Source organism: Oxyura jamaicensis, chromosome 7 (genome assembly GCF_011077185.1).
Source record: "Oxyura jamaicensis isolate SHBP4307 breed ruddy duck chromosome 7, BPBGC_Ojam_1.0, whole genome shotgun sequence".
Classification (NCBI taxonomy): domain Eukaryota; kingdom Metazoa; phylum Chordata; class Aves; order Anseriformes; family Anatidae; genus Oxyura; species Oxyura jamaicensis.
The window spans coordinates 30,085,541-30,156,301 of NC_048899.1; the positions used below are offsets into that span (position 1 = coordinate 30,085,541).

Sequence of the window (70,761 nt, forward strand, 5' to 3'; positions counted from 1 at the left end):
CTGCTGGTGATAATCTCAAAGAAAAGATACGAAAAAGTCTCCAAATAAGCAGCTGGAAACACGCTATCTTGACAGAATGGGCCTGAGAAATGGTGAGGCCTTTCTTCCTGAAGAAAACCAGAAGTGTAAACATATCTTTAAGGAAAGAGAAAAGAGAGAAAGAATTTTATAAGAAACAAAACATCCCCCTGGCAGTATCTACTATAAGATAAGAAAATGCAGAATTGTTGTGTTATATGTCAGTCACAGGAAGAATGTATTTGAAAAAGACTTGTCAGGGGAATATTTGTAAAAGACAGCGCTCCTTAAAATATTCAGTGATCCAAGTGTTATGAAGACTCAAGGATCCTTCCAGCTGAAGGGAAGTCCTTCAGAGCCAAGTACATTTCTGAGATCTGGCTACCATGAGTGAAGACAAAGAACTAGTAACACCAATATTAAATTGAGTGATAAAATCAAAACGTTATCAGGGTCTTCTCCACCCACAGCTAGTCTCAGAATTTGCCTCAGGTATATTACCTGTAAATAGACCTTCCAAAACCGCTCCATGACAAGATGTTATCCTGTTGCTCTCAGTGGAAAGCTCTGTGCTGTTAGACTTCTGTTGGGTTACAGACACTGCTTCTGTTAACAAGTACAACAGTTACTAAAAAGGGTCAAGAGGAGACAGAGGCAAATGTAGAAATTATGAAACCAAAAAGAGTCCATACACAAGCAAGACTTTTCAGTGTTGAACTGTATATAAATGACTTCAAACAGACCTCAATTCTCCCTGCAGGTTAAAAAAAAAATATTTTTTTATTGTAAATAGTTATTTTTGTCTCTGTTTTATAGTGTCTGAATTTCTTTATTTTCAGCGTCCTGAAATCAAGCTGTGAACATCAGTTCCTCACATTTTTAAACGTTAACAGAGACAGTGGTATATTCACTTGTCTGAATGATAAGAGATTATCATGACCTCTCACATGGTCAAAGTGTTCAGTTTCAACCAGTAACTTCTGTTTAAAGCCAAAAAAGCCTGCGACCAAACACGGGCACATCTTTCTATCACAGGTGCACCCTTTAGTTTTCCTTATTAACACTTGATCAGAGTTGGATTGTTCTGATCTGATGCAGAGCCCATTTTGGAAAATATTTTTCAACTGGATCACTCTTATAGAATCTATCTAGTTTCAGCTCATCCTTTTGAGAAGCACTTTCTTCCCTTATCTATTCCTTCTAACCTGAATATTTCATTATTATATACATAATATTGATTATATACATAATCCACATTAGCAGTCACGTTCAATTGTACATCAATTTCCAACTTCTGGAACAGTGTCCAGAAGCGTTCTAGACACTTGCTTAAATTACAACCATAATCACAGTAATAACTCATCACATCTTTCCCCGAAGTACAGGAATTGCTTTATTTCTGTGTGAGATGTCATCACTGTAAAGGGTGGGAAATTTTTATGTCTTTCTTTGCACTTACAAAGGTATGTCACCATGTTTCATTAAAAAGGAGATTTTCATTGTGATCTGGTATGTTTGTGAGGTTGGGAGAGCAGATAGGACAGTTGTGCTTTTCCACTGCCTCCTCGCAGATATTTTTCCAGAGCTTTTTGGTTATTTTTAGAGTGATTATTATAAATTAATAATGTCACTCTCTCCCTTTGGCAGTCTAACACACTCCAGAGCAACAAGCATAAACAACCTGTGGGGCCTGGAAGACTGAAAGGAGGACTGTCCACAATCAGCGAGTTGCTGCAACGTCTGAGGTTAAAGATCCCTTTGTTTGCATTCTGGCAAAGCTCTTTGGCTCAAATCTATGAGGATATTTGGATGCTTCACTGCCCGTGGCACCAGAGGGAGTTAGGTACTTGAATGTCTTGCCATTTGGTCCCTCAATGATTCCCAGCAGCATCTGATGCCATTATGAACGGCATTTAACAGAGAACATTTAACAGCATTTAACAGCTGAGCAAAGTAAAGGCTCTTCAAGGAAAGCAGGCTACAGTCAGGCTCCTCATGTGTAATCCCAGTCTAGCAGGATGCTGCGCCCTCCCAGGTGCCAAGTTCCAAATTATCTATCACCTTAAATATATATGTCTTTGGAGCAAATGTTGAATGTAGCATGAATCATCATAGCCTAAAAGGGCTAATACTAATATCAGTGACAAAATGCCCGTTGTTTTCAGCCAAGGTAAATCAGAGTTACAATTCCAAACTTCTGAAGAAAATTCAGCATGCCATTTCTGAAAAAGTAACTTTCCTTTTACCTGCCTATTGGTATAAAAAGAGTTGAAATCAACACATAAGGATAATGAATCCCACAGCAGCTCTAGACATAGCCACAATTCGCACACTCAGTCCAGCTGTGAGCCTGAATTTTTTCTGACCAACAGTGTTTGAATCTTCAAAGGAAATACAATAAAAGTAGTTTAATGGTAGCACAGACTCTGCTGTTTACAGTTTCATTCTTATAGAGATACTCTGTTGACGTTGGTTTGAGGCCTGCTACTCTCTTATTACAACTTCTTCAGACCACAAAGCACCAAGGATGGCAGCCAGCAACTTCAGACTACACTGAAGGGCAGAAGGAATCAAATAACAAAGTAGGGTGACTTTTTCAGAGGCTTGATTATTCCCCTAAAAACAGGGACCAGGAAAGGAAACCAGTGTTGAGGTGAAGCTGATTGATCTTTACTGATATCTTGAAAGATATACCAATTTCAGACACTAGCAAACATTTGTGAGTCTCACAGTATCCAACTCTGTTACAAATGACCCTTTTGCTGATGATTAAGCAATCCAGTTTTTAATTTAATACATTTTAAATTGCTTCAAGCTTTCACAATTTCAGAAAAAGCTTGAAAACGTACTCTGAGCATAACCTGCAGCTCAGAAACCAGAAGACAAAGAACAGCAAATTGATTTTAAAATATTTCAGACATTCTGGAGATCTGGCTCATGAGCTTTATATGTCTGCGTTTGGCATTACCGAGCATGCTGGCTGAAGTCTGGCCAGCAGTCTTGCCTTCTGGCACTTGTTTGTAACACTGAAGTCATATGAAGCTCTTCTACTCTCAGTTCCTAAATACAGACTACTAACAAGACAACATTTAAAATTCTGTCCATTTCCAAGAAAGAACTGGATCAGTTTACATCAGCTGAAGTTTCACACTGATACCCGGGGGTCCTCTTTCAGATCTCTACTCTGTTGTTTTTTTTTCTGCTGGTTAATCAAGTAATCAGGAACACTCAATGACACGTATAACTGTCATTTTTATTCACTGGTAACTCTATTCTGCACAAATAAAGTTCTAAAATGCAAGAGTCTTTACGCATGTCTCTGCAAAAGCAGGAGATCTGCAGCACAAAAAAGCTGTGCATGCTTGTCGATTTGAATGTGGATGCTGTGAGCCCACCTTGGACATGGACGTTGGTGACCATTCTGAACTGAAACCTGCCTTTTCTGCAGGATTTTAACTATACAATTTAAACTTGAATCGTACGTCTCAGCAAGAGTGTGTATAAATGCAGCATGAATACAAGCTTACAGCTTCTACTCAACCTGCTCACGTTCTTGCCTTGCCAAAAGCATACTCACAGAAAGAGACTGACTGCAAAATGATGGGTGATGTGCTGGAACCAGCACCGAAATGCCCCTGACTCCCCCTACGCTGGCATTTTCAGTGGTGCAGATCAGCAGGGAGAGCTGTGGACGGGAAAGCCTTCCTGGTCTGGGACCCCAGCTCTGTGTTTCTGGAAGGCAGGTTTGAAGGAGGACTTATCAACAGGGTCTTCAGTACTTTCCAGGTGGAAGGACACATTGAGAGAGTGTATACAAATGGTTGGAGAGCTGGTTGTAGAAGGGATAAATGAGTGACAAAGGTGGATGTTACTGTTCTTGCACTCATAGCTGCTTTGTTCTGTCCCAGCTGTTCCACAGTGCTTCCAAAGAGCTAATACAAATTAGGTTGTGTTCCAGCACTAGATGGAGATATTCCTTGCACTGACATGAGGGGTTATTAGCAGAAGGAGCTGAACTTCAGAAATTTGAGAGTCCCTGGTCTGTTAGCTACAAGGGAACTCAGAAGCTTTTGGGCTACTACCCCTGGTGGTGGCCATTGCACGTTCATCAACACTTCAGCATCCTGAGCTGCAGCTGGCCTTCCTGCTCAAATGCATAAAATGACTGCCTGGGGTTGCTGACGGTACCTGCACGGGGACATCTGTGCCTGCTGCGCGACTCGGAGCAGCAAGTTTGCTGAAAACAGGATGCTATTTGCAGGGAAGGGTGCTTCAGAGGCAGGGAAGCAAAGAAAAAAAAAAAGAAAGCAATTTTCTCTTGATACTTGATGTCCATTTCAGGGTAACATACAGAGAACTAATCATGCAAATCCAAACTCAAGGGAAATAAGCCTTCATTTCTTCATCTGGTGCTCTGAAACTCAGCCAACAATACATACAAGCAGTATCCCTGAGGTGACAAAGTGCATTGTTGATTTATAGGCAATGCATATTGGATTACAGGAGACTCCACACTGTGAAATGATTATAAACCAGTAATTATCTGGTGAGAAAGGGATAATTTGCTTCAGAATTCTGAAGCCAGATAAAATCAGCTGATTAAAAATAAAGCACAGTTAACTCAATCCCTTGTGCAATTAAAAACTCATAAAGCCTGACTAAAGTAGTAGGAAAGGTCTTAAACAGCAGGAAAAAATAAAAGCATTTAAAAATACGCTCTGTTAACAGTAGGGTTGGGTCCTGGAAGTTTTCTTTAAAGACAGAATAAAGTGCTATTGCTCTTCACCCCGGAGAGCCCTCCCTCACATAGACGTAGCTTAACCTTTGGATGGGAAAAACGAGTGTGCTGGAACTAAACACTGTCTGGCACAAGAGAGCAGCTCTTCAGAAGATGTTTTTTGATGTACCATTGCTTTGGAAAATTCTTCCTGCAGGTGTTCTGACATCACCTGGAGTTTTTCAGGAGCTGCTTGATTTAATTTTCAAGTCCCTGCTGTGGTCACACAGATATAGTCTGGAAAGTCCCTCACAAACAATTAGCTGCTGCAAATGCTAGTGGCACAAAATAGCCCTATCAGATGTGTCTGCCTTTTTGAGAAGGCTTTTTTTTTAATCACTGTATACTGCTACCCTCAACTGCCTGAAGAATAAGACTTATTTGAGCAACAAGTGTTGGTAACCAGTGCAGAGGTTGACAGCAGGAGAAGCAGGGAACAGAGGAGTACAGAACAACTTCTAAATTAATTCTGCCTTAAAACCACCTCTACATAGAGCCAAGGTGTATCAGTGACAGCTCCAATTTTCAGAGGTCACAGAAGTCCTCATAACATCAGCTGTTTGAGGTCTACATGAACTGTAGAAGTTACACACTGACTGCAGAGCAGCACTTCACAATTCAAACATTTACAAAGAAATTTACCCACACTAGTACAAAGAAAAGTCCTGGTTTTCTGCATTTGTTGGGCTTCCTGAGGAAATGATTGCGTACACCTCACCTGATAATTTCTAAACCTGCTGGCTATTTCCAACTAATCAGAAAGAGCAAGGGAGCTCTTAGAGAGAACCAAAATCCTCAGTGGTTCTACAGCTGGAGAGAAGCCTTTAAAGTATCACTGCAAGGCAAAGGCTGTCCTCTGAGCATAGCTTTTATTAGACACAAGAAACCCTGTGCAGGAGAAAGACAAAATAAATGCCCAAGCCACAAGAAAAACTTTAACTGGAGCTTGGAAGAACTGAACCTTGCGTTACAAATCCAGAGGTAACAAGATTTCTGTAGTTTGAGGTTTATGAAACTGTTCTTGTGAGCTGGAAATATAATTTCACCCAGACACAGACACTGCTGTTTTTCTCCCAGCCATTTTATAAAATATAATTAATCTACATTTTAAAGACCTTGATGGGTTTTCTCTCATCAATGAAACAGTAAGTGAGATTGATACCCAATTACTGAGCACTCAAGCTCACAGATCATTTCCATATAAAATTATTTTTAATTTTTAAAATGCACCTTTTATTTGATTTAGACGTTAATGCTCATTTCTCATATAATAAAAGGAGAAGAGCTAAAGCGTGAGTGTTTATTAACCTTGCTAATAAGACAGGCTTTTTGAGTCAAGATGGATAATATCTTAATTGGTAAAACAGATGCATCGTCATTTAGCCAAGTAATCTTTTCCAAACAAGGTTAGAAGCAGCAATTTTGTTTGTAGTGGATGGAAATAAACTTGTCATATTCTGCACATCAATTTACACATTCTTACTTTCCCGCTTAAGTCAGTAAGAATGCAACCCTTTGATTCCCCAAACAAGCCGATCCACAAATTAAGATCAGAATATATGGGAATATGGATGTATAAAGCATATTAATGGATATTAATTTGCAATCTGTATGTGAAGTACTGAACACAATCTGAACATTCATGTAATTAACCTAGAATAGAATGATACATTTCCATCAAAAGTTATTTGCATCTTTAATATCAGCAGAAGAAAGCGCATTAAAAGATGCCTCAGTAAAGAATTTTCCGTAATCTGTAAAAGCATAGCCTTATGGCTGACATTTGTGCACATGCTGTTGTAAATGGCACTGATGATGAATGTTGACATTTCACACTATTGCTATTGAATCCTGCTAGCTCATCCTCAAAAATGACCCATTAAGCATCTGAGAATTTATTAACAGGTATTAGCAGTCTGTTACAGCCAACTATATACATACACCTTTTATATATAAAAATGCACTCCAAAATTTATGCTCTGGTTGAGTCCATTATAAATGATAATCCAGATAAAAACAACTGTCAAAATTATTCCAGTGCTCTGAGTAATGTTACGCCAAAAGCACAGCTTCTATTACTTCAGTCCTCTTATGAATCCTTTTTCTTTCAATTTATTTCCTGTAACCTCTCAGTCCTTTTCACAAAGCACTGAATCAGCACAGAACTGTGAATACCCATCAACTGGAAGTTGTAGTTCTTGTAGTTTATTTTCCATTTCTGAAAGTGTTCTGTAGTCAACCAGAATGCCTAAGGGGCCTCCTGTATGCAAATCTAAGGCTTCTAAATATTTAGCCAAATTTCACGTTCTTAGACACGGTTGGATTTCCTTCAATTATCACCTCAAGTAGGAAAGAGTCAGCCTCATGTTATGAGGTATCCTGGGAGGAAGCATGGAGAGAGGTCTGTGTGTTACTGGCAGTTAAAATAGTCCCTTGGGACTTTAGGAACAATTTAGATTAATGTAACAGCTTTTTCTTAGCTGTTGAATGCTGAAGCCTGGCCCATAAAAGCCTTAAAACATGGAAAGGAGGATCACTTACCTAGAAAGGAAGTTCATTGCTTTGAACGGCTGACATCTACCAGTGGAGAACAGAGAAGCACAACTCATTTCCATTGGAATGACCATGAAATTCTGGAGGAGACACTCCTGTAAGAAAAATAGATCAACTCCAGTCCTCACCATTTTTGCTGAACACTTACTCTACCTCTATTAGGCAAAGTTTAACTGATGCTTGACAGTTCCTAAAAATCATCTATCTTTGATTTTATATGGGAGTTGTAAACTGTGAATGCTTTCACTGTCAACTGTGAAGAAGTTTTGTCAGAGCCATGTTAAGAAACATGCTCAAGACTTAGTGGGTCTCTTAAAAGATCAACTGTGCTTTCCTCAAGATTTGCAGGAGGAAAAATGCAGTGTATAAATATTTAAGCAATTGTTTGTAGTCAGAGAAACTCCGCAGATGTCTAACCTGCATTCTGGACAGTTTCTTGCAATTATACAATTGGCAGAAACTTAAGTTTTCTATTTCTTTGAAGTGAGAAGAGATAGTATGTAGTTAGTACACGACAACTAATTCTTGCCTTTATTTTCACCCTTCTTTGCCGTTTTCTATCTCTTTCAGCTTTTTAGTTTAAGTCTAATGTCTAGCTTGCCCACAAGAAAGTAGGAGGCATCTCAGTTGAAAGGTGACGTGCTAAGAAATCCACTTTCCTAGTGAATACATTGCAGGCATCACAGGTCTCTTATGACGCCCTGATGTTCATCACCCCAGTCCACGCCCCAGTTCCCAAGAAACACGTGCATTGAATTAAACACTTAACAGCTAACTAAATCTGCTTGGACATTATCTTTGTGGACAGAAACAGTGTTCAGGTCCTGCCTTTCATTAAAAATCTCAATTGTACGATTTACAGTCAAGACTGAAATGTAGTGACTTACCTGCAAAAGTTCAAGGACAAGCCATAACAAACAAAAACAGCAAAAACAAAACAAAACCAAACAAATTTGGTCATTATGACTTCTCACTTTTTATTTGAAAACAATGGACTGTCAATTAATTACCAAACTATTTACAAGGGAGTACTGGGGTTTTCTGATCTGTCAGATCAGCACAAAGGTAGCAGGCACATGGCTGAGGATTCTCATTGGAGCAATGACTGTGTTTGGGGTAACAGGCACTCTCAGAGTCCTTGACAGAGGTGACATTGCTGGTGGCTCTCTTCTCTTTGCATAAGAAGCAGCTGACCTCACTGAACATGCAGTAGATACATAGCTGTGACACAGGAGGCCTCATTCGTTAATAGGATAAGCAGTACCAAACCATGACCTTCATAAAAATTATTCTTATTCCAGAATAAGGCTTTTATTAAGCGCTTTCATCTTCATCTTCTCCACATGTTTTTGAACCTTCTCTCTGAGCCTGTTGTTTTGAGGTTGAAAACGCTCATCTGGATGGTTGTGTGGGTCTCTGCAAGAAGTTTAAAAGATCATTTGTACTTAAAATAGCCAGGGAAGCTACTTAGCAGTGCTGACAAAAACAAAGGAAGAGACACACAATTTCTATCCTTTTTATAGTGACCACAGAGGATATTCCATTATTTATGCAGAACTGGAAAGCAAGTGAAACTGAAAAGAACATCCACTTTTGGCTTGGTCAGCTAGGGAAGTTAACCATCTGATAGGCAAACACATATCAGGCTGAGTTTCTACATTTTATCTGTGAAGGAACATATACTGTAATGGCCAGAACAACACAATCCATGTGAAAAACTGATTTGCCTTAAGGATAAAAATGCAGAAACTGCTGTGGAGGAGCAGTAGGATGTCATCCAGTGAAATACTGCCCCGTCAGTAACAAAGAAGAACCTTCAGTGACAAAAGAAAGGATTTGGACTTCACTGTTTGCTAATAGATTTGTTTCTAACTTTAAAAGGACAAACAAATGGTGAAGCTTTCAACAAATTTAGATGGCAGCAGAAATTGAAAGTAGACCAACCCAAACCTGCTAACAGTTTTTCTTCTTCCCCATGTCCTCAGTCCTATTGGGAATCAGAGCTTGTAGGCTGATTCTGTATGAATATCCCCAGACTGCCCCTTCCCAGGGCCACCTTCTGTTCTCTAGTGGCCATTCTCAGAAAAGCCAACTTTTATTAGGTTGGAGTTTATTTTAACCTTTGAGCTATTTCCAGAGTCCCATCCTTAAGCAGAAATGCACTTTTCATACAAATTCTTTTGTTTTTGCTATCAGACCATAACATTGTTTTCTAAAAGTAGAACACAGGCACTATTTACATACACAGAGGTGTAATCACGCTAGTAGAAAGTGTTAACAATGACATCAGAAAGCACATGAGGTGGTGCACGTATGTCCTATTAGATGTAACAAATGCTCCATAACTGGAATTTAAGTAAATCATCTACTTTAGTTGATGTTGAGTTAGCCAAAATGGACTGAAATGAACACTTGAAATATAGATACCTAGAAGTGTTTAAGGTATTTTCAACTCTGAAGAAAACTTGAAAAGAATAAACCTTATGGTTATAAAACTACTTACCTAGAAAAAGTACCATCCAACACTGTACAACTGTGAAGAAAAAAAAAAAGTGATTTTAGTTACATGAGCTACTCCAAATCCTCACATTTTGATAAGCAGGGTGTCATAAAATGAGAAAAGTAGCACTGAGTCAGACACATGTGTTTGTACAGCAAATTATTTTCAATCAATGCTGTAATAATCACAATACAGCAATCAATGTTTTGTCAGAGACCTCATAATACTCAGCACTGTTTTAAAGTTTAATGAATGATAGAGTTGCAGAAAATTTGAACAGTCATTTCCCTCTAAACTTAAATAAAAAGACATACAAATCTCTTGGTGGCTCTGAGAATTTCAGGCTATTATACACATCCTGACTAGCTAGGTGTCTAATCATCATCATTACCACTTTAAAGAAACAGCAACTGTTGGACAGAAAGATTAATTCATGTGTTCAAAGCCACACAAGGTATCTGGGAAAACACTGGGTTAGAACTCAGCACGTTCTCCTGTGTTCTGTAATCGCTTATCTCACCCATACAGTCTACTGCTGAAGTCCATTGTCCTCAGTGTCCCACCTACCTGCTGACATCACATACCTCCAAGTTTCTTTCACAGAGCACCCACTTCTACTTTCAGCCCCACAGAACTGCTGGGCAGCCTTGCACGCTTTTCTAAAACCATGGTGGTAATCACCAGCCTCCTTAAAGATCCATTTGTCCTTACTTACCTTTCTTCTTTTGCTGATTTCATTTTGCCTTCTTCTGTGAACACCTGCCCAACCTGTGGAAATTCAGCTCTCAACATCTCTGGAGTAAGAATCACTTTGAACTCAGTTTGATCTGTCTCACTAAAATCAGTAAGATGAAGAACAATCAGGTTTTATCCTTTTAAAATTATTTTTTAGTCAACAAAACCAAAAATATATCTTATGCAAGAGTGACTTTGTGCTCTTGCCTTTGAGAATCTCTCAGATGATGTTTAGACGTATCCATACAAGCATTTAAGACTTAATCAATCACACTGAACACAAAAGAGGAGAAACTTACTGGTCAATTACGTTCTCTCTGTCTCTCTCAGGTAAGTCATACAGTATTGGTGGTACATCTCTTGGAAGCATATCTGAACTGTAAGGGTCCCTGCGATGGAAATGGAATTTAAGATGGGCAGAGAGTAACTGCAGCCAATCGTTACATTACGAAGCTTCACAGTAGTAGCTATAGTTACAAAGTTGATGTAATTTTAAATATTCCTGGAAAAAAGATGAGCACACCAGAAACTAATGTGGTATGGGGGAACATGAGCCTGAGAGATGCTGACTACCACTGGTGCAGGTGTCCACATGTTAAACATTTTACTGCTCATACTTGTGCCAGACAGAATTTGTACCTCCCAGAGTCTTCTGGCACTGAAGCCAAATGCATTCAGGGCAGATGTCACTGGAAGTTTAGAGTAAAACTTCCTTTCCAGGACTAGGTATTTCCTCTAGTGATATTGCTCTTAACTCACCCTCCAAGGAGAGTGATTTTGGATTGATGAGCAGTAAATAATTCCATCCATACGCCCAGAATTACCTATGGGACTAGTTACTGGTCATGTAGTTAAGGACATCAGAAAGGGGTACAGAGGCACTGTCTATTCCATTTATTTCTTACCTAGATGTTGTACTTGCCAACGTGGGAGTGTTCGAAAAGATGGAGTACACCACTGGTAAGAATCGTCTCCAGTCCATCACTCCACAAATCACTTCCTGAAATTATAAGTGCTACAACTATCAGACATCTAACACAGAAAGCAGTGGGGAGAGAAACTTGCAGGACAGAGCATCCGATTTCTTGGTTAAGAATTGAATCTGGAGAGCTGCAGTTTTCCATATTTAAATGATGCTTCCTCCACTGCAAGGTCATGAAAATACAACAGACAGTGAAAAGGAAAACAGAGAAATACTTCAGAGATAAATAAAAGATATGGACAAAGCCTAATAATAACAGGTTATTCTGACCCATGTACTGGTTATTACGTGCATACATAATTTTTATTTGAAAGTGTTTTTCTATCTAGGATGACTCTTCATTTTCCTTCTTAAGTCCTTGGAGCAAGTTCTCAGCAAGAACACACTCAAGGCAGGTACTCATACAATAAACCCAAAAGGCCATACCTTGTGATGCAGAAATTTCTTTTGTGTGACTGGAATACTGGATCCTTTGGGGCATTCCTTGGTAAAGGTATATTTTGGAAGAGGACAGAGATGATATTCAATATTTGTTTCAGAATAAGCTAAAGGAGGTAAAATTGGAAATAATCCTGGAATGGGGTTCTAAAAACAAAAAGAGATTATTTTAGAAAATCACTCTGAGCACCACAAAGAATTGATGAAAATTCAGGCCTTACAGTTAACATATTCTCCCCAAACTGACATGTTTGTCACATCATGACTCTTTTGTTCAGCGTAACCCTCCATCTCCTGACTCTCCCCCCATTGCAGACCCATAATCTGCCTGGCTTATCCATGCTCTCTGCTGTCCAAAATGCATGAATTTAGGTGTCATTTGCAATTATGGAAGAAAAAAAACATTGCCTGATCCCCCCAAAATCCAGTGCTGGTTCTCTGAACAGTCCAGAAACCAAGGAAGTGAACTGGCCTTGCCGTGGTGGAAGTTTGTGAGCATTTTATCATCTATTACACTGTGCAAGCATTTGCTTCTGCCTTCAGTTTAATGCTGTGTAACATGGAATCAGGCTGTGCCTGGCTCTTACACTGACACGACAGAGGGATGAAAGAGATGCACAGAAGATCTCATCAGTAAATCCACCGGAGTCCTAGCCCCACGCAGTGGGGACAAGTCTATACTATGTACATTGTGCCAAGACCACCAGCACAGCACACTGGGCTCTGGGCCATTTCAGCTAACTAATGCTGAAAGACCAAGCCACCCAACTCAGGCCTCATGCCATGCTGGCATGAAGACACCGCCTGTACTCACACACAGCACTTCACTGAGCTAAAAGCTGTCTCTGGTGACTCTGAGCCCGCAATGGGCCTCCAGGCTGTGCTGCACTGTGTGGGAAATACCTTCTATAGTTGGTGCCAAGTAAAATCATCTATGTGAAAATTAAATAACTGAAAATCTTCCAACGCACCTGGTTGTGATTTTTTGAATCTTTGTGCCTAGCAATTAGGATATGTGGCTTGGGATGTAATGAGAACTACTGGAAACTCTAAGGCAGCAGGATGCAATGTGAGCAAAGAGCTTGACTTCACTTTCCCCACTCTACTTAAGGATTAGGCAGAAGCATAGTTCCCCAGCTGAAAAAAATACTGTACCTGTCCTACTTACCCAGGCAAGGGCATGAGGTTAATAGGAGGACTGAGATGCCAAGCCCATGGATTTTTGATTTTTTTTTTCCATAACATGCAACCAGGGAACTAAATCAAGAAGAAGGGAGGGACCCCAAGGTGTTTCAGGGAATCCTGGAATCAGTTAGAATTTGTGGAGTATGGGACTGAAAGGGAAGACTCCAGTTTTCTGCCATCACTGGCAAATTTGCCTCTGCTAAACTGATCCAAATTCCACCTTGAAGTGGAACGATGTCCCTCTCCATGGGATGAGCTCTGTGGTTCCTACCTACCAAGGCTTGCAACTTGGATTACTCACGCTCTGGCAGATAGCTTTATATACCAATCTGAGTAACCAAACTGTCCACCAATAAACACCCTTTCCCCTCTTTTCTTAGGTTCTTTGTGGAAGTCAACTTCTACTTACAAAAATGCGAAGCGGGTTGCTTTCTGTAGGGTAGACTAAAGCTTGGGGAGGAGCCAGTTTTAAGAGGCTGACATTTCTTTTTGCCACTTCTTCTGGGGATGGTTTGCCAAAATCCATCCTGTGGGAGACCAGGTGGAGCTGTCCCTCAGGAGAAGGAACTACTTGAACTAACTCATCCTTAAAAAACACAGACATCAAAGGTTTTCAGAGTGTAGCAAGCCTTTTGTTATACAATGTTGGGAAAGAATTAATCAAATAATTGTAGAAATGTTGGGGTGGGAGTGACTTCAGCAAAGGGAGGTTGTATTTGAGATTACTTATTACCTGGGCTCCCTGCCTCAGCGGCCGGCAAAGTTTTCGAGGTTTGTAACTTGTGGCTGCATGGTGCGTACAAAATGGCTGATAACCCATAATCCTGAAATGCTGAGGAACCTAAGTGCGAAGGAAAAAGACATACTGCAGGAGATGACGACAATCACTTCTGATACACTCACATATGGAATGGAGCATTCCAGTTTTATAACAGGCACATCGCATTTCTGCAGTAAAGGATACTTGGATTGCTATTCTGGAACATAATATATGATCAAAACTTTGAGAAGTTCACAAGGACAAGCTGAATGAGTGTATAAAGAAAATTTCCATTCTTGCTTTTCTGTGAGAGACCATGGATTTAAAAGTGTTTTTCTTTGATCAATTATACTAAACTTAATGGGCTTGAGAAAGGCTGTATTAAGTAATAAAACTAACACTGACAGCTGAGGGAGCTGTACTGACTCACCTTCAATTCATAAAAGGGAAGAACGTGTCTGATTTTCACATCTACAGGTTTGATAGGAACGAGGCCAAGAGCATCAGGTTCCTGGAAGAACACAGTATTTAAAACCCAGTAATATGGTGGGCATTTTGTTTTGCATTGGCAGCAATCCATCAGCACAGCTACTTGAAAACATATAAATAATTATGCAAGCATTTTAATATTTTTCCTTTCTTTTCTAGGACTTTAGCATTTCAGTCACTTTTTTATTTATTTTCCTGTGCAAAATCATGGCTTTTAAGGTAATTAATGTATTACACATAGTTTTAGAATGCAATCAAGAGAATGTAAACATTTTAACTGCTTTTAAGAGCTCAACAGCACTCTGAATAAACCTGAAGTCCTGAATTAATTTGCTGGAATTCCAGAACACCAGTCACATCATAAAGTATAAATAAAACAATATAGGTTCTGGGGCCAATGTCTTCAACAAAATTGTTGGCCACCATTTTAATTACTATACCTACCAAATCACGGCACAATTCAAGGGAACTGTAAAAGGGGAATTCAAAAGGCAATATACGATCTTCAGATATGCTGGAAGAAAAGCCCTTATATTCTTCACTCTTCTCTGTTTTGCTGAAACACCTGTTTCCTGTCAAGAATGGAAAGCAAATAGTAAGATTTTGTAATGTAACTTAATTCAGTGCTTCAAAAATAGAACCAAGACACAAAACATATTTAACATCTTCCTTATACAGGATGTGTCAATTCATTTTCATATGGAAAGTAAGGTACTATTTTCTAAAGTTTTTAAATACCCCATCTACAAGACTCCCAAGCACACTGGGAAATGTCCCCTTGCAGAGGCAGGAGAAGACCTGATATAGAAAGTTGTCAAACTGCATGTCTATGAGGTGGTATGAAATAAACACAAATTCTCTTCTGTGCCTAGGACAGCCAACTGTGACTCCCATCCAAGGCTAGTTACATTCCATAATTTTTAAAGAACAAGTGATTTTTTCAGGCCAGCACTGTCATTTCAATATAGAGATTCAATATAAAGAAAAGTAATTGCTTGAAAACACTTGTGTGAGAAAATGAGAAGGAGGAACACCCAACCCAGTACTGGCCACTTGGCTATGTATCTCAACTCTTTCTGTCCCATTTCACTGAGTTCAGATATCTTGCCTTTATCACACTTCATCTAACTGCTTGGGTTCCATCTGATCTGCTTACCTACTCGTCTGTTTCTCATATAATCCCACCTACCCTTTCCTTGCTGTTTCTCAGCCCTGTAAGTAGCTGCCCTATTATTGAGTCGCTAAGTTGCAAGGCTCCTAAGAAGAGAATCACATTTCAAAAATATGGTAGATAATGTGTATGAAAAATAGATGTATTTTGACTACAGCCATATACACCTTTTCATGCTTCTCTTTTTTGCTTGAAGACTCCTTCGTAGGGACTCTTTCTTTATGTATCTATCATATATAGGCATGCACCTATAGTGCACAAACCACAGTACAACCTGAATTATCAATAATTCATTGCCAAACTATCAATTTGTTCTTCTGCTCCTTACCAGACGCAGAGCCTTCCTCCACTACTTTGGCTTCTCTTGTTAGCCCACGGAACAGATGCAGTAAACGATTTAGTCGACTCTGAATCACAATCTGAAGGAATGATTTCAAATTTTAAAGTTTAATAGTAAGTTTAACATTCTAAGATTTACAGTCATAGAAATACACATAGATTACAACAGTATTTATTCTACAAAGCTCACTCAGACATCTATTTCAGCATTTTTGCTATAGTTTTCTGTTCAGAAGGGATAAAATGGGGAAGTAAAGATATTGAAAGGATTTCAACTCTACAGTGACACTACACATCAAAAACAGATCAGCTGTTTGTTTAGCCTTACAGTTTAATTAGACTTTTTCACTAGATCCTAATCCTTCAGCTGTGTCTATTGGTGTATACAGACTTAACAATAGGTAAACAGTCAGCTGATCACAGCCATATGAATACTTGTGGCTTTGTGAAAGAGAGTATGTAGTAACGCTCACTGTGAAATTTGCCTAGTGCTGTTTATCATAGGGTAGCAGTGAAGAGTCCTAGGTTCAAATACCAGAAGGAACCATTTGGCCACCTCCTTATTTGTGCAATACACATTTCATCTCAAGGTATTTGTACGGAGTGTAGTACTGCGGGCTGTGGTAAAGAATAGATTTGAGAAGAATATCTGAAGTGGGCACTGGGAGAGCAGGAAGTTTACATATTGCTTACTGCATTTATATTTACTCGGAGATGAACAGTAGAAATGCAAGGTAATACTTAAATTCAATGGAACAAGTGATTTTATTGATTTAGTCTTTGACTTCCAGGCTGGGAGGGATCTTAGGAAACCTCTAGTCCAATCTCCTGCTCCAGGCAAGGTCAGCTATGAGATCAGACCAGGTTGCTCAGGGCTTTATTCAGTCTCGTCTCAAAAACATTAAGGGATGTAGACTGCACAGACGCTGGGCAATCTACTAAAACAATTGTCCTCATAGTGAAAGGTTTTTCTTACACACAGACTATAGCTCTCTTGCGGGAATTTGTGTCCATTGTTTCCCATGTTCCCCTCATCTTTCTTGTACTAGGGTCCCAAAATTGAACATGATATTCTATACGCATTTTGAATTTTTTTTTGTTCAGAAGTATTTTGTACATTAAAAAACAAACAAACCCCACTAAATTCTTCTGCATTTGCTTAGTATTGATTGTTTTTTTAAAAAAAATACTCCAGATCCTTATTTCCTGGTGAAGCAGGGACACATTTATCAAACTGTCAAATCCCTGGCTAGCTGGGAAGACTTGTTATGTGCTAGTTTGTGTGTTCTTTTGTGCTGTTTCCAAGGTGACATACCATCACACTGCATTCTAGTTGTTCACATTACCTTGTATGCTGCTTGTTGGAATTTCCTCAATGTCCTGCTTCTGTTGTCCCAAGGGTCGTTACGGAGCAAGTTGAATGTGGGATGGATATTTGGATGCTGCATGGTATTAAAAAAAAAAAAAAACAAAAAGGTACCCCTTTTAAAGCTGGTCAGCGGAGGAATTTCTCCAGCCCAAGCTATTCCTTGGCCAGAATCCCTACATTATTTCCCAACACTAAAATTAAATCAAGTAAAAATGTTCAAGTTGAATTATTTCATTCCAGATCCATGTCACCCTACTGGCATTTAAACAGAAGTCTTCTCTGCAGGGCTTAATGGGAGGTAATCACCAAAAATCCACTGATGCAATATGGGAAATGGAGAGGAAATGTAGCATGTTCTGCACCCATACATAAACAACAGCCACATACTATGGCAGAAGTCCAATACATTGGCAGTCAGTGGAGAGAATGGACCAGGTCTCTGCTGAGTGCACACTTCAGCTTGCACAAATATGAAGTTGGAATAACTGTAAGGGCTCAAACCAGAGGCTCAGCAAATTCAGTATCCTCTCTCCAATAACAGCTGACAGCATAAACCTACAGCAGGGTGAAAGACCAGGGTAAACTTACAGCAATAATTCCCCAGAATAAACTCCCAACATCTAATCATCTCTGGCTTTGGACATACTTGAGAGAGGGGTGGTGTCTCTATATTTAATGACTTGAATTGTCTGAATGCTCTTTGAGCACAAGTAAATCTCTTGATGCATTGATCTCTCCAGTTTTAAACTGATGTGACAGAAAAATGTAGCACTAGAAGGGACTCCAGTGGCACCACAGTACAATTCTTCATAGGAGGGCAGCCACTCAATCAGAATGTAGATTAGGAAGGTCATTGGAACCAACTCCACACAACCCCATGCCATACTCACCATGTGATATTCAGCGCTTTAGAACAGGCACAAAAGTACAGGAAAAGACCAACTACCACAGCTATGATGTTCCTCAAGAAGAAAGCAGCAAGGATCCTTTGTGTTGCTAACAGCCAATGTTCCTTCAGTAGCAGGCTATTTATTAAACAAAGCTTCCAATAATCCTAGGAAACGGATCCTGGGAATTATCTCACACCACAGCGAAAGACAAAAACCCTAATTACCAGAAAGGTTCCTGTCAATCAGACCTGCAAGGTAAAGTTTGCAAGTCTTGTGATTTGCTTAATCTAACATTTAGGCATGAGAAAGCTACTCCTGAGAGCTTTCAGGAACAAGCAATATGAATCTCAGGTTAGGCCTGTAGATTTCCACTTGTCTCTCATTTTAGAAGGTCAGAACATCAGAAGATGAGTTGTACATGCAGCTCATTGCTGGTTCTACTGTAGTAAAATGAGAAGTACAACACTGATACAGAAATGGCCATATTAGGAGGAAAAACATTCAGTGACAAATAGTTATGGTTGTTTGTTAGCTTAGTGGGTGATAACAACATATAAACAAACCTGCTCAACAGTCCGGATAACACGTCTGGAAGAAATTTCTACTTTGTTCCTTTGAAACTCCTTTTCTATGTTAGGATCTCCTCTTTGAATCTAATTTGTCACCAGGAAGAACAATCACATTAGTTCAAAGCATTCAGTGATTTTTTTCCCCTTATTTATGATTAGCGGAAATTCACTTACAGTGTACCTATTCTTGAGATATGTTGCAAATCAGACTTCACCCACTTCTAGGGAGTGATTATTGCAACCCTTTAGCAAGTAACAAAGTCAAAGTGTTCTTTTAGGTCTGAATTTCAATCTAATCCCTACCCTAATGAAACACAGATTGCTTTGCATAGGCAGAACCAATAAGAGAGAGATTACAAAACCAACCACGTAAGTCAGCACCTAAACAGCTCTACCCAGGTGACAGCACTACAAAAATTTCCTGCAGCTTTCCAACATTGTGAACATCTTCTCCATCACGGTTTCCAGTGATGCCTGCTCTTTAATCTGTTCATGTGTGCAACAGTTTACTACTGCTTTCACTTCACTTTTCTGAGACACTCTCAAAGCGTTCAGGCATACTGGGTGAATACCAGTGCTTCTCCTCATTATGCTTCTCCCACCACACTTCTCCTTACCTATTGTTTCATTAAAGACATAACTATGTCTTTAACCTTGGCATTACTATGGGAAGTGAAATTCACATGATTTTGATGGACTGAAGCTTTAAGACAATGAAAGACAGACTAGTTAAAGGTCTCCAGGACACACAGTCCCAGGCTGTAAAATACAGTGGCCAGTTGAATAAATGATGGAGGAATAATAAATACTTTGTGAGGCCTAAAGGCACTCAAGGTGAACAAACTGACAGCACAAGCAAAGGTACACCTCTGTCAGAAAGTCATGGGGACAACTGTGAAATTACCCCAAAACCTCCACAGACAAAAGGTGGCCAACAGGTAACTAAGTAAATATTTCTAGACAAGGTGAATAAACATCTAATTCAATGATACACCAATCTCACATTCTAGATTGTTGGTTTTGTTACTTATTTCCTCCTTTGTTATTGTTAAAAATAATGTTTGAATTAATTCACGCTTAATTTAGTGTATAAACTAAGCCTTGACCCTATCTATAAATAATGTGACTCCCATAAACAATGCCTTGGAGGTCAGTAGGATGTTGGAATCTACTTGAATATCCAGAAGGCAGGATAAGAGGGACAAGCCCAGCCTATCTTTGAGGGCTGTGCCACATGGGGGTAAATATTTTATGCCACTGCCCATTGCAGCTCTCACCTCTACAAAAGACCACCTGCAGTCTGGAGTGACTGGAGGAAACCAGAAAGAGTGAGGGTGAAAGCACAGAAGAACCTGCTGAATTATCTCCCCGTGGCTCTGCAGGAGAGCACTGACCAGGTTTAGCCCTTGGATTGTAAGCTGTTTGAGAGGTACAGAATAAACAGAATGTTGGATGCAGCCACAGTGCTGACAGGATTGCTGCACTGTGATGTAGCTAGGTGGAAATCTACCAGGTTGAGCAATACCTGTTGTAACAGGTATTTATTTACATTTCCATTAATAACTTAACCTTCTCTCTGTCTATTTCCCGGATAAAACTGCCTCGAAAAAGTGATGCAGAGAAATAAAGATGTAACTGTAGAAACAAGTCCAGCTAGCACAGGTGTATATCAGTGTGTTAAGAAAAACTGAAGGCATAAAGAAATTGATACAGTTCTCTAGTGCACTGCCTATAACTTGAAAGTATAACCTTGATTTTAATTTTATAGAAAAAATGAGCAAAGGCTAACCTTGTACCGCTCTTCTTCCCTCTGTCGGTTTTCAATAACCTCTTTTTTAAATTCCACAGAGACTGGATCTTTGCCTTTATGAACTTGCCTGAATTTACAGTAGAGGCAAGAAAATGCTTTATTAACCTTCAAATATAACAAACTGTACATTAAGTAGACTGATTCTGCTCTTCCTAAGGTGTCTAGGAGTTCATAATATTCAGCATAAGAGCAGTTCAAACAATTGCAAATGAAACCACAGTATGCTTACACGATTACGTGCTCTGCTTTACACCATGTGATGTATATGTGCAATTCTGTTCACTCCATTACACGTTTTAGCCTTGATTTATTGACAATCATGACAAGAACTCCCTCTACCTTTAAGGGCACAAGGTGGGATGGAATACATGGGGTTGGATGAACAAGGTTTTCAGTAGGTTTCTTTCTGAATGTAACTATCATACAATCAAAAACCTCACTGGGTACACTCAGATTGCTCACAGGCAGAAGGAAAAACATGAAAGTAAAACAACAGTATCTTAGCTGTAAAAGAAACCCATCGTGACATGAAATAGCAGCTTTATGCACCAGTTAATATCGCATACATCATTCACAGAGGCCTCAGCTAAGCAAATCTCCATGTTGTTAATATGGCTAATTAACACTCACCACTTTAGATGACTTGCTTCCTCTTCCTGAATATTTTGTTTGACTTTCACTTCAAATATGGCTTCCTTCATCTGTCTTGTTTTTATCCCTTCATCACCTTGGCAAAGGACTGCAAGAATATCAGAAAGACATATCATACCACAAACTAGATTGAGTTTTTAATTGGAAAATAACACCCATGGTGATAACTGAACTCAATCCATAAAACTAAGGTGAACTTCTTACAGAAACCACAATCATGTCACTTCAGCAATTCTAAAGCTGAGTTTCTCAAGAGAAACCTACAAATATCGGTAAGATTGAGTTTACACTGCTTAATTATGTTACCTTCTTTCAAGTTCTTAATCTTCAGTTTGCCTGGTTCCTGATTCAAAACAGTGGCTACAGCATATGGATTTGACAAATCTGTGGGGAATCTGAGGTTCTGGTATTCAATTTCCTAAGAGATACGAAGAAACAGAAATGAGAAAGATTTTCAGCCCTGAAAAGTACTTGTGATTATTCTCTCTTTGCACCCTTACCTTTTGAATAGGCCGGGATTGTGGCTGGCTGAACTGGAGTCTTCTCCACAGCACTGACTTTCCTGCAGACACTGCTTTTCTCTGTGGACGATTTTGTTGTTTTTCAAATTGTTCATTTCTAGGTGTCAGAAGGAAAGATTGCTCTAAGTACTCTGTAAATTGTACATAATTGTAGTACACGTATATATATCCCTTTTAGATATAAAGGAAGATTGGAAATTCTTTTCACAATTTTAAAGTGGAACCAAACTTTCTAAGCTTGCTAACTTCTTAGTTCACAAAAAATAGGTAGACCTCATTGCTCAAAGACTGTACCTTGCAAGGCCTTAACAATAAGGATACCGTAGATCAGACATAAGCTGAGGATGTTCGATACCTCTTTAAGAATATTTAATATCATTATTTTTATTTTGGTACAGTGTTAGGTCACACAGAGAACATGCACTCTGAACAAATGATGTAAGAGCAGGTACGTGTATTAACACTTGAATGACATGAGTGCATTTTAAGTCACCATAGACAGAAATGCTTAAAATGATTACAGAAAAATTGCATAAAATGGATACTTTTTAGAACTGGACAAAAATATGCAACAATCAGTCAGCCACACATACATTAGACCCAGATTGGGTGTTGATGTTCCTGTGAATACACATACATAGGGCTTTGAGTGGAACTGTGAAATCCACAACTGCATTTTCATTTGTGCTGTTCCATACTCGAGTGGGGAATATTTCACAATTAATTCCACTTTCCCATTGCCTGGAATGATTCCTGTGATTAGAGAAGAGAAACAGTAAGAATCCGTCTAATGTGAGCCTGCTTAAGCATGCTGAAATGGATTCTGGACTGCATTTTTTAAACATTATTACTGTTTGAAAGGATGGCAGTAGGCCTCAAAAAAAAATCAGGTCTCAAAGTGTCTTTCCAGAATGATCGGTTACCAAATAGTGGGAGATACTTTGCAATAGCAAAGAGATTTGACAGTAAGAATATTTCCTACTCTTGTGAAAATGACTGGCTTTTTATATGCAATAGTTTTTTCACTTACATCTGCTAGTCTCAAGTCTCTGGCACATCCTGCTCTCTCAAAGCATCATGGATGTATTTCTCTGCATTCTCCCACGTTTGGGGAATTGCCTGGACCCGGTGCATTAGGTGTCTCTACATGGTCTTATTTCCTTATTACCTATTCCATAGTTTTATCAAACCACTTCAACCACCCTTCATTTCCCTAAAAATCAGGGCAATCCCAGGATACAGGTCCTGATACTCCTTGGCTTTTCTGTACAGGTAGTAACAAAACTGAAGAAGAGTTTTTTTTTTGTTTGTTTTTGTTTTTTTTTCCTCCCCAGAACAACTCGTGGAGATGTAGGACCCTACCTTTTCTGAAAGTCCAACCTAAAACACCTTTATTATAGAAGAAGGGGAACGCAATTCTTAAGGGAAATCTGACATGTCAGGCCAAATTCATGTCATTCTACATAGAGGAATAACAGCAACTTTTATTACCATGTGTAAGTAAGTTTAAATTCCAGTGTCACAAATGGCAGTGACAGATTTATGAAGGTTTTTACTTATTTAAATCTTTATGTATCTGTGTGGAATTGACCAAAGTGCTGAAGTGAATTACACAGCCAGGTCTCACTCACCTACACATTTGTGTCAGATCAGCTGGGCTCTGACATGCTTCTGCTGGCACCTGGCAAATGTCACAATGATAGCAACTGACCTGCAAATAGTTATGTCTGCCTCAAGACAGAGCCTTCAACAGTATTAGGCATGAAAATAGCTTATCTTGTAGCCAAAAGTCCCTGTCTTTTTTAAGCCCATACACAGAAGTCTAGACAGAATCTAATATCCACTGCTGTACTCCTTAATGAGGTAGGAGCCAGGTAGCCCTTAGGGAAAGGTGTGATAAAGGGGTGAATGCTGGGCTATACCTTACTGCCTCCTTTCCAAAGGCTGCACCAGCAAAGAGAGCAGACAAAGACTGGATGAAATGCTTGGGAAGTCCCATATTTTGCAGAGATCTATAGTTGGGCACTGGAGGAGAAACCCACCAGCCACAGAGGGCTATTTGCCATGAGGCTGTATATAACTAATATTTGTCAGCCTGTGTTTACCTGGAAGTACTCCGAGGCAAAGGCTTTATCTTTCTACACACATTTCTGTACAGCACTGAGTACACTGTCACAAGTAAGTACACTCAAATACAGATTTAGCATCTAGAATGTTAAATAAGTGCAATTTACCAGATGTTGGCTGGACAGTGAAGGCTCTGTGAGACTGAATAAAATTAATGTGGAATTCAAAATCTATTGGGCAGCTGCACTGCAGTGGGATGACATACTCCTTACTGAAAAGGAAGAAACAAAGAGAAAATAATGAAACTACAGGCAATCACCAATTACAGGCTGGAAAATTGTATTAGATAGAACATGCGCTGAATATATCTGTGCCAGAGAGATGGCTTATGTATTAATGTGAAAATAGTCATTTCCCATTGCTCCAAAGCAGCAAAATTCTTCAGACCTTTCACTCAATACGGAAATGAGACCTACATCTTGATATGACTTCTGGGTATTTTATAACTTGACTTACTTTTTCCAACACCTACAAAATCTGATTACAGAAAAATTCATCAATTACTTTTCAGAAGTTATTTATGCGTATTCTTACTAGCTACTGAAGTTTACAAGAATGTAAGTCCAAACAATCCAAATCACAGCAACACAAGTACAGAACAGAAATCCACCTCATCCCACAGCTCTCCTTGTGGAAGACGATGAAAGAAGACTGTGCAGTCTTCAAACGTGTTGAATACTCCAGCACGTCAGAATGACTGGATTTATCCACCACAGAAATCATAAAGCCACAGCCTGATTTTCATAAAAGCCCTTTATGTCTCACAGATTGTGTGAGGGTACTCAGCACACACCTTTTCAAGCTGCCTTGCTTTTTGTATGTATCCTTTTTCATGTATCAAACCGAAACACAAAAGCACTGATGTAAGGCCATCCATCATCCTACAAATCAAGATCAATTTACCCAGGCTTATTTCTGTTTTCTGTAAACTGTCTGACTGAAATCCTATCCTGCTGATTAGTAAAGAATGCATGTTATACACAGCGTTCCTTTGGAAGCACATTTTGAAATGCTTAGGGAAATGAACAATAGCAAAGTCTTTTTTCTCTGCCTTAATATGACTTGTTCATGAAGATGTAACAGCAGACTGGAGAAGCAACTTATTTTAACATATGGTGTAGCTCATACCGCAAACAAAATGCCTTAAAAACACTACAATTGTGCCATGTGTTGCCTTATGGACCTTTTGTGCCTAACGAGAAAGCTGGGTCTTATGGAGAAAGATATGGGTCTACACTTGTGGAAGTAAAAGGGACTTTTTCCATTCATTGACCTCAGTGGGCTACAGATCAAGCCCATAGTCCCTTGGGTTCTGTACAGTACCAAGTATTTCAGAGAGATTTCATCTTTATGGAAGTTTGTAATAGCCTAATGATAGTAGCTGACTTCCTTAAAATTTTCAAGACTTTATGATGTACAAATAGAGCAAAATGAGATTTTTCAGGTTTTATGCATGTACCACAAAAACGGACAAATGTACGTCTTTAACTCACCTCTGACCAACTGATACATCAGACATATTTATAAATGATGGAAATTCCACAACATTCATAGCAGGGTAAGCATGCACAGGAACAAGTAATGTATCTTCTCCCTAAAAAAAAATAATAATAAACGTTTAAATATTTATTTGTTGTAATGAATAAGTGTTATGCAAAGTAAAAGTTCCTGTAGTGGTTGGTCAGTAAGTGGGCATGAAACGCTTCCAAAATCATCACTGTGGCTCCTTATGACATTGACATTCTGCTTGCTTGAAGTATCCATCTGGATTTCCATACTTCCAGCAACTATCTAGAGCACCTCCAAGACATTACATCAATGTGGCATAAAGAGTGCTTTATCAGCAATATAACAGAATAAAGTTAGGGTACCCAGAGCTCTGGGATATTACAGAGAAAAAAAAAAAAAGATGTTTAAACCCAAATACTCAAATCCAGGCTTACTGGGAAAAAACGTGGGGCTCTAGGTGATTAACTGTACCTTTACTTTATTGTTATCATGTCCTAACAGTTGTTCCACTCCATTACAAATTTAATAGTATTTTCTCACAATAAATGCTCACCTGACAGTGAATTCGGATGCAGTCATAGTAATAGCGCCACTCATCAGGACAGAAATCAACAGTAACAACGTATGACAAGCCAGGGACAAGCCGATGCTAGAAAATGACAAAATAAAATACAAGACATGTAAAAGCTGCCTATATGCACACAGAAACAGTGCTGAATGCAAACGGCAGTCTGAAGGCTTTCTGACACTTACAGTTTTGTTGTATTTGATCTGAAAGTATTTTGTCTGTGGTGGTATGATGTGAAGGTTTATTACATCACCAGAAATATTTATCAGCTTCTGTAGAACAAAAGAAAACCAAAAACATGTTACAATATAAGAGGGCAATTGGAAACACATACCCAAGAAGGTATATTAAACATGCAAGTAATCATTTCAACTTTAGTAGAAAAAATTCTGAGTATGCTCTGAATTTGAAAAGAAAACTATTTAAATCTTGCATCCTGCATTTTTATTCTTTGGAATAAAGTCACAAGTTCTTAGAAAGAACTGCGTCTTATTTTATACATGAAAACTCCTGAAATCAGCAGAACTAATTGCTAAAGAAGATGCTGCTGTTGTATTGAATTCTGGTGCTGTTTTGCTTAGGAACAAATAAGCAAAAAAAGCATTTTTGTTCCTTTGCAACAATCTATTGACTTCTCTTTTGCAGAGGTCTGAGACAACAGAAATGATTTAATACACAGTTTTGTTCTGGATCACAAAGTAAGAAACCTTTGGACTGTGACTATTCAGCCTGCTATGTCTCCTGCATCATGGAATCATTTAGGTTGGAAAAGACCTTTAAGATCATCATTTCCAACCACTCACCTAACACTACAAAGTCTACCAATAAACCATGTTACCAAGTGCCACACCCACACACCTCTTAAATACCTCCAGGAATGGCAACTCTACATCTAGCTGGGTATAGAAGGTAACCTCAATACCTGACCAACCTCTCTGTGAAAAAAATTCTTCCTAAAAATCCAGTCTAAACTTCCCCTGGGACAACTTGAGGCCATTTCCTCATGTCCTGCCTCTTGTCACCTACAAAAAGAGACCGACACGCACCTTACTGCAACATCCTTTCAGATAATTGTGAGGAGGTGCCCAAGAAGCTGGGAGGGGACAGAGTGAGGACAGCTGATTCAGACTGACCAAAGGGATACTTCATACCATGTGGCGTCATGCTCAGCAAGAAAAACTGGGGTGAAGAAGCAGCAAAGAGGGGACATACAGCTGAGGGACCAGGGTGCTTCTCCTGCCCCTGGGTGGGCCAGCAACAGCACCCTGGGTTGCATTAGGCGAAGTGTTTTCATTACACCTGGTGGACCTAATCCATCATCATCACCCAACTTCTTCCTCAAAATGCCACATCAATAAAGAAGACAGACAAATGGAAAGCAGAGAGAAGGAAATGAGATACTCAGACTATTCACTAGGCAAGGAAATCAAACCTATCCCGACTTTCTTTCCTTAAGTTATATTGCTCCTGGAAGAAGGCCAGAGGTGCTGTCAAAGTCCTTGCAGCAGTGAACCTGGTTACAGCCACAGAAATGGTCCAAGTACACTTTGATAACAGTTCCTCATGGCGTTAAAGCATGAGTCTTTCATCTGTGACTTGCAAGTCACACATCACTCTTACACTGCTCATAGACGCAGGAAAAAGAAAGGCAAAACAGAGACCATAAAGGGCAGCGATGCAAACAGCATGGCACTTGTCTGTTTTGTTACCACAGGGACACTGATTTTAAGTGCTGCTCTTTAGAGCACTCACAGAGCAAATGGCCTCATGACCACAAGCAGTCTACTTGGCTTCTGTTACCCTTTTACAAGCCCCAAGAGGATCCCTGCCCTGACACTTACCAGCGTCTGTTGGTGATGTTTTCCAACTTCATACCCTCCGTAGTGTAGCACAGCAGGCTCAGCCTGTACAACATTGCTCTTCTGACGTTCTGAATAAACCTCTATAGAGAAAGATTGTAAAACAGGGAGATTAGGAAGGAGACCAGGTGAAACATACCTGGCAAGTGTTACTTACGTTTAGCAAGTATGTTCATGTAGCACCTAATGTATTACAGAGAGAAAAAGGAAACAGAGCTCTTGTTCAGCAGGCATGACTCTTTAAGTGGAGAGTTAAGGTGGCATCTACTACCTCAGCAGATCCATGATCATTTCACCACTTTATCTTCTGGCATCTGTCTCTTCATGGCTTCAACAAGCCACCACAAAACTTTAGGGTCAGCCAGTACCACCATTATTTCTTTCCTGACTAACTCTCCCAAGATTTGGGCTCACAGGGAGACACAGGTTAAGCAATGGGATGAGAGCTTTGCCTGTGAGTTGAGAAAAATAATAGAGGAGTTCCTCCTAGGATTGCTCCAAGGTTGGGGAACAGTCAGAGAGCACAAGCTTACTTGATTCCAGCAAGTGATTGGGGACAGCACGTCTTCTTTTAGGTTCCTCCACTAGGCTGTCCAGAAGGACACTGGGTATCTTCTTGAAGGGTTTCTCAGCAATTGTGTTTTCTGTGGAGGCTGATTCAATCACGTCCATGTTAGGACACAAATGGAATCTGAAGGGTACTAAAATTCATCAGCACCTGGGGTCAAATAAAAACAACATAAAGATAGAAGTGCCTTCCCTTACACTGCTAACATCTGTTGGCTAAAACTATTTAAAACCATTTAGGAGAGTTTTTGTTGCTCACCCCACCCCTCCCCCCCCACTGAAGCAGATTACAGAACAAACCAAATCCCAAGACCAGTTAAAATTCTTCCCCCCTACCTGAACAATGGATTTACTGTCTCACACTCTGGACTGTAACTGGCAGGCATAAGTACCAAACAGCTGAGTGCCAAACATGCTTCAAGGAGGACAAAAATAGAAGGTAAACTTCCAATCACTTAACAGAGCCAAGTGTCAAATCATCAGGCAGACTGACATCATTATTCATTTTGATATTATCCACTCTAGACCCACTGTGGAACAGCACCAACAGCCAGTTCCTCAGGAAGCCACGCTCTGTGCTACTGCTGAAGTTACGTGGCCACTGAACCCTGGGGAACCCACACTCAGCCATGATGCACAGGTCTCACAGCCAGGTGTGCATAGCCTGAGCAGGTCCACAGAGCTCCAGAAGTCAAGCCAGTACACGAGGTAATAGTTTCAGCCAGTAATTACTTCCAAAGAAAGCTGATAGCTACGGCATCCATCCCACTGCTGGAGAGAGCATGGCTGAACCAGAAAAGAGGCAAGCTGTGGAAGGAATGGCATACACCAGAACTCCACCACCTCAATCCAAGTCACATTCGTGATCAGAAGTCTTCATGTAACACAGCGTATTTTTCACAAGTGTGCTCCAAACACTAGACATCTGCTTGTTATTTACCTCGCTTATGCACACATTTGCCTAGGACTCTTCCACAGGATTTTCACATGCCATACCCTGCCCCTGCAGACAGTGACCCTCAGGGGTGCCGTTAGCAGCACAGGCCTGGCACCTCAACAGGGCAGGACACGTGTGAGCCAGTAAGCTGGAAAACCCAAAGCTGGAAAGCCTGAGGAAATGTGTCTCACCCCAGCTTTCCAGAGCAAACCCCAAAGTGTCTGCTGCAGAGACAGTGTGCTAACACATCTGCAGGACGGGGTGATTCCAGGAAACCTCACTCACATGGCAAGCCCTAACACTTAGGGCATCTTCAACTATTCTAGGGCTTACTGGGGACGTTTGGCTTTCAGGACTTCTCTTTCCTCCTTCATGTCCCCCAGCACAGACAAGAAGAGAAGGTTCTTCTGATAATCCCACAATCCAAACTGATTTCTGCAGATATGTTCTCCCAACGTCTCCCGAGTGTTTGGGTTATTAACATGCAGATTCCTTTTTAACTTTTAAATATTAATATGAGGGATAAGAAAATTGGCATTTGAATCTTTTGTTTAGATAGCATCAGTTGGGTTATTTGTTTAGTGAAGATAACTGTAAACCCAGGAGGCCAAAGGTATTATAGATCTTGTGTTAAGTAAGCACGGTTATCAGAACATAAACTTTTCTAATGACAAGAGCAAATATTGCACAATCAGGACACCAGACACTATCCATCCGCACAAAATTATCTTCCTAAATTCAGCACATGGCCCTTGGCTCTCCTATGAACTGCATGGAGAAAAAGACAAGATACTTTTGGCACAAGTATTGAGCTCAAAGGCAGCCATGCTGGGTTTTTCATCCCTCAAGATGCTTCATTTTGTATTTGCTCTTCACAAACAGGAAGATGCGTGCGCTGCTCAGGATGGTGCCGCATTAACGTCAATGCACACTTGAACTCCCTCAGTGCTACATATAACAGACTCCTGACAGTCTCCTGTTGTCAGGAAGCTTCTGGCTGCTCGAACTGCAGCACAAAGGCTCATTAGCTGCTTGGACAACAGGTAGGTGACACAATCCACACTACAGTAGTGCTTTCAGATTCAACAAATCCAAAGCTGAGTTGTTGGAACACAAAAATCATAAAATCATTCAGGTTGGAAAAGACCTCCAAGACCATCTGATCCAACTGTCACCCTACCACCAATGTCACCCACTAAACCACATCCCTAAGCACCACATCCAACCTCTCCTTGAGCACCCCCAGGAATGGTGATGCCAGCACCTCCCTGGGCAACCCGCCCCAATGCCTGACTGCTCTTTCTGAGAAGAAATGTCTCCTCATTTCCAACCTAAACCTCCCTAGTGCAACTCGAGGCCATTCCCTCTAGTCCTACCACTAGTTATCTGTGAGAAGAGGCCGACCTCCAGCTCCCCACACCTTCCTTTCAGGTAGTTGTAGAGCACAATACGGTTTCCCCTGAGCCTCCTCTTCTCCAGACTAAAAATTTAAGAAATCTCTAAAAATATGCCACCTTTCTTCTTTTGGTCAGCATACCCCTCTATGAAAATAAGTTTTGAAAAGCTGGAGACAGACTTACAATGGCAAAATGTTATTCCCGGTGTAATTGTATCAGTAATTCAAAGAGATGCCACTATCACCACTCGTGGTACCCTCACCAATGTTAGTAACACATGCAGTGTTTGTTACTGAGAGAACCAACGCAGGACAGATGATTACATGCCAAGGCCCTGCAGTCACTGCCAGAGCCATGTTCCCGAGCTTTCTGAGAGACCCGGGTCTGTGCTTGATGTGGCGCTTTTGTGCAAAACCATCACCAGAAGATCTCTGTGGCTGTGAAATCCTGGGCCCATCGGAGGCAATGGCAAAAGTAACCCCAAAGCCACCGAGGCCAGGGTACAACCGACCCTTCTTCTTCCTTCTGTGACTTTACAAGTGACAAAACACACACTTTTATTAAACCAGCTGACTTTCTGAGCAGACAGACGAGCTGTGAGTTTCCCCACAGGTGTCCCTGCCGGTGCTCACATTCCCCTTACTCCGCCTCGGAGAGGGGGGGCTACAGGTCCTGCCCCAACCCCTGGGGACCTCTGGGGACCAGAGGTAGCCCCACGGGTCTCCTCAGCCCTGAGGAAGCCGCCACTAGCCCCTGCTAGCCCCCACTAGCCCCACTGCCCCCTCAGGCCGCCCCGCTCACCTCAGCGCCGCGGCGGGCCGCCACGGTTGCTCGGCAACAGGCAGCCCAAGCGGGCCGCACTACTCCCTCCTCTCCGGGGGGAGACGATGAGACCCGCCGCCACCAGACGCAACCGTTCTGGAGAAGAAAATCCCCTAGAGGGAGGCTGCATGCTTTATCCCATTCAGTAAGGAGAGGATGAATTTCAGCGGGACGAAGAGGGTACAAGGGCGTTCCGCCGCCCGCTGTGGTCCAAAGAACCCCCCCGGCAGCGGCGGTGGTCGCGCCCTGGCGGTGCTGCACGGCGGGCAGGGCGCTGTGCTCCGCAATATGGCGGCGGCGGGGCCGGGGAGGGAGGGTTCTGTCTGTGGTGTGCTTCTTCGCAACACCCAAACGATTCTGGCTGAAAACGCGTTAATAAAGGTGTCCTGGCAGTCGTTGTGAGCGTTTTCATTTGGGGCCCGCACCTCTTAGCCTTGCAGATTCCCAGCAGAAGAGCCGAAGTGGTTCACACCAAGGCCATCTGTATGGCTGTGCTGCGTTAGGTGAAACAACCATTACAAAATGGGATAATGAAGGACATGTGAGAGAACGGTGTGCCCCAGCCCCTCCTGCCAGGTGCTCATCGTGGTTATCTTGGGTACCAGCATGCTCGTAGCCCCACTATTGTCCCCACGGTGGCCTGAGGGCAAGCAGTATTGGAAGGCAGAGCTGTTTCCAGAACTGGGTTTTTATCCTCTTGCATTCTCTAAGAATAAAATTCTCCTTTTTCAGCACTTCTAACAGGTGAAACATGACCAGAAGTCTTGCAAAACTCTGTTGGGTTGGAAACCACCTGCCTCTTGCCCACCCAATGCCTGCGGGGGTTTTTGGGCTCTGGGACCCACAACCACAGCTCTGCTTCGTGCACAGCCTTGGTCCGGTCAAGTACGAGAGGAGAAAGGCAGCCGGCCTTTTTCCAAGCTATGTGTTCACCTCAGCTATGTAAACAGCCGCAGCTAGGGCTGACAGCAGTTTGTTCTCCACCTGACAGCCCAAGAGCCAGGCAGATGGCTGAAATTCTTCTCCCCCTGCAGGACAGATCTGTGGGAGAGCCGCGGCTGGCCTGCCCGCGGCTCTGGGGAGAGGTCTTTGCAAAACCTGCATTTTTTGCATGGTACGATTCGGTATCAGAACAGAAGCACCAGCTCCAGAGCTTAATCACAGTGTCCCACGCTGAACTTGTTTAGCTCTATGGTTTTGCTTTTTTTCTTTTTCCTCTCCCAAGAAAAATGCTGTGGGAATACAGTGGAGCAAACAGTGTGTTTCTCCTCCCACGGAAACATGATTCACCTGTGTGTCTCTCTATTTGCACGGTCATAACGGAGTGTGCCACTAAATCCATCTCCACTTCCACATCAGAGGAGCTGAATATGGTGCACCTCTGGTGGAAAAGCACTCTGTAAGGTTTCCTGAGAGGTGGGAAATAAATGGAAAAGGTAGCTGGAAACAGAGGATTATTGGCCAACAAATCTTCATATTTCCTTGGGATGGTTAGTGTAAATAAGGAGTTTGAACTGGGATTTAAATAGGTGAGTCTCACCTCAATTTTATATCTATATTCCAAATGTCAGAGGAAAAATGCATGGCCTGGTTGTCAAGCTGTAAAACAGGGATTATAAACAATTCTTTAGCAAAGAAGGGAGAAAAATGAATGATTAGACTGAAGAACTAATGGAAATTTTATGTATTAATAAATATTTAATATTGAGGTTGGTTAAGGTACTTGATAAGTAAATAATCCTATAATCAAAGTAACATAAAGCAAATTAATTTATTTACTACTGAAGTTACAATTTGAAGTATTTCAAGATTGCATGAACAAATTCCAGTGTTTCATTTCTGGTTTAGTTTACTGAAACAAATTCCAGCTGTGACAAATTTAAAACAGATATGCTGGGTAGGAATGAATGTAGCAAACTGCAATGCTATACTATATAATAGAGCAACACCTTGTTTCAAGAACTGTGAGTTCTTGCTAATAAATCTCTGCTAATAATTCTCTCCTAATAATTATCTGCAGTCTGCTTTTGCTCATAGGTTTCCTAGCACAGCGTGTCCCTCCCAGAGTGCTGACATCAAGCAAGGGTTTGCACAGGTGAGAGTTTTCCAGGTCTTATCTTGTATCCATAATCTTTTGAGCCCTCAGCTTACACATACGTATAATGCAAGGGTCACAAAATATTAGGATCTTCATTCACACTATTGGTGTTTAAATCCAACATCGGTTCTTCAAAGCCCCTGGGCAACCACTGCCTGTATCAGAAAATGCACACACACACCCATCTAAAAGTGCTTTCAGAAGCAAAGCTGCATTGATGCCACAAACACAAGCATGAGCAGTGGCTTTCAGGGGAAGCTGTGTCAATAACAACAGAATAATAAAATTTTCTTTGAGCCAAAGGAAGAGAGAGAATGACTTAGCAGCCCACTGAGATGATGCAGCACTGCCAATGCGGTTTCTTCAGACTACTATAATCACATTGCTTGGCTGCCTCTCATACCTCCTTTTAACAATCTGTTTAACCCTTTGGCCAATTCCAACCAAACTCTGTGGGCAAGCAGAACTCTTAAAGAAATGAAAATTCCTGAAAGATTAGAGTGGGCAGGGGAGAAGACTGAAATGTTTCACCTCTACAAGGGCAGCGATGCTGGGTGAGCATGGCAGCTTTCTGTCGTGCTTCTCCTGCTGTCTGGGCAGTCAGCACGTGCAGGGCACATGGCTGGGCAGGACAGCCATAGCGTGGTACCTCTTGTCCAGCCACAGCTTGGTGACTTGGGGGACACAGGGAGAGATGAGGGAAGTGTGTAGGGGAAGCAGAACGTTGCAGTTTAGCTTTCCTGGGGAGTACGTGTAGAGATGAGCTGGAGTTACTGTGGTCTGAGTGGGCACAGGAAAGGGGACAAGAAGCTAGGAAACCCGGATTCCTTTGTTATGCTGCTTGGCAGATTATTTGCTCAATCCAATAACGGCTTTTCAGTGCACAGGTAACAATCTAGATGTCTTACAGTCACAGCCTTTGACTTTACTGGTAGCTCTAGAGCACACCCCCAGCAGACTGGAGAGCAGACCCAATGGCCTGGGGAGCCCCTCATCACATCTGGCCTATGCCTGGAGTGACGGGAGATGGTAAATTGGAAAAGGTAGTAAAAGGTGCTTTGAGACGCTTTAGTATAGCTGAGGTTTGCAGTGCTCTGAGAGTGGGCACTAGTGCATGGTGCAAACTTCAGCTCTTTCTGTGTTCCTTTTTGTGCTACAAGTAAACTTGGCAAGCCGAGTTTGGAGTGCCTGCCTTGGTGTCTGTGAGCCCCAGCTCACACCCTGGGTAAGCACACCTTTGTAATAGTTTTTCCTCAGAAACTAAACCTGCCGAAATAAAGCATGCTCTGCCGCCAGGGAGCTGCCTATGGGGAACACCTCACCACGAGGTACCACAAGGACACAAACGAGAGGATTTCGCAGCCCATAGCATCGGGACCACATGCAGACCGCCTGTTTCTCTGGATGCTGGATGAGAGGCTGGAGTCCAGGGAGCTTTTGGAGCCCCCTTTGGAAGTGGTGGGAAGGTGGGATCCTCTTTGCACCCTTTCTCTCATAGCCTAACCCCAAACTTTAGCTCACCTCCAGCACCGGTGGCTGGGCAGGAGGCACGTGAAGCTGGACCGGAGGCGCGTGAAGCTGGACCTGCTGTGGCAGGCTCTGCCAGCCTCCCGATTCCCTCTGCCAGCCTCCCGATTCCCAGTGCCTGGGGATATGAGATCGCTGTGGGAGGCATGTGCAGAGCTGCCGGGAGCAGGAGCGGTGCAGGCAGCCTGGATTGCATTCCTCAAACCCCGTTTCCCAGCAGGGCGCTTATTCCAGGGCTGGGTCCTCCCCTGGCTGCGCTCTGTGCTAATGACTATTTCCCCTTGATAGATTACCTGTGCCATTGTGGGGCTGACATCTTACACGGGAGCCCTGCTTGGTCCCTTATCATGGGAGGATGAGGAATGATCCTTCCCTACCGACACCCATCGATAGCAGTGAGTAATAGCCGGGAAGGGAGGCAGACGATAGTAGGAACATGCTCAACAGAGGTGCTGTTATTCTTGGGACAGGAGGCAACTGCGGAGGAGGAGGAGAGCTTGGAGGGCGGACGGGGGGGTCCTGTCATTGCTGATGCTCTCTGGGGCTCGGCAGCTGGAGAGAAACGTTGACTCAGGATGGTCAAAGCTGGGAAGGAAAAAAAGCGAGGAGGGAAAGGAATGAAGTGAAAGGAGCTGAGAGCCAGGCTGGAGAGCACGCAGACAGCCTGGTGACCTCTGGTGCATGAAGGATGAAGGAAGCAGACTGAGTGACTATGTGGACCGTCTGGGTGATCATCTTCTGGATTTCAGCCGTCCTGGTAGGTGCTCGGAGCTATTTATTCCAGATTGCATGGAATCGTGTTATCTGAATAAGTGCATCTCTATTCCATAAAGTTGTGGCATCGTGATTTTAAAATGTTTGTGTATAAGCTGTTTTTATTATTATTATTATTACTGCTTCTGCTGCTTCCTGCACTAATTGACATTGTCCAGAAGGCCAGATGCTGGGTGCCTCAGTTTCCCCATCTGCACAAAGAGGACTTTGTTACTAACCTGCTTTGGTAAACTCAGCCGGTCCTGGGAGGAAGGAGGGAGGATTTGATGCTGTTTTGAGGAGCTTTGCTGATTTACACCAGCACGCAATGCCCTCAGGAATGCCCACCACTGCCAATGCCTCACTTGACTCAGATTGAAGGAATGTAAAGTGGTGTTTGCCCCACACATTTTGGTTCTCTTCTTTTGGCTTTACCCGTTTACTGGGAGTTTAGGTGGTGGACTGCGCTCCAGGCGCCCAGTGCAATCAGCAGGACAGCTGAGCCTGGGGTCTGATCTCTGAGCTGTCCAGGTGTTTCAGACTTTGCAAAACATAGAAAACCAAGACTGAAATATGCCCAGCTTGGCTTTGAGAAGCTGAGAGATGGTCAAACTCTTGGTCAATACAAAGAATCACTGCAACCACTGGGAAATTCACTCTCTGTCCCAGCAGGGGATTCGGCTTGAACTCTGACAAAACCTGAGCTTTGTCAAGGAATTTTAAGTGCACAGGGAATGCAATCTGCATTGCATTTTGATTGCATTCCTTAATAAAACAGTGATTGTGTTGGTTTTCTTGTCATTTGGGTTTCTTATTCTTAGGTGCTACCCAAAGGACTCTTAAATAGTGTTTAGATCCACTCATTCACAGGTTAAGAAATGTAGTTGGCTGTGCTAGTGATATCACAAATTGCAGATTTCTATGCATTCTGGACATCTAGTTAGCACAATTATTTCTGTTTGGAATGGTTCTGATATGTTACGTTTTCTTTAAAGAAATAAAAAGTGTAGAAAATAAGAGGATGCCTTGCCCCTTTGTCAAAATCTGACAACCTGGGAGCTGCTACAGGGAGATATTTAGGAAGAGATGGAGAAACCACACCTACAGGAGTGGATTTTCCTTCTGGAGTAAAAGGTGCCCACAGGACTCATGCGATGCCTGTACACGAGCAAACAGCGGGACCCACATGAGAAAGGCACACACGTGCGTGGAGGTGTCAGGGCAGAGGCAGGCTGGGTGCTGGGCGCTGTGGCTGGTGGCAGGACCGGGTGGCCCATTAGTGGCAGGTTTCAGGGTGCTCAGCAAACGGCCATGGCCCATCCAGTTGGATTTGCAGAGAGGAGGGAGGCAGGCTGTGGGATGCAAGGTGTCTGAGCCAGAACCTGTGGGCTTTCTGCTCTCACCGGGGTTAAAATCCAGTTGCCACCAGGTCTGGTGTCAGACAGGGGTGTCCATTTCCAAAGAGAAAGGTCAACATCCTTCTGCTGGGTCAAACAGTAATGGGGAGGCATTAACTACACCATGCTCCTGCTTGAGTGACATTTTATTAAAAAAAAAAAAAAGTCTAGGTGGTCTTTACCTCTGGATATGCTATCAACATGCAGCCCCATTCTAGAAGGAAAATAAAGCAGGCGTTAAAAATCTTTCTAAAACAAAAGCTCACTTAGGACATACCTTTCTAAAAAGGAAGCAGCACCTGCAGGATGTTTATTTTTTTTTTAAGGTGAAAAATACTCCTGTTTCTGAGATCATCACTCAGGTGGTGGCTAATGTTTATTTTTGCACGCATTCAGTATCATGATGAGCAACCCGCATGCACACCAAACAGGTTTCGTTGGCTGCTTTAAATGTTTAATGCTAATATTGTTTTTTAACGCAATTTCAACGTAACTTTTGGACGGTTGCATTTGTATTTGTGTATTATGAAAATGTAGTTAATTGCTTTACTATTGGTAATCAAACACATAATGACAGAGTGATAAATAATAAATTTTGAAAGATCTGTCAATATTTAGAAATTATCAAATTCAGCCTTCAACTAACAACTGAAACTACTCAATGCAATTACCTTTCTTTAGCCGTGTTACTCCAATTGGACATTTCCAACTTTTCAAAGATTAAATGGATTTAATGTATTTAAATCCTGGTATCAGAGAATAGTTTATTTATTCTGAATTATTTGCATGAGTGATTCAAGAAAATTCATTACATCCTGCACAAATGAACGGTTTTAAATTTCTTTATTTCAGGATGCACAACGATGAAGGAGAAAGATGCTGCAGTGAAATAGAACATACCAATTAGACAAGGCACAAAACACTGCTGAAAATATCAAACTTTGTTCAGAAATCCAATACCCCAAATATTTCCAGCTGAAAATATTGGAAATTTGGTCTGATTTTTTTTTTTCCCTAAAACTAATCAGAATATGATCAGCAATTACTGCATTATTGAATAGGTTGAGCAGTAATACGATGATGCCAGGTTACATTTTCCCACTCAGAAAATTAAAAATTTCTGTCTAAAAAAATTTCAAATAATACATCCCGATGACTTGTTTTTAATCTCTTAAGTATGCATGTATATATACACTTGTATATATATATATATGCGTATAATTTCTATAGCAGGAATTTATAAAGTTTTGTTGTTGTTAATGAGGCAGGAATTATCTATTTTGTTATAATGGGAACCTGTCTGTATTCAATACTTTTATTGCCATAAATGATGGAACAAGGCAAAAATAGTGAAAGCACTTTTTTCCACTCACTGGGGACCAAGCAGGTCTGTTACAGGTGGAAATCAGATTTATGGGTTTTGGTTCAGGCAAATACAGATGTTAGGGGTGCCTAATGTGCCTGGAAGAGTGTCCCACAGCGATTCAGGGGGACTTTCTGGATACTGCCTGAAAGCTGAAACATCCCAGGCTCTGGGGATAGTTTTCAGTAAACATACTGCGAGATGTTAAGACTGGGATCTTGTCCTACAAATAATTTTGCACTGGTTTTTAATACATGCCATGTTAATGGTGGGTAGCTGTTTTGTACATTCATTTTGGCCCACCTACATATAACATTAACTGGACATTTAATTACTGCTTCAGGACTGAGTTAAGACTAACATTTCAACCCTTCCTTGTGAGAAAGGAGGATGGAGAAAGAGGAATGTGGCATGGTGTGCTCAGGCCAATTTACGATCGGTTTCCTCGCAAAAAATTTCCCTGAGACTCTGCTGTCAGCTTGGCTCCTGCAGCTCCGTGATCGGTAGCAGTGAAACAGGCTTGGGTGGTCTGCAGCCAGTGGACGTATTTGGGCCAACCATGCAAGTAAATGTCATCCAGGGAAACAAACTGCAAGGGCCTGTGGTTTGATACTGCCGGAGGTGGATAATTAATTCTCTGTTGCTCTAGGAGCGTCCAGCAGTGCCCTGGATGTTTCTGCAGATTTTGGGAACAGCATCGTGCTTGGGTACTTTATTTAGCAGAATAACAGACTCTTTTCTCTCAATAACAACCTCAGCAAATAGGAGCAGACAGGAACTGAATCTGTGGTTGCCTACTGCTATCAAAAAAAACGCAGATTTAATTAAGAAAATCGACTGTATTTCAAGGAAATACTCTCCACAATCAATTGACGGCATTGCATGGAGAATGTGAACACAAGGGGGGAAAATCCTGCTGAGGGGGTGCACGTTTTAAGAGGAAAAGTGATTGCACTGCTTTTCAAATTTGCAGATCAGGGCTGCCCCACCTATCTGTGACCTCCTGAGTGTCCTGAAAAAGGAGGAAGAAAATTGTGCTGAGACTCTGTCCCTGGAGGCGAGGAACAGGACACCTGAAAATGATCTGCTCCTGACATCAGGTAAAGGGTGGGGGAATGTGCAAGGTGAAAACCATCCTCAGGTTTGCCGAGTGGCCTCAGTACACCCACGTTCCTTCCCACAGGAGGCATGTACCCCATGTGTGCCTCTTGGTGAGGAGCAGAAAAACAGGTAAGATGTGTTGCAAGGCTCCGAGAGCAGGATTTAACCTTACTGTGATGGCAAATAATAATCATATGAGGCTTCAAAGTCAGTGGCTTGGCTGCAGTCTTCACAGCTAGAGAGCACATCAGCAACAAAATGTTGTGAATTGGAGAGGATTTGGAGTTACTCTCACCTTAGGCAAGGATATTTTTATAAAGTCATCTCACTAAGTACAAAGTTACTCAACTGTATTTGCCTTCAAAAACAACGAATACCAGCAGCCAACATTTCCGTCGCATGGACTGAAGAAAGACTCTCCTTGCTCCTTTCTTGCTCTAACAGGCTGTCTGTAACAGACCTCAGCACTGAGGGTGGGTTTGTATCATTCACAAGATCTCACAGGCTGAACTGATTCTGGATGACTTCTACGGCCCGTCAGGTGGCAAGGTCCTCACCAGCATGGTAAAGCGATGGATTTCCCATGAGATGTGCTCTGTGCAGGGTGTCCTGCCAGAGATAAGCTGCCGTGTGAAGCAAGACTTGAGGCTTTTGCTTAGTTTCAAAGCCTTCCTCTGTAGCAGAGTGTTAAGATGCACAAAGGTTTCACCATGACCTGGCCCAGGGGCAGGACTCGCAGGGAAGATCTATTGCCTTTTTTCATAGCATGCCTAGCCTTTTTCTCTGTCTTTGTGTTTTCCCTGTTGGCCTCATGGGTGTGAGACTGCCCTGGGGCATTATGCCTGTATAGCAGAAGTTACAGAGTACTTCGTCGCAGGCTGGCAGATATTCCGGAATGCAGATCTGACTCATCGAATATAAAAATAAACTTAATATAGTTGGATTAAGTTAGATCCAAATGTTAAACATCCCCCTAGATACTTTAATACAGGACACCCCTACCCTCTGTGCCCTTCTCCCGAAAGATACAAGTTACAACTATAGCACTGTGTTAAACCTTTGAGAGAGCATTTCCAGTGGCCATCAAAATCCCTCTTTAAACTCTGCAAAACAGATCAAACAAGTCACACTGGCATGAGCTTGGGGCTACCCACGTAGCAGAAAGCTTTAAGCTGGAAGTGGCCAGAGTGACTAAGCCTCTCTCCATTGCTGTAACTCTGCAAACACATCTTCTCCTGACAGTGAACCCCCCAAAATAAAGAGGTGTAAGATGCACAGCTGTCCCCAAGTAATGGCTTCTGAAGAGAGAGCACAGGAATTTCCTTCTTCTGGTCTTTACTCAAGGAGGGTTTGTTACCTTGGTGAATTATAGAATTACGCTTTTATTACAGGAAATAATGCTTTTATTCTGCACATTTCTTCATCCTTTGTTTATCTGCATGCCTGAGGTCTGCATGGAGAAAATCTTATACAGGGACTTTAGCCTGAAGTAGAGAAACAAAACTCTGGGGATCCAGTGCCTGCCCTCAGTGTACCATGCAGGGAAAGAGAGCAGGAGCTTTGCAGGGTGTTGCTAACCCTCCGTACCCCATCCCTTCTGTACCTGCTGCCCCAGAAGCTTTGCCTGGTGTGGGCAGGCAGCACCACATGGAGGAGCAGGAAGAAAGGCAAAGCAAGGGACAAGCTGCCACAGTGCTGTCTCTGCTCCATGCTCTCATCCTTACAAAAATGTCACAAATGAACAGGATTGGTTGCAAGTGAATCAGGCACAAAGTACCTGAGCAGAAAGTGTTTCTTATTGTCCTACAGTATAAGGAAAAACGATTCTCTGTGTTTTAGCTCTGCCCTTGTTATGCCAGTGGCCTGGAGGAGGGAGCCCAGCAGGCCTCCAGGCCCAATGGCAGCGCTGAGACAGGGCCTACACTAGGCATGTTGTGCTGTCAAAGGCCTGGTTGCAGAAAAAAACATTACCAGCATATTTTGCCAGAAGACAGGAGAGGATTCACATTTTCCCCTGGCCTGTAAATGTGGTGATCTTCCCTTCACAGCCTTGGGGAAGAGCTTAGTGAAGTTTTGCTCTCCTGCAGCAGAAGAGCCATTGACACCCACAGCCGAGCCCAGTCCGTGGTTTATTGGCATTATTCACTCCAGCACTGTCTGGACACAATGAAAGATATGAAGAAGAGGCAGAATATTTATGCTTGTACAATGCTGTTCCTCTCTGTCCTTTCCCCAGTATCATTCTGAAGCTGTTTAAACTCTTAGTCACGTTGTGCCTTTTTGTGTTTACACAAGGATTATGTAAGGAAAACATCAGGCTGATTCAAAGTGGAAGCTTTAGAAGGGTTGAAAAGTGAGCTAAATTTTTGACATCTGGTTTCCTTCATCTTTCCAGGGCTATTCACTAGTTACCAGAAGACAGATTGGTAGCCAAGGGCCTGGTGCAAGACTCCCCATGGCCCAACTTTCTCTGTGTTCAGCTGGTAGAGACCAGTGCAGTCAAGGACCAGAGTGGGATGGGTCTGGAGCCTGCAAGGGGATGGCGTGAAGCCAGCAGGACCTGTTCTGTTCCATCTAGGCCTCTATAGGTCTCAGCAGGACTTGATCTGTCTCATCCAGCTTGCTTTTCAGGGTACCGAGTATCTCTGTTCCCATAGCTGTTTTGGTCCCAGGGAGATGTTGCTTGGTGCTTCATTGCTGGGAGATGTTTCATGGTAGTTTGTTGGTGAGAGATGTTTCATGGTGTTGCATTTTTGGGAGATGTTTCATGGTGTTGCATACGGTGTTTCCTTGCTGGGAGGAGTTTCATGGTGTTTCCTTGCTGCCCCCAGGCAGATGTGCTGGAATGTGGGATAACATGAGCTGCTGGCCTTCATCAGCTGTGGGACAGACTGTCGATGCTCCCTGCCCCAAATTCTTCCAGATGCTGACTGGGAAAAAAGGTAACGCTAAAAATACTCTTTTCTTGCTGAGATGTCTTTTGTTAAACATGGTGTTTACAAAAATGTCACCATCAGGTCTGAACTTGAAGGAAATTATGTCCCTGCTTCTTTTAAAGACCAATGGCCACTTAGCAGCTCCATTTCCATCACTAATCTAAACGTGGGAAAGCCTGGAATTAAAGTAGCAAGATGGTTTAAGAGTTTATTTCTCTTAGACAGGCAGAGAAAAATGCAGGAAGTAAATGCTATCCTGAAAAGCAGATTTAACATGGTTTCTTGAGGGAAAGAGTTTTCTTCACACAGTCTCTGTTTATATATTTCCGCCTCTTTCCCCTTCTAATAATTCTTAGGGGGCTGATCTCAGCCAAGCTTGACAAGAGGGCAAAAGTTCACACAGCATTAAGCACACACGAGTTTTGGCAAAAAAAAAAAAAAAAAAAAAAAAAAAAAAACAGGTAAGGGAAAGAACCCCTTTTGTGCCTCCATCAAGTGGAAATCTGCATCGGGGATTCACCCATTATGTGTGACAGTCTCCACACAAGGATGCAGCACAAATGCACAAGAATTCAAGCTCCATTAGTCCCATGGCTCACCAAACCCCTTACTCAAAAAGAGAACAAGCAGCATTTGTTGCCCATTCTTTGAGATTCCTCAGCTAGAAATGAAATGAAATTTATTCCCAATATATTACAGTAATTGTGAGCCATTAAGTAGTAGTTTCTGCCTGCTTTCTGTTAATTTTGACTTTTTAACAATGCCTGAGAAATGTGCTTACATTTCTCTTCAGTGAGTTAATGATTTGAATCAGAAGAGGGCTCTCCTTTCTTTGGTTATAGGACATGGATTAATGAGATCTGATACTCACAGAAAAGCAGACAGATTGATTTTATGGAGGGAGGAACAGAAGGCAAAGTATTAGATTGTCTACTAAGGATTATATAAGTAGGAAGAGAAGCATTTAGTGCTCTTTAAATAAAATCAGACACGAACCATATGCATTAAAAGAAATACCATGCTGCTTTCTGTACACAGAAACAGTAGCTGCCCATTGAGTACTATAATATTGTATAAAGACAGAAGAGAAACTATATAAAGGCACAGATCGCTGAGAAAATCATCTGTTGGGCATGTGCTCACAAATTTCAGCACTGTGATACTGAGCCTGAAGTATGTTAAAGGAAATCCCTGCTGGTGCAGCCACTAGAGGGAACTGCTCCCTGCCTCTGCCCATGCAGCCAGCACTGGCCAGGCAGAAAAACAGGAATTTGTACATCCAAAGGTCGTAATTATGTATCAATTGTGCATTGCATTATCTTGGAGATAGATAGTCTAACAGCTTTAAACTTTGGTTGCCCTTCTTACTGAGAAGCTGAGAGCTGAGCCACTTCTGATAAGCACTAATCAAAGTGACAGTGTTCAAAACAGAAACCCAAGACATGGTTCATTGGCATTTACAGCTTATTTCAGTGTCTGCATCTGGCATTTTGGGTCCAAGTCAGCAATAGTTTATTCTCATTCTCATAGCCACTTTCTCCTCTGATTTTGCACTGTGGCTGGCTTTTGACTCATGCATTTAATTACCGCTACAGTTGTTGCCCTGTTTACAGCAATTTTGCAAAAGAAAAACAAATATCATTTTGTTTGAAAGAAAAGCAAAAGTTTTATTTCCTTGCCACTTACAAAAGAGATGGGCAGCCACAAATGCCAAAGACCCATATGTGAAGGGATGCAGATAGCTCTGAACCCAAATGCTGGTCTCTGTGCAGCTGAGATTTGCGCTGATGTTCATTTCAGACTTGCATTTGCAGCAAAGACTGTCTGGCCTCTCACCACGTAACAGGCCAAAGAAACAAAATAATCTAAAACCAAGTAACATACCAGAAGTTCACAACCCACATCATGTCCTAGGCAAGAAATGGGGAAAGGTATGATGTCTGTGGGGAGTCAGAGGCAGAGGAGGAGGCTGCATGGAATGGCCCCAGTTCCACAGCCATCCCTTCAGACATTGCTGCTCCTTGCCCCTGAAGTCCTCCAAGGCACCCAACGTTAGATGGGCTGCAGCCCCTGAGTCTGCTCTGAGTGGGGCATGCTGCAGTGTCCCCAGCATGTATTTCACCCATAAGCAAGCAGCATTGTTAAAGTTGTGCTCATATTCATACATATAATACACCCTGCATAATCTCCTATGGTTTGCTTGTAATGCAATTGCAAGCACACGCCAGCACAGAACTTCACCTCTCCTTGTCTGATCAACTTTGACATCCTTAGGCGAAACCCAGTTATGGACCTGTTTACAAGCATGACACTCTGCTCTGAGTACATGGGTCTTTAACTGAAGCTGAAGTAGAACATTTGCCACCATACCTCTCACTTGCTGAGTGCCAAGGCAGGATCACAGAATCACAGAGCAGCTGAGGTTGGAAAGAACCTCTGGAGGCCACCTGGTCCAGTCCCCTGCTCAAGTAGGGCCCCCCAGAGCAGGTTGCCCAGGTCAATGTCCAGATGGCGTTTGAAGATCTCCAAGGAGGAGACTCCAGAACCTCTCCGGGCAGCCTGTGCCAGTGCTCTGTCACCTGCACAGCACAAAGTGCTCCCTGATGTTCAGAGGGAACCTCCCGTGTTCCAGTTTGTGCCCCTTGCCTCTTGTCCTGTCCCTGGGCACCACTGAAAAAGTCTGGCTCCATCCTCTTTGCACACTCCTTCAGGTATTTATAGACACTGATGGAATCCCCCTGAGTCTCCTCTTCTTCAGGCTGAGCAGTCCCAGCTCTCTCAGCCTCTCCTCACGGGTGCTCCAGTCCCTTGGTCAGCTTGGTGGTCCTACGTTGGACAGAGAGACCAATGGTTGGTTGGTTGCCTTTTTCTCTTCCTTTTGTTGTTGCTGTGCTGCAGCAGAGTACAGAAAACCTGTCTTAAAAAACAAGCCTGACCCTTCCAAAGATGCTAAGCTGGAACAATATGTTCATAAAAGCATCAGAATAATAGTGGGGTACGGACACACCCAGAGCTCTCCCCGCTTGGAGATATCAGCATGTTTGCTGTGCCTTGCTGTTTTACAGAGGTGAGTGCAAACCAAGTGTGGACATGCTCTGAGGTCTCCAGAATTAGCCCAGAGGTAGCGGGAGCCCTGACTGTCCTGACAGTCCCAGCAGGGCTCCAAAAAGCATAAACCAGTGCCAAACAGCACTGCATATGCATCTCCCCCTGTTCCCTCAGCACTGCGGGGATGTTTTGCAGAAACTGGATGCCCTAGAGTCCCTGTGGCTAAATGTGTAGACAGAAATAGACTTTTATGGTGCCTGCTGTCAAGGCTTCCACTAAGAAGGACTGCTGATTTCAGGTCCTAAGTCCTTGCTAGTACAGCTATTACTGCAGCAGAGCCAGGGTTTTACGCCCTCTTTCTAAAGGGTGGCTCTGACTGAACAGATACATGTGATTAGGACAGCAGGCAGTGGTTTTATTTACTTGTGGAAGTTTCTCTTCTCTTCAGCCCATAGCCTACCTGCCTGCTGGGACCATTTTCTTTGGGTGAGATTGCAAGGTGCGTAGGTGCTGGATATGAATGTGGGCATGTTCAAACCTGCCCTATTTAACCATGTGCAGCTTGGTGGTGACCCATCTCACCCAGCTTGAGGAGTCAGATGTCCGAATAGAAGTAGGTCAGACAAACTGCCCTGTGCAGATGTCTGTCTGAAAATGGGATGAATTCTGCAAATGCCTCTTTTTCTCCGCTGATGAGAAAGATGGCTGCAAGGGACACACTTAAACTCAAGCATTTTGCTTTCAGAAGTCTAACTTAAGTGAGGGGATTTGCATCCTAGCCTCTGGTTTCCAAGTAAGCGAGGAAATAACTGCCCAAGACAACACCTGGACTTGGCTGTGGGTACAAGCCTTTTAGTTTCCATTTAAGTCTCACCAAAAAGCTGTGACCATCTAACGTTTTATGTTCTCCTCAGACTGTGACAAACCGTAGTTCAACCCTGAGGTGGCGAGAATGTCCAAGAAAGTATCAGGTTTGTATGGAGTATGAATCCATGACCTAACAAGTCATATGTTTGCTGATCTTGGAACTCTGGCCAAGAAACACCAGATGTACCGAACAGTATTATTTATGTTGCAATTAATAAAAACACATCCATCACAGTCATCCCTGAGTTGGCAAACAATATTATGACCCACACAAATACACTGGGCAAGTATCAACACAATCAGCTCAGCTGCATTTCACCTCCAGCTATGCTGAGTACACTGCCTGGAGGAAAAAACGTTCTCCTTGCTCTTGGAGCAGCCCTTCATGTTGGTGATAATAAGGAGGAGAACAAAGATACAACTGGAAATAATTACACCTGGTTTTGTCTCTTTTGTTGTTGTTACCATACAGGTTTTGTCTATCGAAACTGTACCAGCGAGGGTTGGTCAGACCCGTATCCAAGACCAGATATTGCTTGTGGCTACAATGTCAATGACACCACAAATGAGAAAAGAGTGAGTCCGAGTGCCTGTGACCACAGATCTGCTGCTCTGGGCTTTGGGGAAGGGACACAGAATATCCCGAGTTGGAAGGAGAGACTGAATAATGTGATCTACCCCAGGTGGGGTTGTGGGTATGGGTGTTCTTCAGCACAAATGCTTTCTCAGTGAGTTTTGCTCAGTTTAAAACTTCCATAGCTGATTTTACAAGAATATCTACTTGATAAGAATAAGGGATAGCCTTCATTTGGTATGGGCAAATTTCTACCAGATAGTCAAAGGTAAAGATGTGAATATCTGTTCCCCTGCAGCGTGCCTATTTCATGACCCTGAAGACCATGTACACCATTGGATACTGCACCTCCCTTGTGACGCTGACAATAGCTTTAGTCGTCCTGGCCTCTTTAAGGTGAGGAGAAGCGTTGCTGGTCTGCCTTTGGGCAGGATGTCTGTCATCTCAGCTGACACAGATCCTTCTGTTGGCTTTAAGGGCAAGTTAAACATTGCAGTATTTCTGAAATCTTTCACATAAATCAGTGATGGAAATGAGCTGAATCCTGTCTTACAGAAAATGTCAGGGCTGTTCCTCATATTGTGCTCTCCCATCCTTTCCAAAATTTAGTTTATCGTATTTTGCAGACTGGAGTTTGCACCACCTCCCTGCTGAGATTTTGCCATGATTTTGGTGTCCCTGGGGCAGAATGTCTTTCCTCCTATTGTTCTTTACCCCACCCAAGACCGTGGCTAAAACTTTGCTCTAAGAACAAGTGCATTGACTTCTAGAGAGGTGTTGCAGGCTTATAGCAGTGACCTGACAGTAGGTTTATCTTCATATGGCTTTATAACCTGGAATTTGCACTTTGCTGCTTATTCAGTGAAATGAATTTCCCTTACAGTAAATATCAGGGAGGCACCTCTGGTCAGAGGAACCCCAACTACTCTGCAGACTAGTTGTGAGGCTGCAAGGCCTTCCAACCCGACTTATCTGGAGAAGTAATACAGAAAACAATGCAGGCACAAAGGCACTGTTCAGACAAACCAAAGAAATCCACCCCAGTGTGGATAAACACAGCTCCTTGGCTTCATGACGCCCCGGGAAGGAGGAATGGAGGCTAGACCAAGCATATTGGCATGAAATCTCAGTTCTTCTGGCAACGCTCAGCTTTTTTTAGTACCTGAGTGGAGCAGATGTGACTTCTGTTTTTCAAGGTCTTCTCTAGGGCATTCCTCTTTGGAAATCCATTAGTCTTCCTTTGACAGACAGAAAAACAGTGTTCTTAAGTTGTCAGTCCAGCATTAATAAGGATTGAAACCTGATGGTTACAGCCACAAGCTTCCTGCTTTGTCTAGGAATGTAACTTCGTAGGAGCTCTCTCTTTTCCTTGCAGAAGACTTCGCTGTACAAGGAACTACATCCACATGCATCTCTTCACGTCCTTCATTTTGCGAGCCTCATCTAACTTCATCAAAGATGCTGTTTTGTTCTCCTCTGAAGACACAAACTACTGTGAGGCATACACGGTAAACCTTTGCCTTCCAGCTTATTCCACACCTCAGCTTCCTAGCAGGATCCCAGCCATAGTTAGTGTGCAGGGAAGAAAATCTTCATCCTAGGTTTCTATTTGTCATACAGGGTATGGGAGGGGAAAAATATGCCCTGTTCCTTCTCTGTTGCTCCACCCCTTTTGTTAGTTGTTCCAGGCTGAGATTTCCGTGTTTTGGGAGGATTCTGCATGGGTGAGGGAGGTGTGAGGATGGAAAAGGAGCCCAGGCTGGATGAAACACACACAGAAACCCAGGTGCAGCTATAGATACCCATATGCAGGTATCTACAGTCCCCTCAAGTGTTACCCAGAGGGTACCCATCCAGATTGGTCTAAAGTAGGTGTCTGCATTCATCAGCTTGACTGCATTGACTAGATCGCCACAGAAGAGACCAGGAGTTCAGCACATGAACACAGAGGCACCTAAATGTGGGTGTCAGAGTCCATAAACATGGCACGCACCACCAGGGTGGAGATTCTTACGTGGATTTTAGATCCTGGTAATGGGGCTCACAGACAGAATATAAGAACACATTGAACTTCGGAATATATACATTTTTCTTTGTTCTTTTATTGGCAGCAAAATATCTTGTATTTATATTGGGGGGCAGGGTACTGGAAGCCATGTTCAGTGCTTTAAACACTGTTTGAAAATAGATACAGACACAAGCAGAAGTTAATTATCCTCTGTTTCCTCAGGCTGGATGCAAGCTTACCATGGTCTTCTTTCAGTATTGCATTATGTCTAACTACAGCTGGCTTCTCGTGGAGGGACTGTACCTCCATGCTCTCCTGGTAATTTCCTTCTTCTCAGAAAGGAAGTTCTTCTGGTGGTTCATCACCCTTGGATGGGGTAATGGCTCTTCTTTCTGTATGCGTAATTGTTAGTTTGTTGTGCCTCTGGGATGGATTTGTAGAGCAGTAACTGTCTTTTCCAATTGCAGGTGCCCCAACTGTCTTTGTGGCTGCATGGGCCACTGCAAGGCAACTCCATGAAAACACTGGGTAAGTTATTTGGAGGGGGGGTGGAGTTGTGCAGGCTGCTGCAGGGGTTTCCTGCTCAATCCTAACCTCTGGCAGCCAAGCAAATCAATTGCAACTCAGCTGTGGTGTAAGCCTGGTTCCCACAGCATAGGCAGGGAAGAAACATCCAGCTGAGCAAGCCTCAATATTAATTTGACCATTTTCAAGGGTGGGAGACATCCTTCAAGAATGAATTCTGCCCACGATGTTTTAAATATCTGCATTTGATCAGTGAAGCTTTGTTCCTTTCTCTTCTCCCTTGCGAAAATTTGAAAAGTGGATGTTATTCAAGGGTAGGATATACTTTTGTCCAGTGCAGGTGGACAGTTTTCTGACAGGGTTTTCCCAAAATGTTGCACCAGCTAAGTGGGAACAGGAAATTAATTCTGTAGAAGAGGGAGTGGGGGCCTATCTGAAGTAAAAAACAGACTAAATCCCTTTGAAAAGACACCAGTATTTTGATAACTGAATGCACCTTCTCTTCTATTTTTGCAGGTGTTGGGACATTAACACTAATGCCAATACCTGGTGGATCATTAGAGGCCCTGTAGTTTTGTCTATTTTTGTAAGTCTTTTCTGGGACAAGCACATTCAAACTGTATTTTCAAATATTGTGAAGTCAGAGATCATCTACTCAACATGCTTTAGAAGTGTGTTAATGAACTGATCTTAGACATGTGCCTGAACTGGTGTGACACATGAATTACTGCTTAAGCAACTTCTGCTCAGCATGATTTTGTCAGTAACTAATGCCCCGAAGCTAAGTTGCAAGGAAAGCTAGAGTGTCCTTCCAAGAAGCAAGAGCCTGAAGAAGATCAGGTTTCCACATCCTGTTGATTTCATATGAATTTGGCTGGCTTGTGGAAGCTTGTTTTGGACTGTTTCAAGAAAGGCTCCAGAGGAGAAACCAAGTGGCTGTACATTTCAGTACAATAGCCTTTGTGTCTCAGGGTCACTGCCCCTCTTAGCAAAGCCAACAACAACTTGCCTTACATGATCATTAGCTTTTGTTTTGAGCAATGAGAGCAGCTCACAGGCTTCATGCACCGTCTGTTAGTAGACTGCAATTAGGCTATTAAAGCATTGCTCACTGAAATGAGACGTAGGGATTGAAACTCAGTGTGAACCTGGCCAGTACAAGGCAGAGGAGATGTTAACAGTTTGGCACAACTAATATTCAACACCTAGGGTTTGAGTGTTTGCTTGGTGCTCACCTTTATAGTTTTAAGGTACCAAGGGGCTGCAGCTGCTTCGTGGAGGTAGTTCTGCCCAAGTGTGGGCCCTGGGGTCTGCAATGATTAGTTTGAAGACTTACTAGAGAAACATGCGAGCTGCTAGCTACTCTCAAGTGACCTGCTGACACTGAGTAAGAATGCAGAAGCTGATGTATTTGTGTTGCCAGTAGGCTCCATTATGTTTACAAATCACAAACTGCAGCACTCACACACTCTCTTGGAAACCCAAGCATAGGTAGTGGTTTAAACCCTGCTCCCTTTTACCACTGAGTAATTCTTCGCCCCCACAAGACAAGCAGAAGACCACACAAAGTGATTCAGGATCAACGAGGCCACAGCATTTATTTTCCCTAATGAAAAGGAGCTGCTCAGCAATATTTAAATTCCAACAAGGCCCAGAAGTTCTGCAAGGTGAAAATCACAGTCTTCGTTTATCTTTTGAGGGCCACCCACTATCCCCTTGAAACCCTGATCACATCTAGCCAGCTGCCTCAGGCAGGAGCTGCCTGCACCGCCCTGCCTCCTTACCTAACAGAGGCTTTTCTCAAGCCCATAGCTATAGATGCAAACAAACAGCCAGTCCTTGAGAATTCAGATCTAATCTCTTTATTCCTCACAGCACACAGTCCTTAGCAGTTCAAAGGGCAGAAAATCAACACTGATAAGCTCCTTTGTCCTCCCAGACTAACACGCTCGCTATGCTGCCCACTGGCAATTCCTCCCAGCGGGAGTCCCACAGTCCTCCCATTCCCAGTGGATTTTCATCAGTAAAAAGTCCTGCACTGCCTACAGGGCTCAGGTCTGACCTGCTGGGTTAAAAAAAAAAAAAAAACAACACTAGAATCCTCAGACCCGAGCTCCCTTTCCCCCCAAGACCCCAGCCTATTTCACTGCCTTTCCTTCACATTCCCCACACCAGCTCCTCACAGCTCTGCTCCTTTCCTCACCCCCAGCTCCCAAACTTTCAGCCTTCCCCACCCACCCTCTCCAGCCCAGACCACACAGCCATGCTTGCTTCCTCTTCACCCAGTATTTTGGGAGCCCCCTGCCCCAGGGACACCCTGGGTCTGTCCCATCTGATGTTGATCCCCATCTCCTGAGGAAACCCACCACCCCAGAGCCCTTCACGCACAGGCCGCCATGAGGCAGTTGCATGCCTGTAATGGTGCTTGTATGTGTCAATACACGTAGGGAAGGGTTGAGGGCCCAGCACGGGAGCTCGTGAAAGGTGCTGTGGGTGTGCAGCCGGGCGCTGCTGGCCCCAGTGTAGTGCAGATAAGGCCAAGGGTGGCTGGGTGCTGCTGTGGGAGTAGGCACGGCCTCCTCTGCTGCTCCTGCTCTGTGTCCGGGGCTCGAGCCCACAGAAGCAGACATTGCTTCACCTGTGCTCAAACACGGAGTTAGATCAGCACCTTTATGTGGGATCCACCCTCAGAGAGGGGGGGTTGTAGAAGGTGGAACTGCCCCAGCTCTCCCCTATCCCCACTGTTAATGGCTTTGCCTCCGCCATCCGAAACTGTGCTGGTGTTTTCATCAGGGAGCAAAGGGTGTTTATTGGTGGTGTTGGCAGCAGGACCTGTGGCCTCATCCCCCAGCACACACAGGGGCTACCCCAAGGCCTTTCCTGGCCCCTTTGCACTTCAGTGATTTCTCACAGTAATAAACCCTGGCCATAGCTAGCAAACTGTGGAAAAACCAGACAGCGTCCGAGCCATGAGTGGCTGGGCAGGCTGGAGAGGCATGGGACAGGATCGGGCATAGGAATGGGGACAGGGACAGCTGCAAACCCCCAGGCCAGCCCCAGACCCAGTTCTGCCTGCTCAGCCAAAATGCCTCAAAATGGATCTGCTGAGACCTGGCAGCTCACTTTGGTTACAGGGCACTTTTGTTGTTTGCTTATTTTATTTTTTTTTCATATCCTTCATTTTCTTTTTCTTGCTTTCTTTTTATTTTCAGGTTAATTTCATTCTTTTCATCAACATTTTAAGAATCCTGATGAAGAAGCTCAGCTCACCCGAAAGACGGAGCAGCGATTTCAACCAGTACAAGTACGTCCTGCACACCATGACTTTATACCCCATCAGCCCACCAGCCTCCTCTTGCACCTTCTACACTGGTTTTCCCCTTTGTTTCCACTCCCAGGAGGCTTGCCAAATCGACGCTCCTCCTCATCCCACTCTTTGGGGTTCACTACATCATCTTTGCTTTCTTCCCCGAAGACACAAGTAGTGGCACAATGGAAATTCAGCTGTTTTTTGAATTGGCTCTTGGATCATTCCAGGTAATAGCTGACATGCTGCTCTTTTCTTTAAGTAATATGAGGCATAACATGTAGCTCTGCACAGAGGCCCAGTGGCAATAACAAGCTGTCTGATTTCCTTTAAGATATATAATCTGAATTTAAAAGCTGAAACTGCAGTTCTAATTCTGTGACCATGGTTCTTTTTATCTTTCAGGGTTTTTTCGTGGCTGTACTTTATTGTTTTCTCAATGGTGAGGTGAGTTTTGTGTAGATAACATTATTTTTTATGGCTCAAGTATATCTCATTAATTAGTAGGGTATGTTTTCTCCAATGAATTACATGTTTTATCTGACAATTTTCTTCTCAGCTACTTAACGTCGCTCCTGAAATATCTCCCAGACCTGGCAAACCTAAGTAATCATACGCCAGATGCGAACTTCATCTCTCATCTATTGCAACCCTTTCCTAAATCAGATAGCATTATTACTGTCTGGGAGTGGAGGGTGGGAGAACCATCCCGCACACAGTCACACTGAAAATCAGAACCTGATTCTGATGTATGATGGTATGATCTGTCATCCTGTGTCTGTTTTCGTTGCTTGATCTTTGGGAGGGAATTTAGCAAAAGCTGTAGCGAGTCCAAATTTATTAGGACTCTCATAAGGTAAAGCTTTTGGAAGGTGGTCTGTTGCCTTTGTGGTTCTGTAACTCCCAGGCTCCTGGGCTAGAACTGGCAGTTTAAAATACTGCTGCTGGTAGAGGCAAGGGGAAATTTTATCCAAACCTGGGAGATCCTCAGGTTATTGGAGGGAAAGAAAAAAACCCAAACTATTAGTTCCTAAGTTTGGAAGAAAAAGTTGATTTGAAAGGGAGGATGGGTTTGGAAAATGTTGAATGGTGCTTTAACAGGGTTTCAGAAAAAAAAAAAAAAGAAAAAAAAAAGGTTGTTTAGAAAAGAAAATCCACATTTTTTTCACCTTTGTGTCAAAATGTTCTGTTTTGATTAAAAAAATAAAAATCTTTGACAAATCCAAACCAGACACTAAGGCCAGCTAGTTTGCACAGTTTCAACACCAATTAAACAGAAAAACAGGTTCACAGAAAATTGTGTAGCTGCAACAGCTGTATCACTAGAAGTGACAAGAAACAGGCCCTACCCTAATCCCTTAAACTGGGGGTTAAATAAATAAATCCAAACCTTGGCAAAGGTAACCATCTCTCCTTTTCCTGTTATAGTGCTCTCTGCAATGCTGGGCTCCAAGATAAACTAGCTGAACCAAGTATTTTGTGATCTTTCTACCTAGGTTCAGCTGGAAGTTCAGAGAAAATGGAGGCAGTGGCATTTAAGCAAACACTTGCGTCAGCACCTTAGCACCTCAGCAAGTAACGGAGGAAGTGGCTTAACTCAGGAGATGCAGGTAGTGAAGTCGAGCCCACCACAGGACAAGAGAGCAACCCTCCAAAGATCAAGCATGCTTTAACATTGCACCCTTGAGGGATACCTCCATGCTCAGATACACGTGGTTAAATCCCATGGATTGTGCTGGGAGTCTTGTGTATATACCCAAGAGCGGGACTTGGCTGTGGATCAGCAGTTCTTGAAGCACATCTGTTTGTCTATATCCTGTGTAGCACCAAAGTTATTTTGCAAGGCAAGATGGGCCAAAACATTATGCTATTCCTTGGGTTTCTGGCCACTGTCATTTGTGTTTCTTTCCACACCAATATTTTTAAGCTGCTATTTCTACCTTAAATGTAGCCTCTCATTTTCCATGTGGCACCCTTCCAATGCTAGGCCAGGCGGGTGAGTTTTAGATGTTTTGTATTTCTTTTGCTGTTGAAGCTAGAAGGATATTCAGCTTCGTAAGATGAAGGTTGAATACCGTCCTTTACCACAGACTATGGGTTTGAAATACGAAGTCACTTTGTGCCTAGAGTTTACCAGGGTTCACAGTCTTTCTGTTGTGGTGGAACGATGATGGACACTGAGAATAAAAAGCACATCCAAACTCCTCTTTCCACTGTGATTGTATACCCATTGCTCAGGTATTCTTCAGCGATGGTGGAAGCGTCCAAGTTTTCTTCCTTTGCCTCTTCTAACAATGGTGATCTTGGAAACAGCAGGTCCGGGTTTGGGTTTCTCTACAGTTTTTGAAAAGGTAGAAGCTATTGTAGCAAATTCCAAGAGTGGCCATGAAAACTGCCCTGGTTTGAATTGCAAAGGGGTGAAAGAATTCAGCTGACAAATGCAGTCAGTCGGGTCTGCTATTTGATTTTTTATCTCTGTTTACCGAGTCGAGGCAATTCTTGCTTAGCTTTCCTTGAGGGCAAAGATGACTGAACAGAAAACAAGTGGCATTTGTCACCTTCTCCCCACTCCCGGTCACCCATATGACATTGGCAAAATAAGCACAGCTCTGCCGAGCGCTGACTGAGTGGCGCTCCCCAACTGCTCTGCCAAAACCACTCAAACTTCTATTTACAGCAAGTCCTCGTGGCAGGCATCTGCCATTTCACCAGAAGACAAACATGCAGAGAGATTCAAAGGGTGCCTTCAAAGTTGAATTACCTGCACCGAAGCTATTTGTTGAATGCTGCTATTAGTGCTGCTTCAAACTGCAAGATTCAGGACAGGAAAAATACCATTATTTTCTGCTGATGTTGACAGATCGCACAGCCTGTGTTCTCCTGATCAACTGGGTACCACGGCTGGGCTGGGACAGCAGATGCCTTGACAGGGGGAAGGGTTTTGTGTTCGCTCAGCCTCCTCTGCCTGTTTGGCTTTGCCTGCTGATGCTTGTCACTCTGCAATGGGAGAGCTGAACCTCTTAACACCAGAAGAAAAAAAAATCAAGTACAAATCAGTGAACTGGCAAGAGTTCCCAGGAATTAGTCCTAAATGTACGTTTTTTGGAAATGGTAAGGTTTTGAGTCAACTTAGTCCTTTAAAACTCAGCCAAAGCCAGTGGAAGGAACAGCAGAAGCAGGATCAGTCCTGTGACGGAGAGAAAAGAGATCTCTCCCTGTACACCTCTGGGTAAAAGCTCTTGCTTCTCACTGGTTTTCTCAAGCCATGCAGATTCTTTGAAGTGTCTGCGAGTTTCACTCAGTCCCAGGGTATTCAGCAAGTCAGACACTTCCAAAGAGAGACAACCATTAGCCTAATTTCCTCTGTGGCCCACAAAAGCTACTGTAAGACCACGAAGAGTGAAACAACCTCTGTGTTCCCTGTCTGAGAATTAAATGTTCATAATTTAAGCCAAAGCAGCTGTTTGCTTTAAACGCAAGTGCCTTCTTCTGGCATGAATGAAGAAATATATATCCAGAGATGCAATCAAGTTTAATTAAGGAGCTCTGATGCAATTATTTGCTATCCCACAAGAGCCCAGCCCAGCACTGATGGCACAAGGCTGGGTGGAGTTACGGCTGTGTGTTACCTATTTGTACAGAAGTCCTGGCGAAACAGCAGGAACCACATCCCCCGGAGTAAAATGCTGCGTTTTGTATTTTGGTTTTGGTGGTGGTGTTTTTTTTAAATCTGTGCTCAAGCATAAGCTATTGTTTTACACGGTCACTTTGGTTTTATTTGACCTTCCTGAAATAAACAGATAAGAGGAAGCTTCCCAGATTGCCATATTGCACGTTTACTCCAGGCACTGAACACCCAGGCAGCAAGCACTAGCCTGGTTTGTCTGGAGAGGTCTGCCTCCATAAAACCCCTCCAATGTCACATCAGCAGGTGCTGGGAGTCCTCAGAGCTTCGGGAAGAGCAGGTCCATGAGGGCAGGTGCCAGAAGCAGGCGTCCCTGTGCCTTATGGTGCTGTGACCTGGACGTAGAAGGCTGCTGCCAAGTGCCACCATAGCAGGTGGTGCCACCTCTCCCATCTTCTGCACCAGCAATGTGAAAACTCTCTTCTCTGATGGTGTTTCTGTGATTAACTGTGCTGATGAATAGTAGGGGAAAGAGGTGCTTAACTCTGGGAACCCTGACATGTCCATAGCTAAATGAAGAGGAACAGGGAAGCAATGCAAAAATCAGGAGATGGTTGGGTGCAAGGCACACAGATTCTAACTTCAGTGTCCTGAAATTACTGACAGAGGCTGAACACGAGCTCCATATTTACTGTTCACCAATTTTTCCCTTCTCAGTACTCACTCCTCAGTATTCAGGGTACAGAAGGCAGTTGTTAGCAGTAAATAGGACCAGCATACCATCTTTCAGACAAGCAGTTTAACATCCTTCTGGGATGCTGGCATTAGGCTTGTGAAACCTGTGGCTATTCTCTCCTAGTCCCGTGGGAGGCTACTTGCAGCTCCGCAGGCAGCAGCTCCTTCAGCCCTAATGCCAGCGCTCAGACATAAGGCTGAATTTAAGAGGAAGTGATTAATGATTTTTTTTTTTTCTCCCAACACAGCAACAAGGAAGTTCCCAGCAAAACTGTCAGAAGCCAGAAAGCTGTATTGTTTTGCAGTGAATAATGACATTGTGCAATGTTTCACTGAGCACTGGGGGAGCTGCAAGGAACTGCTTCAGAAGGGGGCTGTGCCAGTTCACAGGGTCTGGATCTGTGGTTGGAAAACAAGTGAAACCCCATGAAGGCGATGGTTTAGAAGAAGGGCAACTACCTGCTTACGCAGGCCCCAGCTGAGGGAAGGAGAAGCCAGGCAAGTGCAGCAATCGCCTTCTCCAGAGTCACAACAAAAAGCAACGCTCAACCCCCAAACCAGACATCCCTCAAAGCACAGACCACAAAGCCACTGTAGATTTAAAATCAAAATACAACAAATAGCATAGGATAAGTCCCTAGTTAGGATGCCCTAGACCATGATTTCCTTATTCTTATCCACAAGCAGTGGTTTGTGCACACATTTACGATTAAAGTTAGGAACTGGACAAGTCAGAACAGCTCATCAGCAGGAGGTGGTGTTCATTACCCTGCTTTTAAGAGAAATTAGACCGTATGAGACAGACCAATGGCCTCTCCCTTCAGGAGAGCACCAGAATGCTAATTAACTTGCTTGAGATTACATAAACTAATGCAGTGGCGTTGCTGGAAATTTACCTTTCTTGCGTTTAGCTAAGCCTATTAGTACAGTGAGCTTCAAATAAAACCTGTACAAATACATCTGAACCCAGGTACTGCTTCTGCAGGCCAAATGAGCAAAGCTGGGGGAAGAACAAGGATGCTTCAGACAGGGTGCGGTGTGGGAAAAGAGAGGCAAAGGACACAGGAAAGAGCTCTTTAGCTGGTAAACAGCGCACATGCAGCAGCAGGAAGTCATTTGGAGCCTGTAAGGTTATCTCTAATTCCCACAAAATGCAGCTGACCACCCCTTGTTTCAAAATACAAGCAAGTGAGCTGGCTGCTTGGGGTGGTGCAGACACGGAAGGGAAGGAAAAGGGGTGAGCAGTGGCCATGCAGCCACATCTCCTCCTGTGGGAGCTCAGCAAAGCACCGAGCTGCCATTTCTTCATCAGTCTGGCTGGGTAAACAACTGGGTAGACTGCACCTGGGAGATTACATTAACCCCACTCATCCCCTTAAACCTCTAAATATACAGAAAATGACAATTCTTTTTTTCCAAAAGATATTTATTTAACAAAATTCAGAAATACTGCTTGCTTGACATTTCCAGAGGCTTCAGAAAACAAGCAGTTGCCAACTGCTGCGCAGGATGCTGTATATGAGGACGTCTCTGAGACAATCAACCCTGTTTTGTAGCATTTAGCCACCAAAACGCATTTTCACCAGCACTACTAAGTCAAGCAGTACTATACAAAGCTAGCTGGAAAAAAAAGTTACTGTGTTTTCCCTAGAGGATTCCCTACCCCCAACAAAAGGCCTCTTCTCCAGTTAGCAGAGGGCATCTTGAAATCACCCTCAGTTGCACCGAGCCCTCTGTGAACTCAAAGGCCAATTGTCATCTGCCTCCCTCTGAGTGGACTCAGAGGCACCGGCTGGGGACACGCTCTGTCTGCGCCTGCCCTCCTCCCAGGGGCGCAGGGGCTGCAGGCAGTGTCCCACATGCAGTTTAGTTCTATTTGGATGTCACCAGGAAGGCACTCTGTGAAGATACCCCGAGGTTCCTAGAAAAAGGAGGAATTGTCCTGCCCAACACGGGCATCCCTGCACACCGTGACTGATCAGTAGTTACTTTGGGCACCCAACCACCTAGTTACACCAGGGTGCAGCCATCCAGGACTGCACCTTGCAGTCTCTCTCTGGGGTAGGTGGTGCAGCCAAAGCCACCAGCACGTGTCTCACCAGAAGATGTGCAAGTGGCATTGTCCAGAGCAAGCCTGGTCTGAAACTGCACCGCAGGAGACTGAGGAATGTTATCTTACAAGTTTATGGCCACCCAAGAAGGCACAGGGACTGTCCTCATGAAGGAAGTCCACCTGAGCGCGTTCAGTAAGTGCAGATACATGCTTTTACAACTCCTGCCTTACTAACAGCATTTCAAACATGAATCTGGTTACTCATGGCTTGCCTACAAGCTGTGATGCTTTTGTCTTGGGTGAAAAGTTGTGTTAAACTTGCTGCACAGGAAATGAAAATCTTGCTCTACAGCTACCAAACTACAGGGATGAAACATGTAGAAACACCTGCCCTAGAACAAAATACAAGCAGTCTTAACAGCAGATACAAAAAAAACAAAAACAAAAACACATTAAACCAAAGACCCTGAAATACTCAGAACACATTTACCTCACGGTCAGTGTTGTACATTGCACGGGGAGGACACACATTTAGGACAAACAACCTCTTGGTCTTCCCTCCTTTTACATCAGACACCACGAAGAACTTCAAGGCTGCAACAATTTTAGAGATCTTAACTAAGCAATGGCAAGGGGTGGCCAGCCTTAATATTTCATTCAAGTCTCTTTGGAGTTCCTCCAGCTGTGTCAAATCAGAGCTGTCCCCACCAGCTGCTCCTTAAGTGATCACAGGCTTCTCCTCCTAGATCCACTGTTAATCAAGGGAAGAAAAGGACTTGGTGTGAGCAGGAGGACCTGGAGTTTTCTCTGCTTAAGAGAAATATTACAGGAAACTCTCAGCTAGAGGATGAGTGCATTTCCCACTGCTTCGGAGGGGAGCCTTTCTAACCAAAACACCCCAGAAGGTGTGCTGAGATGCAGGAGTAAGCATGATCTGCCTAACCACAATGCCCACCCAAAGCTTGTCCCTCTTCTTCCATCCCCAGACAGATGGAAAAGAAACCAGAAAGAGGAAACCCAATCACAGCGAACTATGCAAGGGCTGTGAGGGAGCCAGCATGGATGACGAGCACTTGGCATTGACCAACGTGCTGCATGGGTGCTGATGAGCAGCAGAGGAAAGGCTGCAAGCACAGGAATGTGCTGCTGCCCGAGGCAGGCAGTGCAGCCTTCCTCATCCTCCTGCATCGCCCAGAGCCTGCCCTCGGGCCCAGGGACAGCCACATTGCCCTGTCACTCTGCTCAGAGGAGCTACAGACAGACCTAAAGAGGCTGAGACAGGGATTGCAGTTGTAGGACTCAACACAGGTGATCGGTTTGCCTGCGTGCCTTCTCTTTTGAAAGGAAAAAGGAGGAGAGCGAGGCCCAGAGAAGGTTTTTTCAGTAAGCATGGCCAGGCACAAGTCATCCATCCCTGAGACAGAACAAAGCTGTGAGATGCTCTGGAGCTGTGTCACTCTTCACAGGCTCCAGAGCGCAGGGCAAAGCCCTGCAGCACCAAACCCACACCAATACAGGCTTTGTGTAAGCCTCAAAAACTGAGCCCACTTGTGTAGGTTGCAGCCTGCTCCTCCTCCACAAGCTCAGCAGGAAGCCTCCTTCTTCATCCATTCCTCCAGAAAGCTGTGTGCCAGCAGCAACCAGTCCCAGCCTCCGCGCTGACCGGTGGGCATGTCTTCTGCAATTGTCTGCCTGACTCACGCTTCCCTCCTTGCGCGCGATTTAAGGCATGGTGTCCTTTTCAAACTTCATTAGACTCCCTTTTTTTCCAGTCTAATTGGCAAAGCTGATTACACAAAGGCAGAGTACACCCTCGGCACCTAGATTTTTCCTACCCTGTTCCTGGGGTGCGTTATGCTGTTGATGTGCAGTCCGCTGATCCCGTTGAGGAAGAAGAGAAAGGCAGCGATGAACTCGCACCAGTACGACAGCGTGAAGCCCATGAAAGTGAGGTGATCCTTCATGAGGATGGAGAAGCTCAGAACCCCAGCGGCCGACAGCAAAAACGAGCCAAGGATGAGGACCGAGCCCATCGACCACTTGCGTCTCGAGTTGGCGTCTTCGCAGACCTGGGAGACCATCAGCAGCTCCAGGCCAAAGATAGCGACCACGACGGCGAAGGACACCATGCTCCTGATGGGAATCATGCCCACGCTCAGCCCCTCCACGTTGGCCAGGCCCAGGTCGGTGCTGCACTTCAGGACGCTGCCGTTGCTGATGGTGCAGAAGTGCCACAGCCCGAAGAGCTCACCCCTCGCCAGCAGCCAGCGGCCATCGCAGACGGAGATGGATGAGAGGACGACGGCGATGGCCACGCACAGGATGATCAGGCTCCTGATCAGCGTCTCGAAGAAGGCTTTCTGCGGTCTCCGGTGTGCCAGCAGCCTCTGCGCCTTCAAGGGTGGTGGGGAAGGAGAAAAGGAGAGTTAGGAGGGCTTCTTCAGGTGGGAAGGAAGCCGTGGGGACAAGGCAGAGGGGGGCTCGCAGGACTGGTGGCAGCGCTTGAGGTGATTTTGGCTCTGCCTTCCTGCACATTGGGGGACAGGCTTGGGGTGCAGGGGCTCAGGGCAGAGCCTGATCCTGATCCCTGCCCGGGCTGGAGGAAGCAGGGAGCCGGGGGAGGATTGACGGGGCAGGAGGGGGTCCCAGGGGTGCAGCCCCCCCGGCTCTGCCCCCCTCCCCCGAGCCCGGCTCTTCGGACCCCGCAGCTCCGACCCCCGGGGCTGGGGGTCCCAGCAGGGACGGGCAGGGGGGAAAGCACCGAGGGGACGACCGGAGCAGGAGCTTCCCCCCATCCCCACCCCGTCCGGGCTCCGCGGGGCACAGGGGGCTGCCTCCGCCCTACCTGCGCCCCGATGGCCGTCATGCTGCCGGCGGCACCTCGCGCCGAGGAGAGGCCGGGGCGGGCTCCGGCCGCGGCCCTTTATGGCCCCGGAGGCGGCCGCCACGCCTGCGGGCCCCCCCCCGCGGCTGAGTCAGCAGCAGCGCGGCCCCGACGGGCGGAGCCGGGCCGAGACGAGCCGTGCCGGGCCGTGCTCAGCCCAGCCGAGCCGTGCCGAGCCGTGCCGAGCCGGGCTCCACAGCCCAGGGCCGGGCCTGGGCTCCCCTCGCCCCCCGGCGGCCTCCCCCCGGGCTGCCTGCTCCCCCTCATCGCTCCCCACCTGTGCTTTGTGTCAGCAAAACCGGCCCTGCTCCCAGAGTTTCATGCCCTTGGTCTTTTCCTCGATCGTGTTTTGCCCTCTTCTGCTGAATTTACTGATCGGTTTTTATTTTATTATTATTATTGGGGGGGGGAGAGGGGGGTCAGAAGCAGCTTTAAAAAAGCCTAAAGGAAGCTGGCTTGTGCTGGGTGATCGGGATCCCCTGTTGCGCTGCCCAAAGCTGGCCTTGGTTCCAGCAGAGATGGCTGTGGTGGTTCCATGGCCGTGGTGGACACGTCCTGCTTGCCTCCTGCCTTGGGCCGGCCGCCTCAGCCCGCGCACTCATGGCCCAAGCACAAGGATCTGCTGCATCCTCTCCACGATACCATAGCAGAAGCTCTCATAACCTCACCCTTGCTCCAGTTTCCACTTCTGAACAAATTCTGAATTTCTGAACCCGCCTCTATGCGGGTTGTCTCATCACTGTCATCTCTACTCAGTTGTACATTTATATTTCCTTTAAAAATACATACCTATATCTATATCTGCTCTGATTTGGCTGGGGATGTTTCCTGTAGCACGATTTTGAATATTTTTCTTCCAGGGAAGAGCATTCAGAACAACATGTTTACTTTAGTTTTTGCAGTTCACATTTTAATGATAAATTCTGACCTTTTTCTTCCTCTTGTCCTGCAAAAGCCTTCATTTAATTGTTTCTCTTCCAGGCCGTATGCATTATTGGATTATACTTTGATCAAACTGGGATTTTCCACTTTTGCAACACAAAATTTTTGCAGGGTCTGTTGGTAAAATATCTTCTGTGGCTTTGTGATCCACACCGGTTTTTGTCTGCCAACAATATCATCCAAGCTAGCACGGTGGATGCTTACTGTGTCCCCTTTAGGTTCACCAGATAGTAGAGGAGATTCACGAACATCCCAAGCTATTTATTTCACAGGCTTTTAAACAGCATTTCCACATCAGCGTTGAGACTCATTACGCTCCGTTGCTGTTATGTCTTTCTGCTTTTTAAGTTCTAGATTTAACATTTACTTATGGGTCAAAATGGCAAGCAGGTTGTGTTGTCTCATCTGCTGCATGAGATGAACAAACTCTGCCTGCACGTAGCGGTGCTAAGCAAACGCAGGCTGGGGCCAGACAAAATACACCAGCTCTTATCTGGCAAAAACCTCACGTGACTTATGCTTTCTGTAACATAGGCTCAATCCAGCAGAGCACTGGGCAATTTGGCTCCTAATTAACAAAATTATTAAGAATGGAACTGACTTTAAAGCATGTGTTACCCTAATAACTTCAGCATTGTTTTTAATGAGGCACATCCTGCTGAACAATTTCATTTTTGTGAAAGCTAATGGGAGGCTCACGAGTAAATACGTGCATAAATCTTTACAGAAAGAGGAACCTAGTGATTATTTTGGAAACCAAAACTGCTCCTTCTTGCATTTGGATCCTTTAGTAGATATAGTTATCTGCCAAGCTGGCTCCTTAAGGATAAGGATGGTGTTGTTACACTATTTCTCCTGCAAACATGAAGTTGCTTTCATGCTTTGCACCTAATTTTTCCCCCTCAAATATAAAACTCAAACCAGAATGAAACTTGACGTGTAATTAACATCAGAACTGGATTAGTGTTTTCAGATTCATTCTTTACTTAAGTAACCAAGAGGAAGATGAAGATAACACTTGTACGTTAATTAAAATTACAAGTAGTTTAATTTTTTTTTTTGTTTCTGCTGTTGCTGGAGATTCGTTCTGGTAAAGACGTCTGGATTTATCAAACCTGCTAGAACCAGGCATCTTTTTCAAGGGAAGAAAAAAATTCTCTTCATCATCTTGTAACAAAGCAAGCCAGACATATTTTATAACTTTCCAAGTTAAAAATAACAATTTCTTGAAGAAAATATAGAGGAAAGATTGTAGAAAAATGCCTCAAGATAACCAGTTTGGAAAATCGTGTATGAAGAATGTTTTACAATAAAAAGTGCTTTATATTTAAAAAGGAAAACCAAAATTAATATTTTCCCCTGCAGATGTTACCTATATTGTAACAGTATGGTAAATGACCTTTAAAACACTTCAAATGTATTTTTAGCTCAGCTGTGTTAATTTAGAGTGCTTGGGCCATTGCCAGTTTCATTATTCTGTTTATAAAGTCCCTTTTCTCTATTGTTTAAGTGGGTATTTCACATCCTATCCCTGGAGAGAAAATTTTCAGGGAAATGTGTTCATAAATAATGGAAATTACCAGAGGTTGTTGTAAAGCATGGGATAGTTTAATCTGGTTCATTTCAAATAATATTTTTAACACTGACGAATCATTTCCAGCTTTTCTCCTGCAGAGGCAAGAGGAACGTTCGAGACGGTCAGCTCGAAGTCTGGGAGGCACCGGGGCTTAGGAAGCAGTTACCTGGTGAAGTATTTCACTTTGAGGTGAAGCAGCGATGACCTGCCACACCGCCAGGCACCCTACAAATATTTAACAGTGATAACTCACAACTTCTGCCCACAAACATTACGAACCAACCCAAACTAGCACGCTCTGGAAGCGACTGGATATTGCATGATACTTCACTGGCTTACGTATGCAACGTGAAGGATCTGTTCCTACTTTTTCTCCCCGCAGCATGTACCCTGCGGTACGGGTTCTTCCAATCTTGCAGTCGGCTAGTTCTGCAAATGCATTTAGTTGCCTGTTGAGAAAAACTCTTCCCATCACGTCATTCTTAACTCTTGGGATAGCAACTGATCTGGCTAGGAATTCAAGTCTTCATTTTTGTCAGATCCCTATTTCAAGGTGTCTTTGCAGACAGAAATTGAACTGATCTTGGAGACAGAGATCCTCAGTATCTGTGGACTGAGGCTTTGAGAGATGCCCAAGGGCTGTATAAAGGGCAAGATAAAGAATATAGGCAGTACTATGAGATAGAGGCTAGCCGTCTTGCATTATTGATCTTTTGCAAAAAAAAAGAAAAAGGCAACAGACTGAAAATACAAGTTTCAGAAGCTGCATTTAGCTCAGGCTGGGTTCAACTGAAAAAGAGCTTCTGGAATGGGGTAAAGAGTCAGCAAGTAGCTGGCAAAATTGCTTAAGGCAGGCAGCTACCGGGAACACAGGCACAGTCACCTTCAACGAGTTGTGCCCCAGGCAACTCGCCTAACGTGAGGGGGTTTTGGGTTGTACCAGGGCCCGTACAGCTTGGACCAACCCCTTGTCACAAAGACTTTAGCTCACAATTTTCCTCACATCGCTGCAAGTTGCTGCAGCCAACAGGACAGCCTTGCCCAAACACGTAAGGGCTGCAGTTCAGCGTGTGAAGAGCAGACAGCTCCTGTGCCAGATGGCTTCACTTCGCCTCCTGTCCGAAGCCTCTCCTGTGCCAATTTCTTATATACTTACTGTACACACCCAGCCGGGGGCTGTCGCTGGTGCTGCAGCCCCCGAAGGTCTTATCTGCTGCTGGGCATGGCAGGACACACCGCAGAGGTTTGGGATCGTTCACGCAGATCACACAGCATCTCCTGAGGTACTCATAACTTTTTTAATAAATGTTGATAATATGCACGTCCGTTACAGTGATTCTGCTCCATGATTCCTCCCAGCCTCCCCAAACTAAATATATCTAAAAATAAGAGATACTTTAAACAGGACAGACTTAAATAAATACACTTTTCATTCTTGATTTTTTTTTCCATCAGTTTGTGGACCTACTGAAGCATCGTATTTCAGAGACCCACTATCAAGTGCTTGCTCATTCTCCTTTGGAGTCAGCTTTTTGCAGGGACTTCTAGCAATAGGCGTGCTGTCTTAGGCCACATTGTAAAGTGTTTGCATAAGTCTATAGCAGCATAAACTGATGCTTTGAAATACATATTCAAGACAGAAAATAAACCTCTAGCCCTTTAATATTGAAATACGGCCCCACATTTTTACATTTAAACTGGAGGAAAATTCTTATAAAAGGCAGAATGGGAAACTAAATAATACAAATTTCCCCTTCTGTAAAAAGTCAGATCAATGCAGTTAAATACTCAGAGTTAAAAATGCCAAGTGCATTGAACTAGTGAGCGTACCTTTCAGGTTCAGAACTCATTCAAATAAGCAGTACACCATTTCCTCCTAACGCTCCTATCTCAGCCCTGTGGTGAACACAGTGTCTTGCATACTTCGGTGGAAAAAGGTGTCTTCCTGGCTGCACTAGCTAAGAAATGCCGTTTTGTCAGGGTGTGGAATGATCAGCCTGAGGCAATCCAGGCTTGCAAACAGAAGGAGTTATGACTTAGAACCCACTAAGCAGTGATTACACGACATCCCAGCTTGTCAGGACTTTGGGCTCTTTTCCATGTCAATAAGGAACTTCTCATTGCGGCGGCAGTACTGAGAGCTAAAATAATCTTTGCTAACGTAAGGATTATCACATAAGGGATCTGCTGAGCCACTGATTCCACATCCAGGCTGTTTTTAATGTCACTGCTTTCATAAATTTCACAAATACAGGAATTTTGACCAGGAGTTCCTGGACTGCAATGGGCCCTCAAGTTTTCAGATATGCTCCATAGTCTCCCCAGTCCCATGCTTAGTAACTACACTGCATTTTTGAATGGTTTCTCCGTTAGTCAAGACAGTCTCAAGCATCGGAAAGTTTGCAAACATTAGAAACATGACATACTAAAAAAATTTGAAAACACCTCTCTATGCCTTCAGGTACTCAATATGGCAAAAAGATTGCTCTAGAACTACCCCGGATGGCAGGATGGTAGCAAAAGATGAATCAGCTTCATCATCAGGTTCAGATTAACCTGAACAAAGCGTTAAGAGGGTCAGAGCTTGAAAAATAAATGTATGCCTAGGGGGACTAAAACAACCAGAAGCCACAGGCAGAAAGAGGAATGAAAGTTAACATACCGCTGCAGTCAAACTTCACATGAAAACACCTTCCAGAATAACCCACCCAGGCTGTGTATACATTTTAGATATGCCTTTTTTAGAGGAAATAAGCTCTTTTTGTAAATGAAGGAGACAGATTCATGCCTAGAACGGATCAATGCTATTTGCACTGTAAGACAGCAGCTGAATACTGGCTAATCTATAGATCCCTCATCTGAGTCTGAAGATGCTTCATATACTTGTGGATGGGAAAAAAAAAGATTGTTTTCTTTTTTTGTATTTCTATTCTATCAACTTTTGCACTTCCTATTTTACTACTGTGACTCACTCAAATCTGCTGTGTCTATGCAATATCAACTTGTTTTAGCTCTGAGCAGCACTGACAATCTGCAAGGCTGCACAACCCTTTTGAAATTCCTGTTGTTGTGTTTAAAAACCTATCCAAGCCCCTCATTAATAATCAAACCCACAAATATGCACAAGACAGCTCGGATACCCAATCACCCCAGCGTGGTATTGCCCAGCACTGTTAGCTCTGAACACTCAAGTGGACAACCGCCTATATTTTAAAAAGCAAATACAATTGTCATTTATTTTTAGCAGTATCATCAGGGTCAAGTAAGTTCAGAGGTTAAAATACTGTTTTTGAGAAACAAGGTCACTCCAGATTAGGGCTGGAGAATTTTGTCAGAGAGACAGTTGCACGCTGCAGTCACCCTCAGAATGCCTTTTATTTAGTCAAACAGAAAGCTCAGCCTCTCAGGAGAAATCTGCTACGGTCCTAAAGCAGCACACCAATACAGATTTTTTAAATTCACACAAGCAGTGCTGTACTTTCATGAGTCTTTGGTAAGAGCAAGCATAACCCAAAAGCAAAAAGAATAAAAAAAATAGAAGAGCCACACCCCTTATAGTTTATCTTTAATTGCACTGGGTACCACCAGTCCACTGATTTCTCTATGCAAGAACTAATAGAAGTGCGATAGACAGAACACTCTCTTATCAGACATGCAAGTTAGCATTTATTATTGCCATATCCAAAGTCCAGATTCCGTTCTGCACGCTCTGCAAACTCAGCAAAGCAGACCTGAGTGCATGTATGCCAGCTGGCCTCTGACCTCCGGCGTGTTGGGCTTGTTTCAGAGCACGTCTTTTCCCCTTTCCAAACACCGCAAGGATCAGGATGTGGCTGTCCTTTCTTTGATCTAACACAGAGGAAATAGCAGCAACTCCCTGAACGGGTGTCAGAACAATCCCCTGTTTTGCAGCACTCTCCTGTCATGAAAAGCATCTGTTCCTCCACCGAGAGCACCTTATTACAGACAGAGCAGTGGTTATGAAGTAATATTTTGGTTTGAGATTTGCTGCTTCTGTTTCAAAGCTCAAGAAAGGCTGTGTGCCTTAGTGGTTGTGTATTCTTATCACCATATTAGTTTAATAAAAGCCTACATGCTTGACTGTGAATGTCCTTAAACTATTCTTGCTGTAGCATCACTGCTGCCAAAGTGTTATTTGTGCAGCCCGGGAGCCTCATGCTCCACGCCAGCACACGCTATGTGGTCTGTAAGTCAGCAACATTTTCAGAAGAGCCACACAGCCCACGCATTTACAAGACATTCACCCTGCTGCTAAACCAGCAGTGCCTTGATTTAATTCACAGCCTTTTTCAGCATTCTCCCTGCAGTGGTAGTATCCAGTAACACCACAGCATTTCTGAAGAAAGAGAGCGCCTGCAGGAGGCCAGCTTACCAACAGCATCCAGCGCTTCGTTCAGTAATGATTTCCCTAGCACGTGAATAGTTTCTAGATAGGCAACCAACTTCTGTTTTGCTGCTTCTCATCACCAACACTGCCTACAGATATCAGTACCTTTGCTTCTGCCTCCATGCCTTTCACACAGTCTCTTACTGCATAACTTTTACCTCCATAAGAACTTGGTGTTCAGCTTGTGAGATGTGCTGTTGATTGCCAAAAAACAGGGCAGATAGCACGACCACTGACATTACTTTCCTAAGGAAGGTGAAGCTGCAAGCAGGAAGAAGATATTACTACAGTAAAAAAGAAAGTACGTAAATAAAAATGTCCAAGGAGGAGTTCTCTGTCACTTGTATTGACAGGCGAGTAGCATTATTAGTAAGCACAAGGTAGTAAGTCTGGCCAAGACCAAGCCTGTGCTGGGATAAGTGCTGCATGCACAGCCGTGTTTTCCTAATGGCAGACAGGAAAACAGTTCTGTTATAATTAGTTGGGTCTCATAGGTAAAATAAAGCTGACTTAGGAACAGGATATAGAACTTACTACTGCCAGCCCTCTCTTTAGACAGAGCCTAGTTCTGCTGTTTTAGCAAAGGGTGTTTCTGAAGAGCCAAATACCCGTTTTGACAGAAAGCACGTTGGCAAAACATGGCATGCTCACAGTTTATAAGCTTCCAGCAAACGAGCAGAAGTGGAAGCATTGCCAGCATGAGCTGCATTCTGCTACCAGTTGGCAGAATCCTCCCCAGCATCACAAAATACAGCTGTGAAGACAGAGCTGGGTGGAATTCAGGGCTGACGAGAAGCTACAAACATCTCCTATGCTGCATGTCTACTCTTCCCCATGTTTTGCAAGGTGAATGTACTTAAACACTTAGTATCAAACAATTAACAGAGGATACAAGAGGAAGTAAAAACCTCCAAATGTTTGTATTACTTACCCAGAAGAACAGGGAAGAACAAGAATAAGCAACTGTTTTCCTCATGAGAGCAGTGAGCAAACCCTTCTTTATCTTAACACATTTCAAAGGGAAGTTGGAAAGTAGCTCTGAGAGCATTTCCCAATGAAAATAGCAAAGGGGGAAGTTACAGTTTTTAGAATCATAAGATATCTTGAGTTGGAAGGGACTGACAAGGATCATTGAGTCTGACTCTTAGCTCCACATGACCACTTGAAAAAAATCAGACAATATTTCTGAGCATTATCCAAATGTTCCTTTAACTTCAGCAGGCTCTGCTGTGACCACTGCCCTGGGCAGCCTGTCCCAGTGCCTGATCACTTCTGGGTGCAGAACCTTTCCCTAACCCCCAGCCTGACCCTCCCTTGTCCCAGCTCCATGCCATTCCCTTGGGTCCTGTCACTGTCCCCAGGGAGCAGAGCTCAGCGCCTGCCCCTCCGCTCTCCTCGTGGGGGAGCTGCAGGCTGCCAAGAGGCCTCCCCTTGGCTTGCTCTGCTCCGGGCTGAACAGCCCAGGGGGCCTCAGCTGCTCCTCATGCTTGA

The 70,761-nt window shown here is 43.6% G+C and overlaps 3 protein-coding genes across 7 annotated transcripts; 1 reads left to right on the top strand and 2 right to left on the bottom strand.

The window, feature by feature from the left end:
- Window positions 1-8,304: 8,304 nt before the first annotated feature.
- On the bottom strand, window positions 8,305-31,899 carry CFAP221 (cilia and flagella associated protein 221). 5 transcript variants are annotated; one of them, XM_035332417.1, is made up of 26 exons: window positions 31,523-31,899; window positions 31,143-31,252; window positions 28,354-28,538; window positions 27,803-27,903; window positions 26,147-26,233; window positions 25,947-26,042; window positions 25,378-25,478; window positions 23,992-24,095; window positions 22,351-22,510; window positions 21,737-21,854; window positions 21,543-21,654; window positions 21,219-21,324; window positions 20,565-20,652; window positions 18,770-18,859; window positions 17,294-17,389; window positions 15,937-16,027; window positions 14,882-15,009; window positions 14,379-14,459; window positions 13,922-14,029; window positions 13,598-13,774; window positions 11,992-12,150; window positions 11,489-11,583; window positions 10,883-10,972; window positions 10,564-10,683; window positions 9,852-9,881; window positions 8,305-8,764 (listed from the first exon to the last, which is right to left on the bottom strand). In XM_035332417.1, the coding sequence occupies exons 3-26, from the start codon at window positions 28,490-28,492 to the stop codon at window positions 8,641-8,643; spliced, it is 2,601 nt and encodes an 866-aa protein (XP_035188308.1). In that variant the 5' UTR covers window positions 28,493-28,538; window positions 31,143-31,252; window positions 31,523-31,899; the 3' UTR covers window positions 8,305-8,640. The 5 variants fall into 5 exon arrangements, with proteins under 5 accessions (XP_035188308.1, XP_035188310.1, XP_035188311.1 ...); XM_035332419.1 differs by lacking the exon at window positions 31,143-31,252; XM_035332420.1 differs by lacking the exon at window positions 9,852-9,881.
- A 3,522-nt stretch (window positions 31,900-35,421) lies between these two features.
- On the top strand, window positions 35,422-56,221 carry SCTR (secretin receptor). The gene is made up of 13 exons (XM_035331105.1): window positions 35,422-35,925; window positions 39,655-39,781; window positions 42,614-42,724; window positions 47,106-47,209; window positions 47,506-47,603; window positions 48,583-48,715; window positions 49,438-49,591; window positions 49,683-49,743; window positions 50,257-50,326; window positions 52,953-53,044; window positions 53,139-53,277; window positions 53,453-53,494; window positions 54,544-56,221. The coding sequence occupies exons 1-13, from the start codon at window positions 35,881-35,883 to the stop codon at window positions 54,718-54,720; spliced, it is 1,353 nt and encodes a 450-aa protein (XP_035186996.1). The 5' UTR covers window positions 35,422-35,880; the 3' UTR covers window positions 54,721-56,221.
- A 5,000-nt stretch (window positions 56,222-61,221) lies between these two features.
- TMEM37 (transmembrane protein 37) lies at window positions 61,222-62,460 on the bottom strand. The gene is made up of 2 exons (XM_035331106.1): window positions 62,306-62,460; window positions 61,222-61,853 (listed from the first exon to the last, which is right to left on the bottom strand). The coding sequence occupies exons 1-2, from the start codon at window positions 62,324-62,326 to the stop codon at window positions 61,281-61,283; spliced, it is 594 nt and encodes a 197-aa protein (XP_035186997.1). The 5' UTR covers window positions 62,327-62,460; the 3' UTR covers window positions 61,222-61,280.
- Between the last annotated feature and the right edge of the window lie 8,301 nt (window positions 62,461-70,761).

Excerpts from the sequence above, each read along its gene's own strand:
- CFAP221 (XM_035332419.1), bottom strand. The coding sequence starts at position 28,492 with ATGGACGTGATTGAATCAGCCTCCACAGAAAACACAATTGCTGAGAAA. Across the intron at positions 26,234-27,802 it reads AACATCACCAACAGACGCTG|AAGCTGATAAATATTTCTGG; the intron begins GTAAGTGTCAGG and ends TTTGTTCTACAG. Across the intron at positions 10,973-11,488 it reads TTGGCAAGTACAACATCTAG|GGACCCTTACAGTTCAGATA; the intron begins GTAAGAAATAAA and ends TTTCCATCGCAG.
- SCTR (XM_035331105.1), top strand. The coding sequence starts at position 35,881 with ATGTGGACCGTCTGGGTGATCATCTTCTGGATTTCAGCCGTCCTG. Across the intron at positions 47,604-48,582 it reads GTCGTCCTGGCCTCTTTAAG|AAGACTTCGCTGTACAAGGA; the intron begins GTGAGGAGAAGC and ends TTTTCCTTGCAG. Across the intron at positions 53,278-53,452 it reads TGGCTCTTGGATCATTCCAG|GGTTTTTTCGTGGCTGTACT; the intron begins GTAATAGCTGAC and ends TTTATCTTTCAG.
- TMEM37 (XM_035331106.1), bottom strand. The coding sequence starts at position 62,326 with ATGACGGCCATCGGGGCGCAG. Across the intron at positions 61,854-62,305 it reads TGACGGCCATCGGGGCGCAG|GCGCAGAGGCTGCTGGCACA; the intron begins GTAGGGCGGAGG and ends CCACCCTTGAAG.